This window comes from Arachis hypogaea, chromosome 4, assembly GCF_003086295.3.
Source record: "Arachis hypogaea cultivar Tifrunner chromosome 4, arahy.Tifrunner.gnm2.J5K5, whole genome shotgun sequence".
Taxonomy (NCBI): Eukaryota; Viridiplantae; Streptophyta; class Magnoliopsida; order Fabales; family Fabaceae; genus Arachis; species Arachis hypogaea.
Window position 1 is genome coordinate 55,245,778 of NC_092039.1, and position 72,089 is coordinate 55,317,866.

The 72,089-nt window shown below is 38.8% G+C and overlaps 2 non-coding genes across 2 annotated transcripts; one reads left to right on the top strand and one right to left on the bottom strand.

Annotated features, from left to right (window-relative positions):
- The first annotated feature begins 20,602 nt into the window (after positions 1-20,602).
- On the top strand, positions 20,603-20,706 carry LOC112799090 (small nucleolar RNA R71). The gene has a single exon (XR_003200675.1). It is a non-coding gene; the product is annotated as a small nucleolar RNA R71 (small nucleolar RNA).
- A 12,112-nt stretch (positions 20,707-32,818) lies between these two features.
- LOC112799276 (small nucleolar RNA R71) lies at positions 32,819-32,926 on the bottom strand. The gene has a single exon (XR_003200852.1). It is a non-coding gene; the product is annotated as a small nucleolar RNA R71 (small nucleolar RNA).
- Between the last annotated feature and the right edge of the window lie 39,163 nt (positions 32,927-72,089).

The window sequence follows — 72,089 nt, forward strand, 5'->3', positions numbered from 1 at the left end:
CAAACATAGCATCCATACCCTTAGCCACATGACCTTCTAGCTCGTAAAAATCATCCTGAGCAGATTGCAATCTCTCCTTTGTCTCCACAAGCTCAGCATATGTCCGAGTATAATTCTCTGTAGCCGCCTTCGCCATCTCCTCAGATGCATTCGCTGCCGCCACAGCCGCGGTAGCCTTAGCTTTCTCTTTCTCCAAAGATGCCTCCAGCTCAGCAATCCTAGCAGCCTTCAGTTCACTAATCCTCTCGAACTCAGACTGAGCCTTCTCAAGTCGGGAGCTGGTCGCACCAATGGGGGATTTCTTGAACTCCCGGGCAATAGCGGCATGAAGACTAGCCATCCGGACACAACTCCGCGCCATATACTGAAAATGGTGCTCCATAGACACATCATCAGTAGAAATAAAGGTCTGAGGGAGAATATGCTGTTCAATCCAACCAAGAGCATCAAAATCCTTGTCATTAAAGCCCGCAAGCTCTTGGGAGGTCTTCTGTTTCTTGGGAGGAGGACCCGAGGACGAAGGCGGGGAAGAGTGACCGGGTCCAGAGGTCGGAGGATCTTGATTTATAGCTCGGAACTGGGGAGTCGGAATAGTCTTCGACCGAGTAGTAACACCCACAGTAGTCTTCTTCGGAGAAGATCGGGCAGAAGCCTCCCCAGCCTCGATATTTCGAGCAGCCACAGACTTCTTCGTCCGACGAAGGTACTTCATGGAATCCGCCTGAGAAGACATCTCTGCAGAAATAAAAGAAAAAGGATTACCACAAACAGAAATTCCACCAAAACAAGCAAAACCAAAATACTAAAAAAGATGAATCTCGGAGAGGTCGGGAACTACCTAACTCGGAACGGAGAAGGCTTGGATCTCCCAACATTTTCTTCGTGTCCAAGTGAGGTGCCCGACCCCATAAACTGCTTACCACACCCACAAAAGCCTGCTCCACCTCATCTAGACTCTCAAGGGTATACTTAGTAGACACTACATTCTCCTGCCAACAAAGAGGAAAAGAAGGCTCCCCACTCTCATCTAGAAAGAAAGGTCGGACGTCTCCAGTAGCCCGAACCTTGAAATAAAAGTTCTTAAAATCATGAAAAGACTCATCATACAGGGTACAAAACTTCCTTCCCTGGTTAGCCCTAAAAGAGACCCAAGATACCTTCCCTCCACCCGACCCCGGCTTCGTCAACACAAACAAATAGGAAAAAAGAGAAATAGAGGGAGAGACGCCCAAAAACTGACACAAAAGTTGAAACAGCTTTAAAAACGCCCAAGAATTTGGATGGAGCTGCGTAGGGGCAAGGTTACAAGACCATAACACCTCGGACTCCAGATCGGTAAAGGGAAGTCGGACACTCAGCTTAGAGAAAAAACAATCATAAGCATAAAAGAAGAGCTTCTCCGAACTATCTAAGGGCGGGAAGCACACTCTCTCCTCGGAATCCGGGGCTACTAGTTCATAATCCCTCTCAGACTCTCTATTTTCACATATGCTACAGTGCCTACGGAACCTAGCTAAATACTCAGAATCTACCACAGAAGGGACTCTTAGAGGAAGAGGGTCTACCCAACCAAGACCACATGGAATCTTAGTCGACATCGCTTGAAGAACCTTTCGAGACATAAAATTCTTACCTACAAAGAAGAATACAACAGCAAGCAAAAATCACATAAAGAAGACAACGAAAACCCATTCAGCAAAGCAAGAAACAAAAACCCCACGAAGAAAATGCGGCAACCCGGAACAAAAAATACCAGAGAACAAAAAGAGCCCCCCCCATATATACAAACAACAAGCAATGGCGGCGCCTCTTTTCGGGGCAACCCAGGCATAAAGAAAAAGAAACAAACAAGAGCCACACAAAGAACAGAAGCATATGTGCACAAGAAAAGAGAAACATGGGAACAAACCTGGAAGAAAGAAACGAAGACGACGAGCTCCGAAGCAAGGAGAACGAAACGACGGCACAGAGGAAACCCCAGAAAGACACACAGAGAGATTCGGGGAAGCAGAGCAAAGAGAAAGAAGAAGCAGTGCTCGAAAAAGGATAAAGAAAAACAAAACGCAGAAAAGGAGGAAAGGGGCAAATAAATAAAGCCTTCACAGGGCCCGAACGGAAATCGAGGAAAAACGGTAAAATGCAATAAATGCAGGAACGGCCATTTTTGAATTTTGAAAAACTACTATGCCCGAGCTCGACCTCCCAAAAAGGACGAACTCGGGCAGGGGCACTGTTCATACCCTGACCGGGCTCCTCCAACTCGGCAAATTCATAAAAGGTCTGACCTCGTCCTAAGGCTCACGCCTAAAGGTCGGACCTCGGACAATAAAGCAAGGAAGGCCCATCAAAAGGAACGCAGCCCAAAACCTAAAGGCCGAAAAGGCCTAGAAAAGGCGGTTCCACAAAGATAGAGATAAAACTCCCAAAGATAAGATAAGATAAGAATATCTTATCCAGGGAAGATCACGGCCAACTACTATAAATACACTGGAGCACCCAGGTATGGCATTCATTCCACATTCTACACATATCTGCTTGGACCCATGCTAACTTAAGCATCGGAGTGTCATTGCAGGTACAACCACCAACCACTCTGCATATCAAGCTCGGGTCCCTGAACCCCCACCTCGGGCCTCTCCAGACGACCGAGCTACACGTTTCAGGTAACCCTCGGAACAGAACTCATCATTGAAAAACTCAAAAAAAGAAGAGAAGAAGATAGACTTGCTAGGATAGAACTCCTCCTTGAAGAAATAATAAAGACAAATGAAGAAGAGAAAATAGCAAAAAGGGACCATGAAGAAAAATTGAGACAGAATGCACAACTCTATTCTGAAGAACAATTCATTCAAGAGCTGAGATCACAAAGAGAGACCACTTCACTCTCTCCAAAAACAGAGGAGTTCATTCAAAGGTCAAGAACAAGGGAGGAATCAGAAGAACAAGAAAAAGAGGCAGCTATACCAAGTGAGATTCATATGAAAAATGAGGAGGTTGTGAGAATATATGAGCCTAAGGCTCCATACCTACAGAGGTTACATGTGGTGATAAAGGAACATGCAAACTCACTCCCAAAAGACTCAATGCAAAATCATGTAGAAGAAAGGGCGGAAGTCAATCAAGGGAGTCCACACTACTCCAATAAAATAGAGAATTGCATAAAGGGTGAGTTCATTGAACCACCAATTCAAGAAGCACTTGATGAAGAGGATGCTCCAACCATCATACAACACCCAAGTTCTGAAATCAAGGTGGTGAAGGCAATCAACACGAGCACTAAAAAGAGGATGGTGACCAAGAAAAGAAGGACAATATCCATGAAAAAGAAAAGGTCAACCAAAAGCCATCCCACCCCTACCACAATAAGCAAGTTTACTCAAGCTAACAATAAAAGAAAGCTTGCTGGGGAGAGGCACTCAAAACAAGGGGCATTAACTGGCTCCTCTTTCCTCTTGAGGTCATTCCTCTTAACAAACTAGAAGAAGAGGAAGAAAGTCATGAACAACATGTCAAGCTAATGACATTAAAAGAGCGCTTGTTGGGAGGCAACCCAACCGTAGGTAACATTTCCTTGATTTGCTGAGTTTACTTTCAATAATTTGGCATATGATTGCATTCAAAGTTTGGTGTTGCCATGCAATAATTTCATTTTCAATCTTCACTGGGTACTTGCAACATTCTAAATTGAGAATGTCACACTAAGTTTGGTGTTGCCACTTATCTTTCATGCAAGGTACCAAGCACACCACTTATTAATGCAATCAAAATGTCTTTGTTTGTATCTCTTGTGCCTTTATTGTATCCTTAATCTTGCTTGCTGAAACACATGCATACTCACACTTCATTCTAAGACATTTATGATCCATCAGAGACCCCATCACCACTATTTTAATTTTTGCTTGAGTATAAGCAATCATTCTAAGTTTGGTGTGGGAAGGGGAAGAATAGGAGGAAAAGGGCAACAACAATGAAGATGAACTACAAGGTGGTAAAGTTCCTTTTTCCTCTTACTTATTTCTAGCACTTTAAATTGCATGATTGTCTTCTATTTTCTTTGTGTGCATGTGTGATTACTCTTTGTGAATAAGCATAATTTGAGATTTGATTTGGAACATGTTGCTATGATATCATGATTATCATCTTAAATTTTACTTGCACCCAATATCTCTACGACTGCAACAAAGAAATCATTCTATTCAAAGAAAAGTATTGAAGAATTTTATAAATCTTGGGAAAAGCAAAAGATTAAGAGGAGTGGAGGTTCTGATTGTATGATTGTGTATTGAGGTTGTCTATTTGTGAAAACTTGCATGGGAGCTCATAGACAGGAAATGAAGTTTGGAGAAGTATTATGGAATTTCTCAAACATCTATTGATCCAAGAAGCAGTAACAAAAGAAAACAAAAGAAGAAAAAAAAAACAAAGAATAAGCCCAAGGCTCTGAGCATCAATTACTAGGAAGAAAAAGAAAGAAACAAGAACTCAAAGAGTTATTGTCCTAGTTAAATGCTTGTGTTGGATTTGTATCAAAGAGAGAGGCTTGAGCAAGTAAATCCTAAAGGGTGCTTCAACACCTAATACCTTAGGCCAACTGGTTTGGGAGTATTGATTGAAAGCTTATCTTAAAATGCCGCTTTGATACATGACACCTAGAGTCGAGGCCAAATTCCACAAAGAAAGAAAAATGCTAGAAAATAAGTGCTGCTTCAAGGTGACAATCTATAAAGAGGATTCCATAATATCATTTGAATGGAAGTCCTAAGATCTAAGACTTCCAAAATGTGAGGACTATTGAGCACTGGAATCCTTGCATAAGCATACAAATTAGAGTTCACCCCACTGTCACTTATTCACTTCACCCACTAAGGCATCATAAGCAATTCTTCAATACATTCCAATTAAGAGTATTCTTTGTGCAGAGTTCTTTTCTTGCTTGGGGACAAGCAAGATTTAAGTTTGGTGTTGTGATGGCAGGGCATCTTGGCTAGTTTTACTAGCCATTTTTTGTATGCTTTAGGTTGGTTTCATGCATTTTCTTATAAAATAAGCAAGTATTTGGTTGAAAATGCAATCATACCATGATTCAAGCAAACATTATGAATTTTGAATGATTTCATAAGAATTATGCATGAATTGAATGATAAAATGGGTGATGCATGATCCCATGATTAAGAGCAAGACTTTGAAGCATTTTGTTTGATTGATTTCAGGTAACAAGAAGCAGAGAAGAGCCCCGTTAGTGGCTACGTTAGTGCCATTAACGTGAAGGGTAGCATGGAGCAAGGGATGATGTGCCAACGTTAGTGACACTAACCTTTGTCACTAACGTTGGAGATAGCAAAGGAAGACCCACATTAATGGCCACGTTAACACCACTAATGTGGACCATTAACGTGGAAGAGGAGGGGTTGTTGTAGCGTTAGTGACAAAGGTGAGTGTCACTAACGCCCTCAAGCCTTGGCATGCCTACGTTAAGGGCCATGTTAGTTACACTAACGTGGACCATTAACGTGGGAAAGAAGGATAAGGGGCAACGTTATTAGCAAAAGAGTGTGCCAATAACGCTAGCAAAGCAAAGGAAGACCCACGTTAATGGCCACGTTAGTTACACTAACGTGGACCATTAACGTAGGAAAGAGGGACAAGAAGCAGTGTTATTGGCAAAAGTGAGTGCCAATAACACTAGCGAAGCAAAGGAAGACCCACGTTAATGGCCACGTTAGTTACACTAACATGGACACTAACGTGGGCAAAAATCTCACCTGGCAGCCTGACCATGTCTTATTCAAACATAAATAACTTGAGCCACAAAGATTCAAATAAGGTGATTCCAGTGGCATTGGAAAGTAGGATTCCATAGCTTTCCATGCATATATGTCACTACATGGTGTACACTAAATTTAAGGGAGAAAACCTACCCCGAAAGTACAAAGATGAACATGGTATCAACCTGTAGTAAGGCCAGCTGAACTCTTCACCTTCCAAGAAGTGTAACTCAAGTTTTAGAGCTCCAAACGATGCGATTCCAAAGGCTTTGGAAAGTAGACATCCCATGAACGCTGACGTTATTGGCACTCACTTTTTCCAATAACGCCAGCGACTATGCCAACGACCTTGTCCACTTCAAAGGAGCATAACTTGAGTTACAGAGGTCCAATTAAGGTGATTCTAGTTACGATAGAAAGCTGATATTCAGAGCTTTCCAAATATATATAATACTCTATAGTGGACATGAAATTGGAGCACAAACAAGAGGCATCTTTTAAGCCCCAAAAATACTAACTGGGTAACAAGTGTGACGTTAACCACACTAACTTCAGCATTAACGCCACACTTGTAGCGTTAGTGTGGCTAACGGTAGCACTAACATTAGCACCTGGACCTCAACTTGATTCACTTCTCTTTCAAGGACCACCCAACCTCAAGCAAACAAGCCCACACGTGTCAACCAATCAAGGCCACAAGAAGCATCTAGAGTAGGAATTTTCATTTAAATGTAATTTGCTTTTAATTTCATTTCATTTTGTAATTTAGGAGAGCTTATATAAAGGCCTTAGTTTTTACTTTGAAATCATTCTGGAATTGGGGGATTGAAGAGGGGTCTTCGGACTCCCTCCCCTCACACACTTTTCCTTCTCTTTCTTTTCTTTGTACTTTTCATTTATGAATTTTGAAGTTTCAATTTTAGTTTTAATCTTCATCTTTACTTTTCTGCACTTTCTTTCTTTTCTATTTTGGTAGAGCAATGATCAACTAACTCTTTTCATTGGGTTAGAGAGCTCTATTGTGATTCAATGGATCAGTTGTAGTTTTCATTCTGCTTCTTCTTTCTTTTCTCTTGATTTTACTAGAGAGCTTTCGATCTTCATCTAATTGGGTAATTGTCTCGGAAGAGAAATTGCTCATACTTAGATTTCCTCTGAACCTTGGAAGAGGAATGAGGAAATCATGCTAGAAATGCTCTCTCACATTGGATTAGGTTGGGGTTGGATGGATATTGTGATATTTAATCCTACCAATACTTTGATCTATGAATGTGTGTGGTATAATCAGTGACCAAACTTCATCTCTTTCCATGAGCAATTAAATCAATGATTTGGGAAATTGTTCAAGCTTAGAGAGATTGGATTGCCAAGGAATTGGGATCCAATCACTTAAGATTGCCAAGGAGATCAATGAATGCATCGATTGAGGAAGAGATGAGAATGAATTTGATTCGGAGGATTGCAATATCTCTTGATCCTAATGTTCATTTTATTTTTAGTTCTTACATTTACTTTTCTTGCCATTTTACTTTTTTGCACTTTATTGCTTTCTTTACTTTTATGCCATTTACAGTTCCTTGTTACTCATCACTTCAATATGATTCGTCAAACTAGGATAATCAGTTAACCATTGATTGCTTAATCTGTTAATCCCTGTGGATTCGACCTCACTCTATTGTGAGCTTTTACTTGACGACCATTCGGTATACTTGCCGAAGAGAAATTTGTTGAGAGACAAGTTTCCATGCATCAAACCTTTTAAATGTAATTTGAATAAACTTTATCAATTTATGGTTTGTTAGAATTCAAATACTACAGTGTTTTTTTTTTAAAGAATTCAATCCAAAAATGTAATTTTGTATTTATCAAATTTTTGTACTTTTTTTTGTAGCAATAAGAATTGTAATAAATTCAATAAATGATACTACATGTGTTAAGTGCACATTAACTCATAACAAGCTCATATCATTTGTCATTTATAATTCAAGCGAGCATTTGTTTTTAAATTATTTTTAAGTTATTATCAATAATAATAATAATAATAATAATAATAATAATAATAGTTCAACTCTAATTGATAATAAGTATATGAAATAAAAAAATTTAAACTATGGACATATTGAAATGGAAAGATTCTAATTTTAATAAGCTATAAAATTAATTAAAACCTTTTAAATGTAATTTGAATAAACTTCTTATCAATTTATGGTTTGTTATAATTCAAATACTATAATTTTTTTTTTTGCTAAAATTCAATCCAAAAGTGTAATTTTGTATTTATCAAATTTTTGTACTTTTTTTTAGCAATAAGAATTGTAATAGGATTATAGGATTATATGATAAGTCCATATACTCATTTTTAATATGAGCCTGCCACGCACATCAACCCAATAACAAGATGACCCATGACAAATGATTAAAAAATATGCCACATTAATACAAAAAAAAATGCCACGTTTATAGATTTCTTGGTAAATATAAGGAAATTAGTAACATAGATATGTCGAGATATGTCTACATATCGACATATAAATATAAATATAAAGAAAAGCATATATGAATCACTACATAATATATATATATATATATATATATATTTTCTATTTCTTCTTTCTATTCTAAAATAGAATATTTATTCAGTTCTATTTCGAAATATTTAATAATTTTAAATAAAGAATTAAAAAAAGATATTAATAAAATAATTTTTCTACATCTAGGATTCGACTTGTATGATTGATTGATACTAATAGAAAATTAACCATTATGGCAAGGAAAAGTTTGATTGAGAGGGAGAAGAAGAGAAAAAAATTGGAACAAAAATATTATTTGATTCGCCGATCCTCAAAAAAAGAAATAAGCAAAGTTCTATCGTTAAGTCAAAAATGGGAAATTCATGGAAAGTTAGAATCACTACCGCGTAATAGTGCACCTACACGTCTTCATCGACGTTGTTTTTTGACCGGAAGACCAAGAGCAAATTATCGGGATTTTGGGTTATCTGGACACATACTTCGTGAAATGGTTAATGCATCTTTGTTGATCGAGTTGGTAAGGGTAGGTTGAAAAATTCTCTTCAATGTTTTATTCATTTTTATGATCAACGATCATAAGAGGGCCCCTTTACCATTCTGTACAAATGGTTTATTCTATTTGTACAGAATGATAAAGGGGCACATTCAATCTTTGTTTGTGCATTAGTTGTCAATTCTTCTCTTTACCGCGGGGTAGAGCAGCTTGGTAGCTCGCAAGGCTCATAACCTTGAGGTGACCGGCAAATTCGTTCCCGAGCCTTGTACACACCGCCCGTCACACTATGGGAGCTGGCCATGCCCGAAGTCGTTACCTTAACCGTAAGGAGGGGGATGCCGAAGGCAGGGCTAGTGACTGGAGTGAAGTCGTAACAAGGTAGCCGTACTGGAAGGTGCGGCTGGATCACCTCCTTTTCAGGGAGAGCTAATGCAATATCGTCACTATCATCAAAAAGAAAACTCTTAGGCTTGTTATTCAGGAACTTGTTCAGAAATACTGTAATGAAAGGAACATAGGAGTTTGTCGCTAGGTATTTGACCAAATAGGATCGTCCAGTTCCTATAGAACCTATCACTAAAATACCCCTGGGGGGGAGGGGTAGGGCTAAGCGGAGCGAAAAGGGTTTCCCATGAGATGGGAAATGTTATATATCTTCAACATGTACCATTGTATGTGGATTTTTAGAATAGAATAAAAATATAATATAATAAAATTATCAACCCATGCAGATCGACCCTCTGTTAAGTAACAACATCAACTTGACATGTACTGAAAATTCCTGCCTAGATTTCATAATCATTTATCTCCTTCTTCATTTGTGTCATTCCTTATTTATCTCTAAACATGTTGCTTCACATAGTCCTTCTTATTCTTCCACAAATTTAATTTAGCTTTGTTTGAAACTATATGTACTAAACATTGTCGCTGTTCAAACCTTGAGTCTTTTAATCAAAGATTCACATATATTTGATCGTGTAGTGTATGATGGATTATAATTAATATATGCTGAGTCCCAAATTAGCCAGGTTAAGGAGGAGATTAATATTGCATGACCAAAGAAAACAAAGACAACAACCATCACTTGAACAAGATACAACAACGGGTTTACATCTTGCTTATCTATAGTTAGGCTAAATTGATTCCTTAACTATGTTTATTAAGGTTCTCATTTTTCATTGTTTCAAACGTGTGATTTAAATGTATTAGGTTCAAGCAAGACAGCAATACTTCCTCTTAAGAGAAACTCAGAGATGCTTATGCATGAATCGTCTTCATCACTGCAATCGGCCACATCAATCGATCTATCCTCAGTAACAAATTTGGTTGATCATCCTCAACTGCATGGGACTAGAAATGATGTTACTACATCCTGGTGATTGGATTTTTGACGGTTTAGAATTTCACAAATGAATTCTCGTTGCAAGTATAGTTTCTAAAACCAACAATAATCCTTTCATACAAAAGATTGTTTGTCACAAGTAACAAACCCCTAAAATTAATAACCGAAGTATTCAAACCTCGGGTCGTTCTCCCTAGGAATTACAATAAAGTGTCTTGTTATTGTTTGTGAGTTATTTTGGGGTTTTGATAAGAAGCATGAAAGATAAATGACAAGAAAGTAAACTAAGGCCTAAAAAGATCTTGGCAAGGGTTGGTGGTCAAGGATCTCTATCCTAATCACTAACGACAATATGAGAATTGGCAAGGATTAATCTCATTAAATCATCCTCTAACTAGTAGTAAAAGAAAGTCAAATGAGCTATATCAATTCTAGTCCATAAGTCCTAACTCTCCACTAATTCAATTAGTGAGAACTAGAGTCAATGGATCCCAGTCATCAATTACTTGGACATTAGTAACTCAAGAGTTCCTAAGTTACCTTTCCAAGCCAATAACATAAAACTCTACCCTAAAATCCAACCAAGCATTTCATCAAACACTTGGAAGGCACAAAAGGAAAACATAGTAAATCAACAACAAGAATTAATTCTAACTACAATCAAATGTAAAGAATTAACAACAACAATTAAAGAAACAAGATCTACATGAATTACCTCTTATTGAATTGAAAAAAAATGGAATGAACAATAGTAGATCTACAACAAAACATAAGAACAACATAAAGGGAATTACAACAAAAGAATGGAAGAATGGTGAATGCAACAACAAAGAATTGAAAGGTAGAAGTAGAAGAAAGCAAAGATTAAAACCTAGATCTATGAACTAAACCTAATCCTAATCCTAATCCTAGAGAGAAGTGAGAGCTTCTCTCTCTAGAAACTACTTCTAAACTAATCCTAATGAGTGAAAATGAACTAATATCCCCCTTTTGCTCTTCAATCTTTGGCTTTAAATAGCAGTTTAGGCGCCAAAGTTGGTTGGGATTGGACCCCATAACCCTTGAGAATTCGTTGGTCACGTTTTCACTAAAAATCATAAACCAGCACCGACGCGTACGCACACAGCACGCGTACACGTCCATGGGGTGATTCGCAGGTGCGCGCAAGTGCCAGGTGCGCGCGCGCGTCCATGGGCGAGTTCAACTTCTTTGACTTTCCATGATTTCTCCACTTTGCATACTTTCCTCTTCACTCCTTTGATCCATTCCAAGCCTTTTCAATCTGAAATCACTAACAAATATATCAAGGCATCTTATGGAATCAAAGGTGAGTGAAAACCATCAAATTAAGGGTCTAAAAGCATGTTTTCACATCTAGGTACAAATAAGGAGACAATCACAAAACCATGCTATTTCATTGAATAAATGTGGGTAAAAGGTGATAAAATCTCTTAAAATCAATACAAGATAAACCGTCAAAACGGGGTTTATCAACCTCCCCACACTTAAACCAAGCATGTCCTCAAGCTTAAACCAGGAGTGAAGTAAGGGTATGGCATTTATTCAATGGAACTAACTAAATGCAATCTACCTATATGCAACTATCTAAATGAATGCAATTGCTTAGTCAAAATAAACCAATTCCCAAGAAGCATATATGCACAAGGGCTAAGGAATAGCAAGTCTAATCCACAATTGAATTGAGTTATTAAATATTTTTACAAACTTGCATGTAAAGTGATGATTGTAGGTGGAAACATGTAATTGAGCATCAAACCCTCACCGGATGTATTTGCACTCTATTCGCTCAAGTGTTTAGGGTTGATTCTCTCAATTCTCCCCTAATCATGTTTTCCAAGATTTGTTCTTCTTCTAACAATCAACATATATTTCATGCATGCATACAAGTATCATGAGGTATTTTCTTTGGTTGTAATGGGGATAGGGTCAAGGTATGATGCATATATGGTTAAGTGAGCTCGAAATTTGAATCTTTGATAAGTTTAAACTTTCCACCTAACCTATGACATCCTATACAATTAAGTTCTAACCTAACTACCCATTTTTCACTTTTTCACATACTCATGCATCCCTTTTCATTTCACAACACTTATGCATTGATTTTATTGGACCTTGCTTTGGGGCATTTTGTCCCCTTTTTATTACTTTTTCTTTTTTTTCTATCTTTCTTTTTTCTTTTTTTCTTTTCCATATTGTTTTTCTTTTCTTTTTCTTTTGTTTTTCTAATTTTTTTCTTTCTATATATAAGAACCTCAATGCATAAGGTTTTACATTTGATAAATACATGAGTATATACCCAATTCCCAATAATTTCAATAAAAATACAAAACTACCTTTTTATTCACCCAATGTCCCAAGATTCCCATACTTGAATGATACTCACACACTAGCCTAAGCTAATCGAAGATCCAAATTAAGGACTTGTATTGTTTTTCACTTTAGGCTTGTAATGTGCTAAAATAAGAACGAAGTGGGTTAATCGTAGGCTCAAATTGGCTAACAAAGGAATATAAAAGGTAAGGCTATTTGGGTAAGTGAGTTAAATAAAATGATGGCCTCAATCATATAAATGCATGAATACATAAAATAATGGACATAAAGAATCAAACAAATCAAAGATAACATTCATAGAAAGAGAATAATGCACACAAGAAGGAAAATAAGTGGTTATAAGATGTAACCACACCATTAGGCTCAAAACTCACTTGCTTGTGTTCTTAGCTCAAAAACCATGTTTCACAATATATATAATTCAAGCAAGTTCTATGAAAAGTTTTCACTCAAATCAATTGGTGCCCTATAGATAGAAATCTTGAAAAATTTCATTATTTTGACTAAGCTTATTGTGTATATACATGCAAAAATAAGAAAATGCAAGTAAAAACCATAAAATCTTAGAATGAAATGCAAAAGTGTTGGGATTAGAAATTTGTCACCCAAAATCGCCTACAGAAAAAACTACCCCACCTTTTCCCACCGAGGCGTACTCCTCTTGCAGACATGTCTAATGGTATTATGCACTCCCTTGACCTGTTTAACTGGTTCAACAAAGAAATTTGGTCCATCAAGCGTTATGTGAGAATAAAATTCTGACCATTTACTTTGCAGTTTACCAGAGTAGCCACCAAGCTTATGATTCTAGCATTGGAAGGATTCAGAAAATATATCGCCATCGCTCAAATGGTTGTATGGAAAACCTTCCCAAGATCTATAATACGAACAATGGACCATCCATTGAAGTTGACACCGAGACTAATAACCAGATCCATTGATGGGCACAATGACTCAATTTTCTTTGGTATCCGAGGTATATGCATTCCTTATAGATTATTTGAAATTCGTTATGGCACTAATAAAACCTTTCTATTGTATTCCCGTTCTTATATTTGCATCATTGCAATTCAAAATGCAACCAACCAAGTAAGGAGCCATGTATGTGAAAATTCTAATGCAAAGCATACCTACAAGTGCTCCACGGTTTCGATAATAGAAAATTTCCATGTTGTCAATTCTAATGTAAACAGCCATAGCCCTTATTACGATGCTACCGAACTCCATCATCATACTCACGGTTACCCTTTTCGCAACATGTTCCTTCTTTTAAACTTCCTTAATGTAAGGATCATATACCAGACAGCTAATGGATCATAACAATTAAGTACTAAACTTGCAAGGAATGTGCAAAATGAATCACTATCACAGGAGACATACCTTCCTTAAGGAGCACCCGAGGCCTTAGCTACAATAGATTGTACCCAAAATACCAATTATTTAATGACGGAGGATCAAGGTAAGACCTCCAACTAAGTCCTTTAAATTGTATTTTACCCTTAAATTTCATCAACAAAAGGTTAGCATGGTGGCTGGTGCACAAAATTGTGATCATCAACAATGTCGCCAATGGACTTGGAGCTCTCAAATGTGAATCACACTTTGTCACAACTTCACACAACTAACCAGCAAGTGCACTGGGTCGTCCAAGCAATACCTTACGTGAGTAAGGGTCGATCCCACGGAGATTGTTGGTTTAAAGCAAGCTATGGTCATCTTGTAAATCTCAGTTAGGCGGATTCAAATGGTTATAATGGTTTTCGAATATAAGAATAAATAAAGCATAAAATAAAGATAGAGATACTTATGTAATTCATTGGTGGAAATTTCAGATAAGTGCATGAAGATGCTATGTTCCTTCTAAATCTCTGCTTTCCTACTGTTTTATCCAGTCATTCTTACTCCTTTCTATGGCAAGCTGTATGTAGGGTGTCACCGTTGTCAATGGCTACTTCCCATCCTCTCAGTAAAAATGGTCCAAATGCTTTGTCACAGCACGGCTAATCATCTGTCGGTTCTCGATCATGTCGGAATAAGATCCATTATTGATCCTTTTGCATCTGTCACTACGCCCAACACTCGCGAGTTTGAAGCTTGTCACAGTCATTCAATCCCTGAATCCTTCTCGGAATACCACAGACAAGGTTTAGACTTTCCGGATTCTCAAGAATACTGCCAATGAATTCTAGCTTATACCACGAAGACTCTGATTAAGGAATCCAAGAGATACTCATTCAATCGAAAGTAGAACGGAGGTGGTTGTCAGGCATGCGCTCATAGGTTGAGAATGGTGATGAGTGTCATGGATCATCATATTCATCAGGTTGAAGTGCGAATGAATACCTTAGAATAAGAATAAGCGTGAATTGAATAGAAGAACAGTAGTAATTGCATTAATACTCGAGTACAGCAGAGCTCTACACCTTAATCTATGGTGTGTAGAAACTTCACCGTTGAAAATACATAAGTAATAAAGGTCCAGGCATGGCCAAATGGCCAGCCCCCAAACGTGATCAATAGTCTCCAAAAATGATCTAAGGAAAGCTAAAGATGTCTAATACAATAGTAAAAAGTTATATTTATACTAGACTAGTCACTAGGGTTTATAGAAATAAGTCTAAGTGCAGAAATCCACTTCAGGGGCCCACTTTGATGTGTGCCTGGGCTGAGCTTGAGCTTTACACATGCAGAAGCTTCTCTTGGGGTTAAACACCAAGTTGTAACGTGTTTTTGGTGTTTAACTCTGGTTTGTGACGTGTTTCTGGCGTTTTACTCCAGAATGCAGCATTGGTGTTGAATGCCAGTTTGCATCATCTAAACTCGAATAAAGTATAAATAATTATATATTGCTAGAAAGCCCTGGATGTCATCTTTCCAACGCAGTTGAGAATGCGCCATTTGGAGTTCTGTAGCTCCAAAAAAACCATTTCGAGTGCAGGGAGGTCAGAATCCAACAACATCAGCAATCCTTTTTCAGCCTTAATCAGATTTTTGCTCATGTCCCTCAATTTCAACCAGAAATTACCTAAAATCACAAAAAAACACACAAATCATAGTAAAGTCCAGAAATTTGAATTTTGCATAAAACTAATAAAAACATCCCTAAAAGTAGCTAGATCCAACTAAAAACTACCTAAAAACAATGCCAAAAAGTGTATAAATTATCCGCTCATCACAACATCAAACTTAAATTGTAGCTTAAATTGTAGGATAAAAATAAGAGAATATACTATAAATTCCAAAATATCAATGAATATTAGTTCTAATTATATATGCAGGACTTGTAGCTTTTTGCTTCTGAACAGTTTTGGCATCTCACTTTATCCTTTGAAGTTTAGAATGATTGGCATCCATAGGAACTCAGAGTTCAGATAGTGTTATTGATTCTCCTAGTTAAGTATGTTGATTCTTGAACACAGCTACTTTTATGAGTCTTGTCCGTGGCCCTAAGCACTTTGTTTTCCAATATTACCACCGGATACATAAATGCCACAGACACATGACTAGGTGAACCTTTTCAGAGTGTGACTCAGCTTTGCTAAAGTCCCCAGTTAGAGGTGTCCAGAGCTCTTAAGCACACTCTTTTTGCTTTGGATCACGACTTTAACCACTCAGTCTCAAACTTTTCACTTGGACCTGCATGCCACAAGCACATGGTTAGGTACAACTTGATTTAGTCGCTTAGGCCTGGATTTTATTTCCTTGGGCCCTCCTATCCATTGATGCTCAAAGCCTTGGATCCTTTTTACTCTTGCCTTTTGGTTTTAAGGGCTATTGGCTTTTTCTACTTGCTTTTTCTTTTTCTTTTATATTTTTTTGCCACTTTTTTTTTTTGCAATCTTTGTTCTTCACTGCTTTTTCTTGCTTCAAGAATCATTTTTTTTTATTTTTCAGATTATCAATAACATTTCTCTTGTTTATCATTCTTTCAAGAGCCAACAATTTTAACATTCATAAACAACAAGATCCAAAAATATGCATTGTTTAAGCATTCAATCAAAAAACAAAAAGTATTGTCACCACATCAATATAATTAAACTAATTTCAAGGATGGATTCAAAGCTCATGTCCTTCTTGTTCTTTTGTATTAAAAAAATTTTTCATTTAAGAAAGGTGAAGGATTCATGGAATTATTCATAGCCTTAAGACATAGACATTAGACACTAATGATCATGTAATAAAGACACAAACATAGACAAACATGAAGCTCAAAAACCGAAAAATAGAGAGATAAGAACAAGGAAGTTAAGGAATGAGTCCACCTTAGTGATGGTGGCGCCTTCTCCTTGAAGGACCAATGCTGTTCTTGAGCTCCTCTATGTCTCTTCCTTGCCTTTGTTGCTCCTCCCTCATAGCTCTTTGATCTTCTCTAATCTCATTGAGAAAGATGGAGTGCTCTTGGTGTTCCACCCTTAATTGGTTCATGTCATGACTCAATCCTTCTAGACAAGTGTTGAGTTGTTCCAAATAGTTGTTTGGAGGAAAATGCATCGCTTGAGGCACCTCAGGGATTTCTTGATGATGAGCTTCCTCAGGCATCTCTTGAGATCCATGAATAGGCTCTCTTGTTTGCTCTATCCTTTTCTTAGTGATAGGCTTGTCCTCTTCAATGAGGATGTCTCCTTCTTTGACAACTCCAACTAAGTAGCATAGATGGCAAATGAGATGAGGAAAAGCTAGCCTTGCCAAGGTGGAGGGCTTTTCGGCTACTTTGTAGAGTTCTAGAGAGATGACTTCATGAACTTCTACTTCCTCTCCAATCATAATGCTATAGATCATGATGGCCCTATCCACAGTTACTTCGGATCGGTTGCTAGTAGGGATGATGGAATGTTGAATTAACTCCAACCATCCTCTAGCCACAAGCTTAAGGTCCAGTCTTCTCAATTAAACTGGCTTGCCTTTTGAGTCTCTTTTCTATTGAGCTCCTTCCACACATATGTCCATGAGGACTTGGTCCAACCTTTGATCAAAGTTGACCCTTCTAGTGTAGGGGCGTGCGTCTTCTTGCATCATAGGCAAGTTGAATGCCAACCTTACATTTTTCGGACTGAAATCTAAGCATTTCTCCCGAACCATTGTTAGATAATTCTTTGGATTCGGGTTCATACTTTGATCATGGTTCCTAGTGATCCATGCATTGGCATAGAACTCTTGAACCATTAAGTTTCTGACTTGTTGAATGGGGTTGGTAAGAACTTCCCAACCTCTTCTTTGGATCTCATGTCAAATCTCTGGATACTCATTTTTCTTGAGCATGAAAGGGACCTCAGGGATTACCTTTTTCTTGGCCACAACTTCATAAAAGTGGTCTTGATGGGCTTTTGAGATGAATCTATCCATCTCCCATGACTCGGAGGTAGAAGCTTTTGTCTTTCCTTTCCACTTTCTAGAGGTTTCTCTGGCCTTAGGTGCCTTCAATGGTTATGGAAAAACAAAAAAAGCTATGCTTTTACCACACCAAACTTAGAATGTTGCTCATCCTCGAGCGAAAGAAGAAAGAATAGATGAAGAGGAAGAAGATATGGAGGAGAGGGAGAGAGATGTGTATTCAGCCAAAGGAGATAAGAGAGGGTAGTGATTTGTGAAAATGAAGAAGGATGGAGGGGTTTATATAGTGGAGGGAAAGGGGTTAGGGTTCGGTCATTTAGGGTGGGTTTGGGTGGGAAAGAGATTTTGAATTTGAATGTAGGTGGGGTTTTTGGGGAAGAGTGGATGGATGTGAGTGGTGAAGAGATGATGGGGAAGAGTGATTGAGGTGATTGGTGAATGATGCTCGGGGAAGAGTGTTATGAAAAGGTGTGAGAGAGAGGGAGAAGGTAGGTGGGGATTCTGTGGGGTCCAAAGATCCTGTGGTGATCCTGTGGGGTCCACAGATCCTGAGGTGTCAAGGATTTCTCATCCCTACACCCTTTAGGCGTGTAAAATGCCCTCTGTATGCAATCCTGGAGTTTAACACCATACTACAGCATGTTTCTGGCGTTAAATGCCACTTCCATGCTTGTTTTGGGCGTTTAACGCCAATCTGCAGCATGTTTCTGGCGTTGAACGCCACCTCCATGCTTGTTTTGTGCGTTTAATGCCAGCTCTCCTCAGGGTGTAATCCTGGCATTTAAACGCCAGACTGCTGCTTGTTTCTTGTGTTCAACGCCAGCTTCATGCTCTGTTCTGGCATTGAACGCCAGCCAGATGCTCCTTACTGGCGTTTAAACGCGTGTAAGCTCTTCCTCCAGGGTGTGATGTTTCTTCTGCTATTTTTTATTCTGTTTTTAATTTTTGCAATTGTTTTGTGTCTCCACATGATCATAAACCTAATAAAACATAAAAGAACAATAGAAATATATATAAATAAAAATTGGGTTGCCTCCCAATAAGCGCTTCTTTAATGTCAATAGCTTGATAGTGAGCTCTCATGGAGCTTCACAGATGTTCAGATCATTGTTGGGACCTCCCAACACCAAACTTAGAGTTTGAATGTGGGGGTTCAACACCAAACTTAGAGTTTGGTTGTGGCCTCCCAACACCAAACTTAGAGTTTGATTGTGGGGGCTTTGTTTGACTCTGTATTAAGAGGAGCTTTTCATGCTTCCTCTCCATGGTTGCAGAGGAAGAACCTTGAGCTTTAAACACAAGGTAGTCCCTATTCAATTGAAGGACTAGCTCTTCTCTATCAACATCAATCATAGCTTTTGCTGTGGCTAGGAAGGGTCTTCCAAGAATGATGGATTCATTCTCATCCTTCCCAGTGTCTAAGATTATGAAATCAGCAAGGATGTAAAGGCCTTTAACCTTCACTAACATGTCCTCTACCAATCCATAAGCTTGTTTTATTGACTTGTCTGCGTTCTCTAATGAGATTCTTGCAGCTTGTACCTCAAAGATCCCCAGCTTCTCCATTACAGAGAGTGGCATAAGATTTATACCTGACCTCAGGTCACATAGAGTCTTCTCAAAGGTCATGGTGCCTATGGTACATGATATTAAGAATTTACCAGGATCTTGTTTCTTTTGAGGTAGAGTTTGCTGAACCCATGTATCTAGTTCACTAATGAGCAAGGGAGGTTCACCTTTCCAAGTCTCATTACCAAACAACTTGGCATTCAACTTCATGATGGCTCCTAGATATTGAGCAACTTGCTCTTCAGTTACATCCTCATCCTCTTCAGAGGAAGAATAGTTCTTGGAGCTCATGAATGGTAAAAGGAGGTTCAATGAAATCTCTTTGGTCTCTAGGTGAGCCTCAGATTCCCTTAGGTCCTCAATAGGGAACTCCTTTCTGTCTGGGGGACATCCCGTGAGGTCTTCCTCATTGAGATTCACGTCCTCTCCTTCCTCTTTGGATTCGGCCATATTGATAATATCAATGGCCTTGCACTCTCTTTTTGGATTCTCTTCTGTATTGCTTGGGAGAGTGCTAGGAGGAGTTTCAGTGATTTTCTTACTCAGCTGACCTACTTGTGCCTCCAAATTTCTAATAGAGGACCTTGTTTCACTCATGTAACTTAAAGTGGCCTTAGATAGATCACAGACTATGTTTGCTAAGCTAGAGGGGCTCTGCTCAGAATGCTCTGTCTATTGCTGAAAAGATGATGGAAAAGGCTTGCTATTGCTAAACCTATTTCTTCCACCATTATTAAAGCCTTGTTGGGACTTTTGTTGATCCTTCCATGAGAAATTTGGTTGATTTCTCGATGAGGAATTATAGGTGTTTCCATAAGGTTCACCCATGTGATTCACCTCTACCATTGTAGGGTTCTCAGGATCATAAGCTTCTTCTTTAGAAGATGCCTCTTTAGTACTGTTGGATGCATTTTGCCATCCATTCAGACTCTAAGAAATCATATTGACTTGCTGAGTCAACATTTTGTTCTAAGCCAATATGGCATTCAGAGGATCAATTTCAAGAACTCCCATTTTCTGAGGCGTCACATTACTCACAGGATTCCTCGCAGAGGTGTACATGAATTGGTTATTTGCAACCATGTCAATGAGTTCTTGAGCTTCTGCATGCTTTTTCTTTAGGTGAATAGATCTACCTGTAGAATAGTCCAGTGACATCTTAGAAAGCTCAGCTAAACCATCATAGAATATATCTAAAATGGTCCACTCTGAAAGCATGCCAGAAGGACACTTTTTGGTCACCTGCTTGTATCTTTCCCAAGCTTCATAGAGGGATTCGCCATCTTTTTGCTTGAAGGTCTGAACATCCACTCTAAGTTTGCTCAGCTTTTGAGGAGGAAAGAACTTAGCCAGGAAGGCCGTGACCAGCTTATCATAAGAGTCCAGGCTATCTTTAGGTTGTGAGTCCAACCATGTTCTAGCTTTGTCTCTTACAGCAAACGGGAAAAGCATGAGCCTGTAGACTTCAGGATCTACTCCATTAGTCTTAACAGTATCACAGATCTACAAGAATTCAGTTAAAAACTGATAAGGATCTTCTGATGGAAGTCCATGGAACTTACAATTCTGTTGCATTAGAGCAACTAGTTGAGGCTTCATCTCAAAATTCTTTGCTCCAATGGCAGGGATTGAGAAGATTCTTCCATAAAAATTGGAAGTAGGTGTAGTATAATCACCATTGTTGTTGGGTTCGGCCATGTCTCTTTCTTTTTCGAGATTCTCTGTAAGGTTTTCTCTGGATTGTTGTGCTTTAGCTTCTCTTAGCTTCTTCTTCTGAGTCCTTTCAGGTTAGGATCTACTTCAACAAGAATGTCCTTGTCCTTGCTCCTGCTCATATGAAAAAGAAGAGAACAGAAAGGGAAGAGGAATCTTCTATGTCACAGTATAGAGATTCCTTTATGTGAGTAGAAGAAGAAAAGAATAGAAGAAGGAGGAGAAAAATTCGAACACAGAAGAGAAGATAGGGTTCAAATTTTAAGATGAAGAGAAGTGTTAGTAAGTGAATAAATAAATAGAAGAAGATGACAGGGAGAGAATTTCAAAAATTAAGAGAAGAAATAAAATTAAAATTAAAATTTGAAACAATTAGTTAATTAAAAAGAATTTGGAAAAGAGTGAGGGATTTTCAAAAATTAGAGAGAGAAAAGTAGTTAGTTGGTTTTGAAAAAGATAAGAAATAGTAAAACAAACAAAAAGTCAATTAGTTAGTTGAAAAAGATTTGAAAATCAATTTTGAAAAGATAAGAAGTTAGAAAAGATATTTGAAATTGATTTTGAAAAATATATGATTTGAAAAAGATATTTTGAAAAGATATGAATGAAAAAGATATTTTGAAAAGATATGATTGAAAAAGATATTTTGAAAAATATTCGAAAAGGAGATAAAAAATATTTGATTTTTAAAATTAAAATTGATTACTTGACTAACAAGAAACTAAAAGATATGATTCTAGAATTTAAAGATTGAACCTTTCTTAACAAGAAAGTAACAAACTTCAAATTTTTTAATCAATCACATTAATTGTTAGTAAAGCTTTCGAAAATTATGAAATAAAATTAAGAAAAAGATTTTGAAAATCAATTTTTAAAAATTTCGAAAATAATAAAAAAATGAAAAAGATTCGATTTTTGAAAAAGATTTTAAAAAGGTAGGATTTTTAAAATTGAAATCTTGACTTGACTAACAAGAAACAACTTATTTTAAAAATTTTTGACTAAGTCAACCCAAAGATTTCGAAATTTATGAGAAAAATAAGGAAAAGATATTTTTTTGATTTTTTTTTGAATTTTTAATGATGAGAGAGAAAAACACAAAAATGACTCACAAAATGAAAATTTTGGATTAAAACAAATGATGCATGCAAGAACACTATGAATGTCAAGATGAATACCAAGAACACTTTGAAGATCAAGATGAACATCAAGACTTATTTTTGAAAATTTTTTTAAGAAAAGAAAAGCATGCAAGACACCAAACTTAGAAATTTTCAATGCTTAGACACTATGAATGCAAAAATGCATATGAAAAACAACAAAAGACACAAAACAAGAAAATATGAAGATCAAACAAGAAGACATTCCAAGAACAACTTGAAGATCATGAAGAACACATGCATGAATCTTTTAGAAATTTTTTTTTGAAAAATAGAAATATGCAATTGACACCAAACTTAAAAATTGACACTAGACTCAAATAAGAAACACAAAATATTTTTCATTTTTATGATTTTATAATTTTTATGGATTTTTTTTCAAAAAAATTCTTTTTGGAAAAATGAAAATAAATAAAAAAATTTTGAAAGATTTTTGAAAACTTTTTGAAAAGAAAATTACCTAATCTGAGCAACAAGATGAACTGTCAGTTGTCCAAACTCGAACAATCCCGGGCAACGGCGCCAAAAACTTGGTGCACGAAATTGTGATCATTAACAACGGCGCCAATGGACTTGGAGCTCTCAAACGTGAATCATACTCTGTCACAAATTCGCACAACTAACCAGCAAGTGCACTGGGTCATCCAAGTAATACCTTACGTGAGTAAGGGTCGATCCCACGGAGATTGTTGGTTTGAAGCAAGCTATGGTCATCTTGTAAATCTCAGTTAGGCGGATTCAAATGGTTATAATGGTTTTCGAATATAAGAATAAATAAAGCATAAAATAAAGATAGAGATACTTATGTAATTCATTGGTGGGAATTTCAGATAAGTGCATGAAGATGATGTGTTCCTTTTGAATCTACGCTTTCCTACTGCTTCATCCAGTCATTCTTACTCCTTTCTATGGCAAGCTGTATGTAGGGCATCACCGTTGTCAATGGCTACTTCTCATCCTCTCAGTGAAAATGGTCCAAATGCTCTGTCACAGCACGGCTAATCATCTGTCGATTCTCGATCATGTCGGAATAAGATCGATTGATTCTTTTGCGTCTGTCACTACGCCCAACACTCGCGAGTTTGAAGCTCGTCACAATCATTCAATCCCTAAATCCTACTCGGAATACCACAGACAAGGTTTAGACTTTCCAGATTCTCAAGAATGCTGCCAATGAATTCTAGCTTATACCACAAAGACTCTGATTAAGGAATCCAAGAGATACTCATTCAATCAAAAGTAGAACGGAGGTGGTTGTCAGGCATGCGCTCATAGGTTGAGAATGGTGATGAGTGTCACGGATCATCACATTCATCAAGTTGAAGTGCAAATGAATATCTTAGAATAAGAATAAGCGTGCATTGAATAGAAGAACTGTAGAAGTTGCATTAATACTCGAGGTACAGCAGAGCTCCACACCTTAATCTATGGTGTGTAGAAACTCCACCGTTGAAAATACATAAGTAATAAAGGTCCAAGCATGGCCAAATGGCCAGCCCCCAAACGTGATCAATAGTCTCCAAAAATGATCTAAGGAAAGCTAAAGATGTCTAATACAATAGTAAAAAGTTCTATTTATACTAGACTAGTCACTAGGATTTACAGAGATAAGTCTAAGTGTAGAAATCCACTTTCGGGGCCCACTTTGGTGTGTACTTGGGCTGAGCTTGAGCTTTACACATGCAGAGGCTTCTCTTGGGGTTAAACGCCAAGTTGTAACGTATTTTTGGCGTTTAACTCTGGTTTGTGACGTGTTTCTGGCGTTTTACTCCATAATGCAGCACAGAACTGGCGTTGAATGCCAGTTTGTGTCATCTAAACTCGAATAAAGTATGGACTATTATATATTTCTGAAAAGCTCTAGATGTCTACTTTCCAACGCAGTTGAGAGTGAGCCATTTGGAGTTTTGTAGCTCCCGAAAATTCATTTTGAGTGCAGCGAGGTCAGAATCCAACAACATCAGCAGTTCTTTTTCAGCCTCAATCAGATTTTTGCTCATGTCCCTCAATTTTAACCAGAAAATACCTGAAATCACAGAAAAATACACAAACTCATAGTAAAGTGCAGAAATGTGAATTTTGCATAAAAACTAATAAAAAGATCCCTAAAAGTAGCTAGATCCTACTAAAAACTACTTAAAAACAATGCCAAAAAGCGTATAAATTATCCGCTCATCAGTGGCCATAAGATACCGTTAATAAGCTAAATGAACAAATAATTATATTCATTATATTCATGTCTACATAAAACATTGAAAATAATGCAGCGACCAATGTATTTGTCGATATTAGGCTGGACTTTGACTTCGTGGAGCATTATTATGCTCATTTGGAAGAAGGTACCTTTCTATTTATTAGTGCATTATTTCATTATTTAAATAGAAAAGACTATCCATCTAAAAAAGAGACACTTATAACAAGACTTAGGTTAGCGAGAGGGGGCACTTGCCCCCACTAGGCTATGAAAAACCAAATGTTAATAATTATACATAAATGAATATATTTGACCTCATTCTTATATTGTCTTTGTCTCCACATTAAATTATAAATTACTATTTTGATAATTATGTTATTTTGTTAAATTTAATATGCAGTTATGTATATCGTATTAAATTTAATTTAGTATCACAATTAGAAATAAACAAAATAATAAGTAGTGATAATGTTCTTTTTAAAATTAGTCAATTAGCTAATGACTATAGTTAATCACTAAATTGATACTTAATTTTTAAAATATAAGTGAAATCTTTAACCTTTTTTCCCAAAATTCGTTGAGAGAAGAAAAAATTATGCATATATTAGATAATAAAAAAAATTATAAGAACCTAACTTTAAGTTAAACGATATTAATATTAATTAACTTTTTTTAAATTGTAAAATTTCTCATTTTTTAGAGAATTGGGAGTTTAAATTTAAGATAAATAAAATAATTTAAAAAATTGATATTAGTTGAAAAAAGTTAACCTCTTAAGTGAATTTTAATTAATATTCTTTTTTTAACTCTTTTTTTCCTGATGCACATACATGATTTTAGTTTCAAATTATAGATATTTTTTGTGTATCTCAAAATATAAATATATCAATGTTCAACAAAATATATTTTAATATATTTTTGCCCCCGTTCAAAAAATTTGTCAACAGATCAGGACCATCAACACTTGGTACACAATGTGGCAGCTTTTCACGAAGAAGGTTTGACAATAGATTTACTATTCATGCAGATGTGATTAGCGTATAATTCACTTATATGGAAACATGAAACTTAGATGTGAAATTCATCATCATGTGACATGCCATTTCAACTTTCAGATGCTTAGGATATAGGTGATCCAGTGCACCGTTCTTTGTACTATAATGCATCAATATGGGAAGGCGAGAGACTATCAAAAATTAGGAAAAATATTGTACCGAAATTTGAACTTTGTTGCATGGATGGTAAAGTAGAACTACCAATACTAAAAATGGTATTACAAACCCTACGGGACTTACATAGTATGAATAACGATAAAGCAAGGTACTTCCAAAGAAATATAAGAAAATTTAACTCCACACTTTCATTTACATCAATGGCTGGAAAAGTCAATGATACTATCAATAATGGGTCAGCACCGCCAACTTTTTCGTTGAGTGGTCAAAACTACCATTCCATTGGAAGTTTAATTCCTTCTGACAATAATAGGCCAAGGTTTGCTCAACTGTATATATATGACACTGAGAATGAAGTGCAAAACAGGGTAACTGCCGTGAGGTAATTCCTGTTTATTGTTATAAATTTGCATCTAAAATAATTTATTATCCACACAACTTAAAATGCACTATAATTGTTCATCTTTACATGTAATACATTGTACAACATGTTTGTTCTAATTTCAACTCTATAGAAGCATCAAATATTATTGACTATCAGATTGTGACTGCTCTTAGAAAGAAGTTAGATGTGCACAATCCTCTTTCAAAGTCCTTTCGGTTTGCTAGAGATAGATTTGTAGAGGATTCAAACCCAGAAATTAAATTGAAGCTATTTAGAAAGCGGGATAAGGATGGAAAGTATATAACTTACACTACAAGATTTATACTTATTTATGGGATTTTTTGGTGGAGGCTTTAAAAAACCTCCACAATTTATTTTACTTATGGCAAAATATAAAACTCCCATTAATTAATACTAGTTTAAATTCTTAATCCTAATTACTCAAACAAATAGCCAGACTCTAACGTACTCTAATTAAACGGAAACAAATTTCACTCTAAACAAAAATTTGTCCAAAAAAATAAAGTTAAAAGAGAAAAAAGAGAGATCAGAGGGAGAGTCAACTCGCTGCTGCTGCCATTCATGTCCTCCTCGTCGTTGCCGCCATCAAGCTTCTAGGTCAATGTCCTCATCTTTGAAGAGCTTCGAGATATTGTTTTTGTTTACCGGTTGTTTAGATGTGAGAATCCTTTCGATATTGTGGGAAGCATTGATGGTACACCATGACGGAATCAATCGGCGAAGAGTGTGGTTTAGAGTTAGATCAGAGAAATCAGAAGAAGAGAGTTGTTGCTTTGTTACGGAGCAGGTTTTGTTCTTGCTGAAGAAGAGCCATGTCTCGATGCTCTCTCTGTCGTAGGCGATGCCGATGGAGACGATTACGGGATCATTCATGATTTCAAGTAAGATTAGGTAGAGAAAAAACGGAGGAACATTGATCTCATTATCCATACTCTAATTCTCTATGGTTACAGGCTTACATTATTATTATTATTATTATTATTATTATTATTATTATTATTATTATTATTATTATTTACCTGGTTCAAGGATCTTTTGCCACAGTGAGCAAATTATCATTCTTGTGAAATGATAGTACTAAAATAAATTTGCTTATGATGTCAATTAATTTAGCCTGAAATATACTTTGGTTTACATGTCAATATCATTGTGTTTGTAATCTTAATAGTGTTTTATTGATGCATTAGGTTGCTTATATCCTTTATTTAGTTCATCCACCACTTGTTCTGTTCTAATAACCTTTGACTAACAGAGATCCTGACCTTGCCCAAAAGATTGGAGCTGCAACCACTCTCGAAGTCAGAGCGACGGGGATTCCTTATGTCTTTGCTCCATGTATTGAGGTAAATAAAAATCAAAAGTCTAATGATAAACTTGTGTAGGAAAAAATTATTGTTAGGCATACTATGTTCACATTTCTTCCTTTAATAACTTAACTAATTACTTCTAGAACACTATTTGTAGGTTTGTAGAGATCTAAGATAGGGTCAGTGTTATGAAAGCTACAGTGAGGATCCTAAAATTGTGGAACAAATGACAGAGATAATACCTGGACTACAAGGAAGTCTCCCTGTCAATGCCAAGAAAGGATTTCCATATGTTGGTGGCAAGTAAGAAATTAATCGTAGTAAATCCATCTAAAAGAAAGAATGTGTTTCCTTATTTGTTTTCCTTAAGTGTTTATAAACATATTTGATATTTCCTAAAATTTTGTCCTTGCCTAGTGGTGAATTATGGTACATAGTACATAATTTTTAGGTTTAGTGCTTATGCATCACTAATGTTATAATGTAATAATTAACTAACGAGTTTCAACTTTAAGAAATTAATGTGGTGGATGGCAGTGGCGATGACAAGTTATCTTAGGCTAGTTTTACTAGCATTTTTACTTGTTTTTATTAGGTTTTATGCACTTTCTTGTACAATAAGTAAGTGATTGGAGTGGAATTTCATGATTATCTTGAATCAACCAAACATTTTTAACTTTATACAAAATCATTAGATTTATGCATATTTAGTTGATTATTATGAATGATGCAAAACTTTGTAATTTTGGCTAGACTTTGATGGTTTGTTTGGTTGATGGCAGGTAAAAAGATAAAGAAAGAAAAGTATAGAAATACAAGATACAGACAAACGCTGCATTCAAATGATGAACGCTACGTTCAAAGGCGACGCGCACGCGTACAAGACGCTACCGCGTGTGGAAGCATGTTTGGAGATCCACGCGTACGCGTCCAAGGTGCGCACATGTAGGTGAGGGATAAGCGTTCACACGCCAAGAACGCAACATTCACTCTGAATGAATGCCTGCGATACTTTCAGAATTGGATCTAGAATTTGGTCATCGACATGCATGCGTACATGACGCGAACGCGTCGATGTGACAAAAGTGATGGTTGGCACGAACGCGTACATGACGCTGGAACGCAGAAGTGACATTTTACCATCCACGCGCATGCGCACGCATGAGGAGCATTCATGGCGCGAACGTAGCATTCAATCAATGAATGCTACAAAGGACACGTATACACGCATGGTATGCGCAAGCATGGTTGAAGCTGAAGATCGTATCGACGCGCACGCATGCAGTACGCGTACGCGTCGATGGTGCAACAATGCAAGGGACGTGACAGAAAGATTTACAACGGTTCAAAATTCCATAAAATAATTCCAATTTTAGTATAGTCCAAACCAATAGTCAATCCTCAAATCAAATTAAATTTGGTTGTCACAAGTAACAAACCCCAAATAAGAATTAACCGAAGTATTTAAACTCCGGGTCGTCTCACGAGGAATTGCGATGAAGTGAATGATTATTGGCTATGAAGATGCAAGGGGGTTTGATTGATAAAGGGCAAGAAAGTTAAATGAATAATTAACTAATAACATAAAGGAAAGATACTCTTGACTAGACAAAGATAATTGAGATCGCCATCATTATCTACAAACCATATATTGACCATTGTGAGGAACAAACCTATTAAGTCTACCTCCAAAAGCTTTAAGTACGTATAATTTACTCCTAAGCTTGAGGTACGTCGAATAGGCTTGATCAACATCAATCCATAAGTCCCAATGATGAGCGGATAATTTATACGCTTTTTGGCATTATTTTTAGTATGTTTTTAGTATGTTTTGGTTAGTTTTTATTATATTTTTATTAGTTTTTAGTTAAAATTCACTTTTCTGGACTTTACTATGAGTTTGTGTGTTTTTCTGTGATTTTAGATATTTTCTGACTGAAATTGAGGGACTTGAGCAAAAATCTGATTCAGAGACTGAAAAGGACTGCAGAAGCTATTGGATTCTGACCTTTCTGCATTCGAAGTGAATTTTCTGGAGCTACAAAAACTTAATTGATGCGATCTCCACTGCGTTGGAAATTAGACATTCTGGGCTTTCCAGCAATGTATAATAGTCCATACTTTGCCCGAGATCTGATGGCCCAAATAGGCGTTCCAAGTCAGCTCAAGAATTCTGGCGTAAAACGCCAGAACTGGCACAAGAATGGGAGTTAAACGCCCAAACTGGCACAAAAGCTGGCGTTTAACTCCAAGAAGAGTCTCTACATGAAAATGCTTCAATGCTCATCCCAAGCACACACCAAGTGGGCCCAGAAGTGGATTTTTATGTCATTTACTCATCTTTGTAAACCCTAGGCTACTAGTTCTCTAAAAATAGGACCTTTTGCTATTGTATTAGACATCTTGGTAGCTATCTTTGAGTAGTCTTATGCCATCATAGATCATGGGGGCTAGCCTCTCGGCCATGCCTAAACCTTGTTCTTATGTATTTTCAATGGTGGAGTTTCTACACACCATAGATTAAGGTGTGGAGCTCTGCTGTAGCTCGAGTATTAATGTAATTACTATTATTCTTCTATTCAATTCAGCTTATTCTTGTTCTAAGATATCACTTGTTCCTCAGCTTGATGAATGTGATGATCCATGACACTCATCATCATTCTCACCTACGAACGTGTGCCTAACAACCACCTCCGTTCTACCTTAGATTGAGTGGATATCTCTTGGATTCCTTAATTAGAATCTTCGTGTATAAGCTAGAATTGATGGCGGCATTCAAGAGAATCCAGAAGGTCTAAACCTTCTCTGTGGTATTCTAAGTAGGATTCAAGGATTGAATGACTGTGACGAGCTTCAAACTCGCGATTGTGGGGCGTTAGTGACAGACGCAAAAGAATCACTGGATTCTATTCTGACATGATCGAGAACCGACAGCTGAATAGTCGTGCTGTGACAGAGTGCGTTGAACATTTTCACTGAGAGGACCAGACTGTAGCCATTGACAACGGTGATGCCCAACATACAGCTTGTCATGGAAAGGAGTAAGAAGGATTGGATGAAGACAGTAGGAAAGCAGAGAGACGGAAGGGACAAAGCATCTCCATACGCTTATTTGAAATTCTCACCAATGAATTACATAAGTATCTCTATCTTTATTTTATGCTTTATTCATAAATCATTCATAACCATTTGAATCTACCTGACTGAGATTTACAATATGACCATAGCTTGCTTCATACCAACAATCTCTGTGGAATCGACCCTTACTCGCGTAAAGTTTATTACTTGGACGACCCATTGCACTTGCTGGTTAGTTGTGCGAAGTTGTGATAAAGAGTTGAGATTGCAATTGAGCGTACCATGTTGATGGCGCCATTGATGATCACAATTTCGTGCACCAAGTTTTTGGCGCCGTTGCCGGGGATTGTTTGAGTTTGGACAACTGACGGTTCATCTTGTTGCTTAGATTGGGTATTTTTCAGAATTTTTAAGAATGAATTCTAGTGTTTCAAGGTGATGTTCTTATCATCACCAATGTTGATTGATCTTCATTAATTTAGCTCTTGAATGTAATGTCCTGCTGAAGCTTGGCTAGCAAAGTCTAATTCCTTTAGACTAAAGCTTTAGACTAACATTGCATGATTCCTGGAATTCTTATTAAAAATTTTGAATCTCTTTATTTTCTTCTCCATATAATTTTCGAAAAAAATCCAAAAAAATTTACAAAATCATAAAAACCAAAAATATTTCTTGTTTGAGTCTAGTGTCTCATTTTAAGTTTGGTGTCAATTGCATGTTTATGTTCTTCTTGCAATTATCATGTGTCTTCATTGATCTTCAAGTTGCTCTTGATGATTTACTTGCTCTGATCTTTAAATTCTCTTGTTTTGTGTGTTTTGTTGTTTCTCATATGCATTCTCAATTTGTTAGTGTCAGTAGTATACAAACTTGTAAGTTTGGTGTCTTGCATGCATTGTTTATATGATTTTAGTTGCATTTTGATTTTTCCTCATCATTAAAAACCCAAAAATTTTTTAATTTGTGTCTTTTCCAGTCAATAATTCAGAGAATTGAAAATTCAGAATATACAGCAGAGGAATTACACAGAAAAAGCTGGGCGTTTAAAACGCCTAGTGAAGAAGGAAAACTGGTGTTTAAACGCCAGCCAGGGCACTTGGCTGGGCGTTTAACGCCCAAAAGGGTAACATTTTGGGCGTTAAACGCCAGAATGTATACCATTCTGGGCGTTTAACGCCAGGATGGCACAAGAGGGAAGATTTTATTTTCAATTCAATTTTTTTTCAAGTTTTCATAATTTTTCAAAATCAAATCTTTTTCAAATCATATCTTTTCAATCATATATTTTCAAAATTAATTTCTTTCCATTTTCAAAAATACTTGCTAACAATTAATGATTTGATTCAACATTTCAAGTATGTTGCCTTTTCTGTTGAGAAATGTTTAATGTTCGAATCATATCTTTTCTTGTTAGCCAAGTCAGTGATTTTAAAAACAAATCTTTTTAAATTGTTTTTCCAAATCATATCTTCTCAATCATATCTTTTTAAAACTATATCTTTTCAATCATATCTTTTTGATTACATCTTTTTCAAAATAAGTTTTCAATCATATCTTTTTGATTTCTAATTTCAAAATCTTTTTCAAAAATCACTTTACTTCTTTCCCAATCATATTTTTCGAAAATCATTCTTCAATTTTTCAAAATATTTTTAAAATCTTTTTAAATTTATTTTCGAAAATTTCTTCCCCTCTTCTCACATCCTTCTATTTATGGACTGACTTATACAATTCGAACTCTATCTTTCTATGTTCGAATTCTTCTACCTCTTCCTTTTATTTTTCTTTTCCTCTGACACCTCAAGGAATCTCTATACTGTGACATAGAGGATTCCATATTTTCTTGTTCTCTTATCTTTTATATGAGCAGGAGCAAAGACAAAGGCATTCTTGTTGAGACTGACCCTGAACCTGAAAGGACCTTGAAGCGAAAGCTAAGAGAAGATAAAGCACAACACTCTGTAGAGGACCTAATAGAATTCTTCAAAGAAGAAGACATGGCAGCTGAAAACAACAACAATGCCAACAATGCAAGGAAGGTGCCGGGTGACTTTACTATACCTACTCCCGACTTCTATGGGAGAAGCATCTCTATCCCTGCCATTGGAGCAAACAACTTTGAGCTTAAGCCTCAATTAGTTTCTCTAATGCAACAGAATTGCAAGTTCCATGGACTTCCATTGAAAGATCCTCATCAGTTTTTAGTTGAATTCTTGCAAATCTGTGACACTATCAAGACCAATGGGGTTGACCCTGAGGTCTACAGACTTATGCTATTCCCTTTTGCTGTAAGAGACAGAGCTAGGATATGGTTGGACTCACAACCTAAAGAAAGCCTGAACTCTTGGGAAAAGCTAGTCAATGCCTTCTTGGCAAAGTTCTTTCCACCTCAAAAATTGAGTAAGCTTAGAGTGGAAGTCCAAACCTTCAGACAGAAGGAAGGTGAATCCCTCTATGAAGCTTGGGAAAGATACAAACAATTGATCAAAAAGTGTCCTTCTGACATGCTTTCTGAGTGGAGCATCATAGGTATCTTTTATGATGGTCTGTCTAAACTGTCCAAGATGTCATTGGATAGCTCTGCTGGAGGATCTCTTCATCTGAAGAAGATGACTGCAGAAGCTCAAGAACTCATTGAAATGTTGCAAATAACCAATTCATGTACACTTCTGAAAGGAATCCTGTGAACAATGGGACGAATCAGAAGAAAGGAGTTCTTGAGATTGATACTCTGAATGCCATATTGGCTCAGAATAAAATATTGACTCAGCAAGTCAATATGATTTCTCAAAGTCAGTCTGGAATGCAAGCTGCACCAGGCAGTGCTAAGGACGCTTCATCTGAAGAAGAAGCTTATGATCCTGAGAACCCTTTAATGGAAGAGGTGAATTACATGGGAGGACCCTATGGAAACACCTATAATCTTTCATGGAGAAATCACCCAAATCTCTCATGGAAGGATCAACAGAGACCTCAACAAGGTTTCAACAACAATAATGGTGGAAGAAACAGGTTTAGCAATGGCAAGCCTTTTCCATCATCTTCTGAGCAACAGACAGAGAATTCTAAGCAGAGCCACTCTGACTTAGCAACCATGGTCTCTGATCTAATCAAAACCACTCAAAGTTTCATGACTGAAACAAGGTCCTCAATTAGAAACTTGGAGGCACAAGTGGGTCAGCTGAGTAAGAAAGTTACTGAACTCCCTCCTAGTGCTCTTCCAAGCAATACAGAAGAGAATCCAAAAGAAGAGTGTAAGGCCATCAACATGGCCAAACTTGGAGAGGAGAAAGAGGCAGTGAGCGCCACTGAGGAAGACCTCAATGGACGTCCACTGGCCTCCAATGAGTTTCCTAATAAAGAACCATAGGAATCTGAGGCTCACACTGAGACCATAGAGATTCCATTGGATTTACTTGTGCCATTCATGAGCTCTGATGAGTATTCTTCCTCTGAAAAGGATGAAGATGTCACTGAAGAGCAAGTTGCTAAGTACCTTGGAGCAATCATGAAGCTAAATGACAAGTTATTTGGTAATGAGACTTGGAAGGACGAACCCCCTTCGCTCACCAAAGAACTGGCTGACTTGTCTAGGCAGAAATTACCTCAAAAGAGACAGGACCCTGGGAAGTTCTCAATACCTTGTACAATAGGCACCATGACCTTCAAGAAGGCTGTGTGTGACCTAGGGTCAAGCATAAACCTCATGCATCTCTCTGTAATGGAGAAGCTAGGGATTTTTGAGGTACAAGCTATTAGAATCTCACTAGAGATGGCAGACAATTCAAGAAAACAAGCTTATGGACATGTAGAGGATATTCTGGTAAAACTTGAAGACTATTACATCCCTGCTGATTTCATAGTCCTAGAGACTGGGAAGTGCATGGATGAATCCATCATCCTTGGCAGACCCTTCCTAGCCACAGCAAAGGCTGTGATTGATGTTGACAGAAGAGAATTGATCATTCAAGTGAATGAAGAATCCCTTGTGTTTAAGGCTCAAGGATATCCCTCTGCAACCATGGGGAGGAAGCATGAAGAGCTTCTCTCAAAACAGAGTCAAACAGAGCCCCCACAATCAAACTCTAAGTTTGGTGTTGGGAGGCCTCAACCAACTTCTATGTTTGGTGTTGAACACCCACATTCAAACTCTAAGTTTGGTGTTGGGAGGTTCCAACATTGCTCTGAGTATTTGTTAGGCTCCATGAGAGCCCACTGTCAAGCTACTGACATTAAAGAAGTGCTTGTTGGGAGGCAACCCAATGTTATATTTATCTATTTTTCCTATGTTATTTTATGTTTTCTGTAGGTTGATAATCATGGGAAGTCACAAAATCAATTGAAAAAGCAAAAACAGAATGAAAAACAGAAAGAAAAACAACACACCCTGGAGGAAAACTTGCTGGCGTTTAAACGCCAGTAAGGGCAGCCAATGGGCATTTAACGCCCAATCTGGCAAACTTCTGGGCGTTTAACGCCAGAAAGGGGCACCAGACTGGCGTTAAATGCCAGGAAAGGGCAAGAAGCTGGCGTTAAATGCCAGAAATGGGCACCAGCCTGGCGTTTAACGCCAGAATTGGTAGAAGGAGCATTTTTGCTCGCCACTTGGTGCAGGGATGAATTTTCCTTGACACCTCAGGATCTGTGGACCCCACAGGATCCCCACCTACCCCACCACTCTCTTTCCTCTTCACCCATTAACCAATCACCTCAACGCCTCTTCCCCAAAAACCCCTCACTTATCAAATCCCACTATTCTCTTCACCACTCACATCCATCCTTCATAAAACCCCACCTACCTCACCATTCAAATTCAAACCACTTTCCCTCCCAAACCCACCCATAATGGCTGAACCATACACCCCCCTCCACTCCTACATAAACCCATCTTCACCCCTTCATTTTCACACAATCAAAACACTACTTCTCCCCCTTGGCCGAACCACAAAGCCACCTCTATATCCTCTATTTCTTCTTCTTCTACTCTCTTCTTTTTTCTTTTGCTCGAGGATGAGCAAACCTTCTAAGTTTGGTGTGGTAAAAGCATTGCTTTTTGTTTTTCCATAACCATTTATGGCATCTAAGGCCGGAGAAACCTCTAGAAAGAGAAAAGGGAAGGCAAAAGCTTCCACCTCCGAGTCATTGGAGATGGAGAGATTCATCTCAAGGGTGCATCAAGACCACTTCTATGACGTTGTGGCCATGAAGAAGGTGATCCCCGAGGTCCCTTTCAAACTCAAAAAGAGTGAATATCCGGAGATCCGACATGAGATCCGAAAAAGAAGTTAGGAAGTTCTTACCAACCCTATTCAACAAGTCGGAATCTTAATGGTTCAAAAGTTCTATGCCAATGCATGGATCACCAAGAACCATGATCAAAGTGTGAACCCGGACCCAAAGAATTGGCTTACAATGGTTCGGGGAAAAAGCTTGGATTTTAGTCCGGAAAATGTAAGGTTGGCATTCAACTTGCCCATGATGCAAGGAGATGAACACCCTTACACTAGAAGGGTCAACTTTGATCAAAGGTTGGACCAAGTCCTCAAAGACATTTGTGAAGAGGACGCTCAATGGAAGAGATATTCAAGAGGGAAGCCAGTTCAACTGAGAAGGCATGACCTCAAGCCCGTGGCTAGAGGATGGTTGGAGTTTATCCAACGCTCAATCATTCCCACTAGCAACCGGTCCGAAGTTACTATAGACCGGGCTATCATGATTCATAGCATCATGATTGGAGATGAAGTAGAAGTTCATGAGGTTATATCCCAAGAACTTTATAAGGTGGTAGACAAGTCCTCTACCTTGGCAAGGTTAGCTTTCCCTCATCTCATTTGTCACCTCTGTTATTCAGTTAGAATTGACATAGAGGGAGACATCCTCATTGATGAAGACAAGCCTATCACTAAGAAGAGGATGGAGCAAACAAGAGCTCCCACTCACCATGAAATCCCTGAGACACCTCAAGGGATGCACTTTCCTCCACAAAACTATTGGCAGTAAATCAACACCTCCCTAGGAGAATTGAGTTCCAACATGAGACAACTAAGGGTGGAGCACCAAGAACATTCCATTCTCCTCCATGAAATTAGAGAAAATCAAAGAATCATGAGAGAGGAGCAACAAAGGCAAGGAAGAGACATTGAGGAGCTCAAGCACTCCATATGATCTTCAAGAGGAAGAACAAGCCGCCATCACTAAGGTGGACCCGTTCTTTAATCTCCTTGTTCTTTATTCTCCTGTTTTTCGAATTTTTATGCCTATGTTTATCTATGTTTGTGTCTTATGATCATTAGTGTCTTACTGTCTATGCCTTAAAGTTATGAATGTCCTATGAATTCATCACCTTTCTTAAATGAAAAATGTTCTTAATTGGAAAAGAGAAGAATTGTATGAATTTTGAATATTATCACAGATTAATTATTTTGATGTGGTGGCAATACTTTAACTTCTGAATGTATGCTTGAACAGTGCATATGTCTTTTGAATTTGTTGTTCATGAATGTGGGCTCTTGAAAGAATGATGAAAAATGAGACATGTTACTGAGGATCTGAAAAACCATAAAAATGATTCTTGAAGCAAGAAAAAGCATTAAATTCAAAAAAAAAATGAAAAAAAGAAGAAAAAGAAAAAAATAAAGTTGTGATCCAAGGCAAAAAGAGTGTGCTTAAGAACCCTGGACACCTCTAATTGGGGACTCTAGCAAAGCTAAGTCACAATCTGAAAAGGTTCACCCAGTTATGTGTCTGTGGCATGTATGTATCCGGTGGTAATACTGGAAGACAGAGTGCTTTGGGCCACGGCCAGGACTCATAAAGTAGCTATGTTCAAGAATCATCATACTTAACTAGGAGAATCAATAATACTATCTGGATTCTGAGTTCCTATAGAAGCCCATCATTCTGAATTTCAAAGGATAAAATGAGATGCCAAAACTATTCAGAGGCAAAAAGCTAAAAGCCCCACTCATCTAATTAATACTGATCTTCATAGATATTTTTGGAATTCATTGCATATTCTCTTCTTTTTTCTTATTTGATCATCAATTGCTTGGGGACAAGCAACAATTTAAGTTTGGTGTTGTGATGAGCGGATAATTTATACGCTTTTTGACATTATTTTTAGTATGTTTTTAGTATGTTTTAGTTAGTTTTTCTTATATTTTTATTAGTTTTTAGTTAAAATTCACTTTTCTGGATTTTACTATGAGTTTGTGTGTTTTTCTATGATTTCAGGTATTTTCTGGCTGAAATTGAGGGACTTGAGCAAAAATCTGATTCAGAGACTGAAAAGGACTGTAGATGCTGTTGGATTCTGACCTCCCTGCACTCGAAGTGGACTTTCTGGAGCTACAGAAGCCCAATTCGTGCGCTCTCAACTGCGTTAGAAAGTAGACATCCCGGGCTTTCCAGCAATATATAATAGTCTATACTTTTCCCGAGATTTGATGGCCCAAACAGGCGTTCCAAGTCAGCTCAAGAATTCTGGCGTAAAACGCCGGAACTGGCACAAGAATGGGAGTTAAACGCCCAAACTGGCACAAAAGCTGGCGTTTAACTCCAAGAAGAGTCTCTACACGAAAATACTTCAATGCTCAGCCCAAGCACACACCATGTGGGCCCGGAAGTGGATTTTTATGTCATTTACTCATCTTTGTAAACCTTAGGCTACTAGTTCTCTACAAATAGGACCTTTTGCTATTGTATTAGACATCTTGGTAGCTATCTTTGAGTAGTCTTATGCTATCATAGATCATGGGGACTGGCCTCTCAGCCATGCCTAGACCTTGTTCTTATGTATTTTCAACGGTGGAGTTTCTACACACCATAGATTAAGGTGTGGAGCTCTGCTGTACCTCGAGTATTAATGCAATTACTATTGTTCTTCTATTCAATTCAGCTTATTCTTGTTCTAAGATATCACTTGTTCCTCAAATTGATGAATGTGATGATCTGTGACACTCATCATCATTCTCACCTATGAACGTGTGCCTGACAACCACCTCCGTTCTACCTTAGATTGAGTGGATATCTCTTGGATTCCTTAATCAGAATCTTCGTGTATAAGCTAGAATTGATGGTAGCATTCAAAAGAATCCGGAAGGTCTAAACCTTGTCTGTGGTATTCTGAGTAGGATTCAAGGATTGAATGAATGTGATGAGCTTCAAACTCGCGATTGTGGGGCGTTAGTGACAGACACAAAAGAATCATTGGATTCTATTCCGACATGATCGAGAACCGACAGCTAAATAGCTGTGCTGTGACAGAAAAATGCTCAATCTAGTAATCTTCAAACTTAATCATTGTTGATTCAAAATCAATCCCCGGCAACGGCGCCATAAACTTGTTGCATGAAAACTTGCCTCTCAGCAAATTTCCCTTCGGCAAGTATACCGAATTGTCGTCAAGTAAAATTCACAATAGAGTGAGGTCGAATCCTACAAGGATTGATTGGTCAAGCAATTTAATTAGAAGAATATGCTAGTTGAGCTAAATAGAATTTAGATTGAGATGCAAAAATTTAAATGACTGGAAAGTAAATAACAGAAATTAAAGTGCAGAATCTTAAATGGGGATTTGGGGTAATGAGCATGAGATTAAATGGTAGAAAGTAAAGAGAATGGATAAGATCAGAAATGGGGAAATCATTGGGTTCAGGAGATGTTGCATTCTCCGGATCAAGTTCATTCTCATCTCTTTCTCAATCAATGCATTCATTGATCTCCTTGGTGATCTTAAGTGATTGGATCCCAATTCCTTGGCAATCCAATCTCTCTAAGCTTGAACAATTGTCCAATTCCTTGATTTAATTGCTCATGGGAATAGATGAAGTGTGGTCACTGATTATACCACATGTATTTCCAAATCAAAGTATTGCGAGGATTACATGTCACTATATCCGCCCAAACCCCAATTTGGTCCAACTTGAGAAAGCATTTCTAGCATGATCTCCTCATCCCTTTTCCAAGGCTCAAAGGGGATCTAATTATGGAGAGTTTCTTTTCCAAGACAACTAACCAATTAAATTAAGGTCAAAAGCTTTCTAGTAAGATCAAGAGAAAAGAAAGAAGAAGAAGAATGAAAACTATAATTGATCCATCAAATTACAACAGAGCTCCTTAACCCAATGAAAGGGATTTAGTTGTTCATAGTTCTAGAAAAGAAAAATGGCAGAAAAGAAGAATCCATGCTAAAAGTGCATAAAAGTAAATCTATAGAGAGTAGTTCCCAAAAGTGCCAAGCTTCTCTATAGTTCAAAACTACTCCTATATATACTACTCCTCTTGATCTTCTAGTGAGTTCTTCAAGTCTTGGATGTGGGCTTTGGATCTTGAGTTGAAGCAGTTCTCATCTTGACTGGGCCCAACTTGCAGAGAAATATGAATTAGGCTTGTGTATTTAGTAAGATTTAACGTTGAGTGCCATTGTGGGTTCCAGAACGTTAGTGGCATTCACTTTTTCCACTAACGTTCCACCCTCATAAATCCACGTTAAATCCAACGTTAGTGTCTTAATGTGACCACTAATGTTGCTTTCTCAAATTTTGGCCAACGTTATTGGGACTCACTTTTCCCAATAACGTTGGCTTGTACCCTTTTGTGAACGTTAATGGGAATCACTTTTCCCATTAACGTTGCTTAGTGCCCCTTTGTTCCTACGTTAGTGTCCATGTTAGTATAACGTGACTCTTAACGTAGGTGTGATCCACCTTTGAGAGCGTCAGTGACACTTGATGTGCAGAAAACGATCCAACACAAAACTCACTGGCAAGTGTACCGGGTCGCATCAAGTAATAATAACTCACACGAGTGAGGTCGATCCCACAGGGATTGAAGGATTGAGCAATTTTAGTTTAGTGGTTGATTTAGTCAAGCGAATTAAGTTTTGGTTGAGTGGGTTGTATTTAACAGAAGCTAAATTGCTTGGAATGTAAAGGGAGAGGGGGAAATTGCAGTAAATTAAAGAGCAGGAAAGTAAACTTGCTGAATCTTAAAGAACAAGAAAGTAAATGACTGAAACTTAAAGTGCAAGAAATGTAAATTGCAGTAACTTAAAATGCAAGTAATATAGATTGCTTGAATGTAAAAGGGATTTGAGGACTGGGATTTCATAATCTAAGCAAAAAGAAATTGAATTGCCACAATTAATAGAGCATAAATTGAATTAGAAGCAATTAGAACTCAAACAGTAAAGAAATTAAGTACAGCAAATGTTCACAGAAGAACCAAAAGGAAATTGGGATCTTAGGACTCCAGAGACTAGGTAGCAAAGCCTAGATCTCAATTGCCCTCCCAGATCCAAGTTCTCAAAGAAATTGACAAGAAATTGAAGAAGAAGCAGTAAAGGGGATGTAAATGAATTCAATTATGCAGAAGAGAAATTAAAGAGCTCTTGAGTGGAGATTGAGACAGAATTTCCTCAATTCTTAACACCCAATACTCAAACAAGAAAAGTAGAATTGCTTGAGCAAGAACGAGGAAGAAGAGAGATCAATTCCCCTCCCTAATCCTCTGAAATCTCGGTCAAGTCTCTCAAAGAAAAGTTGCAAAATTCAAAGCTCCAAAGAAAGTGCAAAATTCAAAAGTCAAGTAAAAAGTCCCAATTACATCAAACTAGCTCCTATTTATACACTTTCTATTCTTGGATCTTGGGATTTGGATGAGCTTTTGATTTGGTGAAGAAATGAATTAAATTGGATTTTTAATTTAATTTTTGGCCCATGAAAGATTGCTTCCAGGAGGCTGCCCTGCCCTTGTGGAGCGCAGGGCAGGATTTGGTGCGTGCGGCCATGGTGCGGGCGTGGTGTGCGAGCTTGGTGCGCAGGATGCTGCCCTGCCCTCGCGGAGGGCAGGGCAGAAAAGTTTGGTGCGCTAGATTGGTGCCTTGGTGCGCTGCTGGTGCTGCCGAATGATTCTTTGGTGCGCCAGATTGGTGCGCTGGCCGTGCCACAACAAAATGCTGCCCTGCCCTCGCGGAGGGCAGGGCAGTGTTTCCACCTTAAAGCCCCGTGTTCGAAACTTGGATGATACACACGCTACCCATTTCCCTTGGCTTTCTTGGCACCATAATGAAGCCTAGTTCCTTGCTTCCTCATTGTTCCGTGTTCGAGACTTGTAGTAAGCATAGGTGAACTTTTTCTTTGAATTTCTTCCCTTGGTGAGCCCGATACTGCCCTTGAGGAGGGCAGGGCAATATTTTGATCTTCTTGATTCCATGGCACAGATTTGTGCTCTGCCCTTGTCGTGGGCAGGGCAGAGTTGCCTTTCAAGCTTTGTTCCCTTATGTTGCCCTCCTAGAGGGCAGTGTGCCCTTGTGGAGGGCAATGCTTGCTTCCTCCATTATGCGCCATGCCTTTTTCTCCTTGGGCCACGCTTTCTTAGGCCACGCTTTCCTCTTTTCTTCTTTTCTTCACCTATAATAAACCAAAACAGCCACTCCAAGTATTACTAAATTCACAAGGCTTATAAATCAATTAAAAATCAATTAAATTTAGCTTAAACCTCATGAGTTAACATCAAATTAATGGTAGTTGCTTGATCTAAAGAAGTTATGCATTTTCATTCCAAATCACTTACTTAGGATGCAAGAAAGTGCATAAAGACTAATAAAACAAGTGAAATTAGCTTGAAAAATGGGTATATGATGACTTGTCATCACAACACCAAACTTAAATCTTGCTTGTCCCCAAGCAAGCATCAAAATTAAGAGCAATTGAAATGAATTAAGAACACATATCCTTATTAGGCATATAGCAGAACTTGATTTATGGGATCTTTATGCAGACAATGATAACTCAATTATTGTTGCTGTTACATAATATACATCTTTCCTCAAAGGCTTGCTAAACTTGCTGTTATGAGACTTACTTTTTAATTACTCCCTTGCTAACTTTTCTTTCTTATAATGCTTAACAAGCTTATTATTCTTTTGGAGGTTTGGTGTCAAATATTGCAGTAGTAGCCTTTGGCTTTATTTTTCTCTTTTACTCAACATCTTTCCACCACAGACACATGGCTCACTATTTCTTCCTAGGATCATTGATGCCCAGCATCTCTTTGGATAACTAAATGTTCTGTATCTAAGTTGCTCTTTATTGTGGACTTTCAATTGGCCATCCCAAATCAGTTGATCTAAGTGGCCAGGTTTTAAAATACCCCTTAGAATCTACTCATCCAAGCATATCTTAGTACAAGAACACCACAGGCATATGTCCTAGGGTCCAAGCTATTGATGTCCAACCTTTATTCTTTGTTTTTCTTGCCACTTTGGCTTTTTCTTCTTCCTTTTTTTTCTGTTTTTGTTACCAAGGGCTTTTTCTTTATTGATAAGAATCTTTATAACAGCAAGCTAACTCACACTTGAATGAAAATGATATTATGCAGCAGTTATTTCATGAGTTATGCATTTAATCAAACACATATACCACCATTAACTTCCATTCTTACTTATGCAACATTGGATATTTCACTTTTCAATTCTAACAATTCTCTTTTATTCAAGCATGTGGGAAACAAAACAGAATTTAACTAAGTGATGGATAACAAGCATTGTGCAGATTTAGCATTCTTAACAAACAATTCCACTTGCAACTATACAAACACTTTAGCAAGACATACAATGGTTTCCAGATTCAAAACACTTCACAGCAGCAAGGATTAAGTTTAGATACAACCTTTGAAGTTGCAGCCCTTTGATTCTTCCTTCTGTTGTGTTCTCTTTGAGTTAAGATGCCTAATATCTTCAATTGTTGACTCATGTCCTGCATAATTTTCAAAGTTGCTTGCTTCTCAAGCCCTTAATTACTTGGTTAGTCTGCATAGTGTGGCTCTTGGTTTCATTTAGGTGTGAGAACACCAAACTTAATTGTTTGCCACTAATTCTGATGCATCAGTTAACCATATGTGAAACCTTGTGTCCTTGCTAAAGGTTATGAACTTAAAGCTAGAAAGAAGTTAAACAGTTGAATAATGTGTTTGGTTGCTTGGAGCTAGCATCATGCAAGAGGTGAGAATGTGTTTTTAAATAATATTTTTGGTGGAACACCAAACTTAGAATCTTTCATTCTCCCTTAAATTATTTTGGTGTGCAACACCAAACTTAGCTCCTTGCAATCCATACCAATTATTCAACATTTTTATTGAAGAAGTTATGAAAGAAAACTACCTCAGGTTGGGTTGCCTCCCAACAAGCGCTCTTTTATTGTCACTAGCTTGACATCTTCTATTTTCGCTTCAAGGAGGATTTAGGTTCTGAACCTCTTTTTCCTTGTTCCATTGTCCTCCTAGGTATAATTTTGCTCTATGACCATTTGCTGTAAACCGTCTCTTTGTTGCTTCATCTAGCAATTCAATACTCCCATAAGGAAAGACCTTAGTTACCAAATATGGACCAGTCCACTTAGACTTAAGCTTTCCAGGGAATATATTGAGTCGTGAGTTGTACAAAAGTACTTGTTGTCCAGGTTTGAATTCTTTCTTCAAAATCTTCTTGTCATGCCATCTCTTGGCTTTTTCCTTGTATATCTTGGTATTTTCATAGGCTTCTAGCCTAAACTCATCCAGCTCATTTAGCTGCAACAACCTTTTCTCCCCTGCTGCTTCAGAATCAAGATTTAGAAGTTTAGTTGCCCAAAAGGCTTTGTGTTCAAGCTCTACAGGGAGATGACAAGATTTGCCATATAACAGCTGAAAGGGGGACTTCCCAATGGGAGTTTTGAAAGCTGTTCTGTACGCCCAAAGTGCATCTTCCAATTTCCTAGCCCAATCCTTTCTTGTGCTGCCTACTATTTTCTCTAGGATTTTCTTCAGTTCCCTGTTTGCTAATTCAGCCTGCCCATTAGTCTGAGAGTGATATGGTGTGGCCACTTTATGAATAACTCCATATTTATGAAGAAGTTTCTCCATTTGTTTGTTACAAAAATGACCACCACCATCACTGATGAGACCCTTGGGTACTCCATATCTAGTAAAGATGTGCTTATTTAGGAATTGAAGGATAATTTGTGCATCACAGGTAGTTGTGGCTATGGCTTCCACCCACTTTGAAACATACTCCACTGCTACCAAGACATATCTGAAAGAATAAGAAGGAGGAAAGGGTCCCATGAAATCAATGCCCCATAGATCAAACAATTCTACTTCCAAAATGAAGTTCTGCGGCATCTCATTCCTTCTTGTTAATCCTCCTGCTCTCTGGCATTCATTACATTGGTGGACAAACTCTCTGGCATCTTTGAAGATAGTTGGCCAATAGAAACCACTTTGCAATATCTTTGCAGCTGTTCTGTCTGGACCAAAATGTCCACCATAAGCTGAGCCATGGCAATGACATAATATATCTCTTATTTCACTCTCAGGGACCCATCTCCTAATTATTCCATCAGAACATCTTTTGAACAGATAAGGTTCATCCCACAAGAACTTCCTTGCTTCATTGATTAGTTTCTTCACTTGTTGCTTAGTGAATTCTTGAGGTATCTTCCTCCCCACTTTGTAGTTTGCTATATCAGCAAACCATGGTGTTTGTTGGATCAGCATAAGATGTTCATCTGGGAAGCTTTCATTCACAGGTTGTGAAGCCTTTTGAATTGTTTCTTGTGGCAGCCTTGACAAATGATCAGCAACTTGGTTTTGAGTGCCTTTCCTGTCCTTTACCTCAATGTCAAATTCTTGTAGGAGTAAAATCCACCTGATAAGTCTTGGTTTAGCATCCTACTTTGACATTAAATACTTGAGGGTGGCATGATCAGTATAAACCATAATTTTAGATCCTATCAAGTACGATCTAAACTTATCAAATGCATAGACTACAGCTAACAATTCCTTCTCTGTGGTAGTGTAATTTTTTTGAGCCTCATTCAATACTTTACTTGCATAATATATGACATGATGCAAGTTTCCCTTCTTTTGTCCAAGTACAGCACCAATTGCAATATCACTTGCATCACACATGAGTTCAAATGGTAAGTTCCAATCCGGGGGTGTGATAATTGGTGCTGTTGTGTGTTTATGTTTTAAAGTTTCAAAGGCATGCTGGCAATTTTCATCAAAAACAAAAGGTTTATCAATCATTAACAGGTTACTCAAAGGTTTGGCTATTTTAGAAAAATCTTTGATAAATCTTCTATAAAATCCTGCATGCCCCAAGAAACTTCTAACAGATTTCACATTAGTTGGTGGAGGGAGCTTTTCTATTATTTCCACTTTTGCCTTGTCAACCTCTATCCCTTTTCTTGAAACTTTATGACCAAGAACAATCCCCTCAGGCACCATGAAATGGCACTTCTCCCAGTTCAAAACCAAATTAGTTTCTTGGCACCGTTTCAAAACAAGGGTTAGATGGTTTAGGCAAGTATTGAAATTATCACCAAAAACAGAGAAGTCATCCATGAAAACCTCTAAAAATTTTTCAACCATATCTGAGAAAATGGAGAGCATACACCTTTGAAAAGTGGCTGGGGCATTGCATAATCCGAATGGCATTTTTCTATAAGCAAAAACTCCAACTGGGCATGTGAATGAAGTCTTTTCTTGGTCCTTTGGATCTACCACTATCTGATTATACCCAGAATAGCCATCCAGGAAGCAATAATAAGCATGGCCAGCCAACCTTTCAAGCATCTGATCAATGAAAGGAAGTGGGAAGTGATCTTTGCGTGTGGCATCATTCAGCCTTCTATAGTCAATACACATCCTCCATCCCGTCACAGTTCTTGTGGGAATGAGTTCACTCCTCTCATTAATAATGACTGTCATCCCACCTTTCTTTGGTACCACTTGGACTGGGCTTATCCATGAGCTATCGGAAATAGGATATATGATTCCTGCATTCCATAATTTCATTACTTCCTTCTGGATAACTTCCTTCATTGCAGGATTTAGTCTTCTCTGAGGTTGAATTACTGCTTTGGAATTGTCTTCCAAAAGAATTTTATGCATACATATTGTAGGGCTAATGCCTTTCAGATCATCAATGGTCCATCCTAAAGCATTCTTGTGAGCTCTGAGAACATCAAGAAGCTCTCCTTCTTCTTTCTTTGTCAGGGATGAATTAATAATCACTGGGAAGCTCTCCGAAGTGCCAAGAAATGCATATTTGAGATGAGAAGGTAATGGCTTCAGTTCTTGCTTTTGCACTTCTCCCTTCTTGTTTGGTTCCACCTCTTTGTCTATGAAAATTTTAGCTGCGTGTTCTTCTATTGTTTCCTGATTGTCTTTTTCTTGCTCATGCTGATTAGTATCTAACATTTCTTCCACCAGGCTCTCTATCATATCCACTCTCAAATGATCCTCCTGCTCAGGGGGGTGTTGCATTGACTTAAAAACATTTATGATCATTTGCTCATTGTGTACTCTGAAAATCATTTATCCTTTTTCCACATCTATGATGGCTCTTGCAGTTGCCAGAAATGGTCTTCCCAATATGATTGAATTGTTTCCTTCCTCATCAGTATCTAGGATTACAAAGTCCGCAGGGAAGATAAATTCTCCAACCTTTACTAGCAAATTTTCTACAATTCCATTTGGTGTCTTGATTGATCTGTCGGCCATGACTAGTGACATCCTGGTGGGTTTGAGTTCTTTTATGGCCAACTTCCTTATTATGGATAAGGGCATTAAGTTGATACTAGCTCCAAGATCACAGAGAGCTTTGTCCAAGGCTAGTTTGCCTATGGTGCATGACACTACAAAACTCCCTGGATCTTTAAGCTTTGGTGGAATTCCTTTTTGGAGCACGGCGCTACATTCCTCACTGAGCATTACCGTTTCCTTCTCATTCTAATCTCTCTTTTTATTGATGAGCTCCTTCAAAAACTTGGCATACAGAGGCATTTGCTCCAATGCCTCAGCTAAAGGTATGTTGATTTCTAGTTTCTTGAAAGTCTCAAGAAATTTGTGGAAATGTTGATCCTTTGTCTCTTTGTGGAATCTTTGGGGATATGGTAGTGGTGGTGTTGAGCTCTTCTCCACTTGATGCTGTCTTGGATTTGGTTCTTCCATGATCTGCTTTCCTTTTTTTAGATTCTGTGGCCTATCTTCTTTTTCTTGAGGCTGATTCTGAGGTTGATTGCTTGCTGTTGCATCTTCATCATTGGCTACCTCTTTTTCAACCTGTTTCTCGTCACTCTCTTTAGGCTTCTCGGTGGCTTCTTCATCTTTCAGCAGTATTTTTCCACTCCTCAACTGTATTGTCTTGCATTCCTCTTTTGGATTAGGAATGGTGTCACTTGGTAGTGAGCTTGATGGTTTTTCAATAGAAATTTGTTTGGAAATTTGCCCAATCTGCCTCTCCAGGTTCTTCATGGAAGCTTCTTGGTTCTTTGTTGTCATTTCTTGGTTTTTCATCATCTTTTCCATGAGCATTTCTAGATTAGTGATCCTCTGAGAGTCTTGTGAGATTGGTTGGTTTTGGGTTGTTGATGGATGATGATAGGTGTTTTGGTTTGTTGAGTGGTTATTGGGTGGATAATGGTTAGAGTTGGGGTAATTATTTTGTGGTTTTCTGTATGTGTTTTGATTAGTGTTTGGCTGATTGTTGTTTGTGTTTTTCTAATTGTTTTGAGTTGAGTTTCTTTGCCATGGCTGCTGAATTTGATTGTGGTTATCTCCCCATCTGAGATTGGGATGGTTCTTCCAAGAAGGATTGTAAGTATCTCCATAGACCTCATTAGTTCCAGGATTTTGGTTGTGCATGTATTGAACTTGCTCTTGCTGTTGCTCCTCTTGAATCTCTTCATTTTGCCCCCAGGTAGTTGATGGTTGGCTTGTGGCACTTACTGATGCAACTTGCAAGCCATCAATCCTTTTGGCCATTTGCTCAAATTGTTGTTGGATTTGCTGCTGCATTATCTTGTTCTGAGCTAGAATTGAATCCACTCCTTCCAACTCCATTACTCCTCTTCTTTGTGATGGTTGGCGTTGTCTTTGATGAGCAAAGAAATATTGGTTATTGGCCACCATATCAATGAGGTTTTGAGCTTCCTCTGTAGTTTTCATGAGTTGTAAAGAGCCTCCAACTGAATGATCAAGTGCTTCTTGAGCCTTAAGAGTGAGCCCCTCATAGAAGTTTTGCAGCTTATCCCACTCCGTGAACATCTCTGGTGGACATTTTCTCAATAGTGCCTTATATCTTTCCCATGCTTCATACAAATTTTCAGCCTCCATTTGAGTGAACGTCTGCACCTCAGTCTTCAATCTTAGGATCCTTTGAGGGGGATAAAATTTGGCAAGGAACTTGCTTACCAAGTCATCCCAAGTGTTGATGCTCTCTTTTGGAAAGGTCTCTAGCCATTGAGTAGCTTTGTCTCTGAGAGAAAATGGGAAGAGCAACAACTTGTAGCTGTCAGGAGGCACACCATTGGTTTTCACAGTGTCACAGATTCTCAAGAAGGTAGATAAGTGTTGATTTGGGTCCTCCAATTGTTCTCCTCCAAAAGAACAGTTATTTTGAACCAAAGTGATGAGTTGTGACTTTAGTTCAAAATTGTTTGCATTGACATTAGGAGTAAGAATGCTACTTCCACAGTGTCTAGCATTTGCAAATGTGTATGAAGCCAGGACTCTTCTTTGTTGTTGGTTATTGTTGGCCCCTCCTCCTGGTTGATTGAGATTTGATGGATCTCCTTCCATTTCTTGGAATTCCTCCTCAGATTCTTCCTCTCCAATAACGTTATTCCCTCTTTCAGCTCTTCTTATTCTTCGAAGAGTTCTTTGGTCAATTTCAAAGAGGATGGGGGAAGATCTTCCTGTACCTGACATACAAACACACAACAATAAACACACAGACCCAGAAAACCAATGAAACTTCAATCTGTAGCTAGAATAAAGTTTTAGTTAGTTTAAGCAAAAATTCAAACAGTTAGTGTGTTAGCCAAAATTTAAAACAACAGAAAAGAAAAAGTGCTTGATCTAGATCTCCACTTCACTTAATCATTGTCAATCTATTTCAATCCCCGGCAACGGCGCCAAAAACTTGATGTGTGGAAAACGATCCAACATAAAACTCACCGGCAAGTATACCGGGTCGCATCAAGTAATAATAACTCACATGAGTGAGGTCGATCCCACAGGGATTGAAAGATTGAGCAATTTTAGTTTAGTGGTTGATTTAGTCAAGCGAATTAAGTTTTGGTTGAGTGGGTTGTATTTAACAGAAGCTAAATTGCTTGGAATGTAAAGGGAGAGGGGAAAATTGCAGTAAATTAAAGAGCAGGAAAGTAAACTTGCTGAATCTTACAGAACAAGAAAGTAAATGACTGAAACTTAAAGTGTAAGAAATGTAAATTGCAGTAACTTAAAATGCAAGTAATATAGATTGCTTGAATGTAAAAGGGATTTGAGGACTGGGATTTCAGAATCTAAGCAAAGGAAATTGAATTGCCACAATTAATAGAGCAGAAATTGAATTAGAAGCAATTAGAGCTCAAACAGTAAAGAAATTAAGTACAGCAAAGGTTCACAGAAGAACCAAAAGGAAATTGGGATCTCAGGACTCTAGAGACTAGGTAGCAAAGCCTAGATCTCAATTGCCTTCCCAGATCCAAGTTCTCAAAGCAATTGACAAGAAATTGAAGAAGAAGCAGTAAAGGGGATGTAAATGAATTCAATTATGCAAAAGAGAAATTAAAGAGCTCTTGAGTGGAGATTGAGACAGAATTTCCTCAATTCTTAACACCCAAGACTCAAACAAGAAAAGTAGAATTGCTTGAGCAAGAACGAGGAAGAAGAGAGATCAATTCCCCTCCCTAATCCTCTGAAATCTCGGTCAAGTCTCTCAAAGAAAAGTTGCAAAATTCAAAGCTCCAAAGAAAGTGCAAAATTCAAAAGTCAAGTAAAAAGTCCCAATTACATCAAACTAGCTCCTATTTATACACTTTCTATTCTTGGATCTTTGGATTTGGATGGGCTTTTGATTTGGTGAAGAAATGAATTAAATTGGATTTTTAATTCAATTTTTGGCCCATGAAAGATTGCTTCCAGGAGGCTGCCCTGCCCTTGTGGAGGGCAGGGCAGGATTTGGTGCGTGCGGCCATGGTGCAGGCGTGGCGTGCGAGCTTGGTGCGCAGGATGCTGCCCTGCCCTCGTGAGGGCAGGGCAGTGTTTCCACCTTGAAGCCCCGTGTTCGAAACTTGGATGATACACACGCTATACATTTTCCTTGGCTTTCTTGGCACCATAATGAAGCCTAGTTCCTTGCTTCCTCATTGTTCCGTGTTCGAGACTTGTAGTAACCATAGGTGAACTTTTTCTTTGAATTTCTTCCCTTGGTGAGCCCGATACTGCCCTTGAGGAGGGCAGGGCAATATTTTGATCTTCTTGATTCCAAGGCACAGATTTGTGCTCTGCCCTTGTCGTGGGCAGGGCAGAGTTGCCTTTCAAGCTTTGTTCCCTTATGTTGCCCTCCTAGAGGGCAGTGTGCCCTTGTGGAGGGCAATGCTTGCTTCCTCCATTATGCGCCACGCCTTTTTCTCCTTGGGCCACGCTTCCTTAAGCCACGCTTTCCTCTTTTCTTCTTTTCTCACCTACAATAAACCAAAACAACCACTCCAAGTATCACTAAATTCACAAGGCTTATAAATCAATTAAAAATCAATTAAATTTAGCTTAAACCTCATGAGTTAACATCAAATTAATGGTAGTTGCTTGATCTAAAGAAGTTATGCATTTTCATTCCAAATCACTTACTTAGGATGCAAGAAAGTGCATAAAGACTAATAAAACAAGTGAAATTAGCTTGAAAAATGGGTATATGATGACTTGTCATCAACACTCACCTTTGTCACTAATGCTCCAAATGCCACATTCTCTATGTTGGAACTCACGTTAACTAAGTTAACGTGGCTCTTAATGTAGTAGTGATGCCATCTTCCAATGTTAGTGACAAAAGTGAGTGTCACTAACGTTGGCTATTTGATCTCAACTCCACGTTAACTTTCACGTTAATAGTCTTAACGTGAAAGTTAACGTAGGCAATGCTAGTGGGTCCAACGTTAGTGACAAAAGTGAGTGTCACTAACGTTGGCTTTTGTTTTCCTCTTCCACGTTAGAGTTCACTGCTTCAACATTACTGGCCTTCTCCCCCTCCAGCTCCTTCTTCAGTTTAGCCACCTCTGCTTCAAACTCCTCCTTTAGACCCTTCATCCGATCAAACTCTTGCTTAGCTTCCTCCATAAAGGCTTTGGTAGCATGCAGAGGCAGATTTTGGATAGTTAGATATAAAGCAGCTCCCATATGAGCCATCTTAACACTACTCTGAGTTATAAAATCTAAGTGATGAAGGAGAGATACGTCATCCATGGAAAGAGCACCATAAAATGCGATCTGCTGGTCCACAAAACCAATAGGGTCAAAATCTGGGGCATCTAGATTGAAAGGTTCAACAGTTTGAGGTCTTTTTGGAAGAGGGGCGGCCGAAGAAGAAACCACAGCAGCAGTAGAAGATTGAGGGGGATCCACTAAACAGACCCGAGGTATAGGGATCATTCTCCTCGGGCCAGGAGAGCTCGGCACGAGTGGCTTCAAAGGAGCTTGGGAAGTTCCTTCCCCATCAGCCCGGGCCGAGATATTTTGAGCTGCAGTAGCTTTCCTCGCCTTCTTGAAAGCCTTCATTGCATCATTATTCTTAGCCATCTCTGAAAAATGAAAAACAACAATTTATCAAACCGGGAGAAGAATAGGAAGAAAACAAGAAACAAAATATATCAAGGCACTACCCAAAGCAGTTCGAATAAGGGACGGGTCTCCCAAAGATTTTTTAGTATCCAAATGAGGAGGTTCCCCCCAAATATGCTCCAAAACATTCACAAAGGCCTGCTCGACCTCGCCCAACATCTCCCAAGTATATCGGGATACCACTACGTTCCTCTGCCACTCTAAGGGAAAGCAGGGCTCGTTATTCTCATCCAGAAAGAAAGGTCGGGCTCCTTCAATAGCCCGGACCTTAAAGAATTAATTCTTAAAATCCCGGAAAGATTCGTCATACATGGAAAAAACCTTGTGCCCCTGGGCAGACCTAAAAGAAATCCAAGAAGCTTTCTTCTTGGTAGTCCCAGACTTGGTCAACACAAAAAGATACAGAAAAAGAGTTTGAGAATGTGTAACACCAAATTCTTGACAAACAAGCTAAGAGATCTCGATGAAACCCCACGAATTCGGATAGAGCTGCGAAGGGGCTACGTTACAAGACCATAGTAGGTCTGTTTCAAAAGTGGTAAAAGGAAAGTTGATGTACATTTGGCCAAAAAAGAAATCATAAGCATAGAAGAAGGGACGCTCCCCCTAGGTCAGGACCGGGAAGAAAACTCTATCACCAGAATCAGGTGCTACTAACTCGTAATTGCTCTCCTGATCCTCACTGCTACAGACACGATGATTCCTTCTAAGCGTCACACAAAATTCAGAATCGGCTAAAGAAACACACAACAAGACAAGAGAGTCCAGCCAATCGGACATCCCTTCAGGAACCACAGGAGATGCCTTGACAATATTTTTTCGGGAAGACATGGCCAACTAGTCCTACAAATAAGAAAAATATTGGATTACTGAAAAAGGTAAAAACATCCCAGATCAAATCAAAACCACTCGGACAAGCACAATCCAGTGCCAGTATAACAGATATAAAGGAAAACCCCTGGACATAACCCAAGGTCCAGGGGCATCCCTTGGAGGCAATCGGGGAATGAAATTTCCAGGAAAATCTAAAAGACTAATATCTCAACAGAAACCCTTTACCCTTTCCAAGAAAAACAAAACACAAAGAAGATCATACGAGCTGCCAAAAGAAAAAAATAGGCTATAACAACTCAAGAAATCAGCAAAGTAGCAGACATAGCCCTATAAGAGCCAAACTAGGAAAATACACTCAGAAGCATACAAGGAAAAAAGCATGCATCACAGTAACTATTCTGAGGGTTACCTGAAACTAGGGGTCGATCTCGGACGAGATCTTTTATATTGATCGGAGCTGCTGAGTCCGATCTTACGGGGGTGTTTGGAGTCGCGGTGTCCGACGTGTGAGACCTGATGATGATGCTGATCCGTTGTCCCCGGAGGGTGGGGGTACCTGCAAGGGACTCTGATACTTAAGTTAGCAAGGGTATTAAGCAGGTATTGAGTAGAATCAGAGTATGAGTTATACCTGGGTGCTCTAGTGCATTTATAATGATGTAGAGTGACCTCTTTGGATGAGATAAGTTAGTTTATCCTATCTTATCTTATCTTTATCTTATCTTTGACTGGGGTCCTCTTATCTTCGAGGGAACCGCTCTTATCTCTATGGGCTTGGGCTGCCCTTGGATTTGGGACGTGTTCCTCTATTTGGGCCCTTTGTTTAGGCTTTCTTGTGACTTGGCCGAGCTCTTTAAGAAGAGGTTAGGTTGTTCTGACCTGAAGAGGTCAGTCGCTTTGTCAATAGAACATCCCGGGTCGGACAGCTCGACCCAGGGTATGAACAGTGCCCCTGCTCGAGCTTGGTTTTTTATCTGGAGGTCGAGTCTTAGCTTTTAGGACTTTGAGCCTTCTTGAGTAAAGCCAAACTCGAGCATTTTGTCACTTTATCTTTCGTAGAGCTTCTTTTTGAATGCGGAACGTTTCCGTTCCATTTCCTCTGAAAGCGCGCGCTTTTGCATTTGGAGCCCTGGTCCTGGGAATGCGTGAGGGTCTTTAATGCCCTCATTTAATTGGTTTTCAATGCCCCGTTTCTTTTGTTTCTTTCTTTCGAACTTCACACATAGAGACGGTTTTCCTCCTTTCTATAACTTCCCTTCTTTTTCGCCGTTTTCCTGTCCTGCCTTTCTCATCCTCTTTTTGCGACATTTGTAGCATTCACTGGTGCTTCTGCTTCGTGGTGGATCCTTGCCACTCTGCTCTTTTCAGCTTTCAAAGCTTTTCTCCTGCTTCCAGGTTGGTTTTTCCTTCTCTTCACCCTTTTCTGCTACTTTTTATTTTTTTGTCCTTTTGATGATGCTTTGATTTTGTACGTTGGGGAGCTTGAACCCCTTCCTCGTTTCTATTCTTGCTTTGGAATGTGATTCTTCAATAAAGTTTTGATTTTTCCTGAGTTATTATTTGAAAGCTTGAATCTTTTCATCTTGACATGCTTGACCGTCGCTGTGATGTATGTATTCTGGTTTGCTTTTTGTCTTTCTGTATGCTTTCGGAGGGATTTCCTATTCGTTTAGTGCCTTTAGGGTTTCGCATGTTGCTGTTGCTTGAAAGAAGGTTGCTTCTTTGAGGGCTTTATTTCTGTCGGTAGTTTTTCTTTTGATGGAGACGATGATTTCTTGATCATTTCCTGTTCTGAGTGTTGTTTCTGGTTTACAAAGAAAAGGGTTGTTACTGGGGTGTGAACTTGTAGATCCCCTTGAGATCTTGTTCTGTGGCTGCCTCCAAAGGATGCCCCTAGATCTTTAGTGTGGGTCCTGGGGTTTCCTTTTGTTCCTCATACTGTGCTGGGTTATGTAGCCGAGTTGTTTTGTTGTTTCCCCGAGATATTTTTTAGTAATCCAATATTCTTTTCTTGTTGTAGGACTAGTTGGCCTCATGGCTTCTCGCAAAAATATTTTTGAGACGTCTTCCCAAGTCCCTGAGGGCATGGCTGATTGGGTGGATTCTATGGTTCTTCTCTGTATTTCTGTGGTGGACTCTGAGTTTTGTATAGAGCTGTGAAAACATCATAGGGTTTGTGGTAGCAATGCCCAGGAGAGAGATTATGAGCCTGGTTCTGACGAGAGAATTTGTTTTCCCACCTCAGTCGAGGGGGAGCGTCCCTTCTTCTATGCTTATGAATATTTTTTTAGTCAGTTGAACATTACTTTTCCTTTATCTGCCTTTGAAACCGATTTGTTGTGGTCGTGTAACATTGCTCCATCCCAGCTTCATCCCAATTCGTGGGGTTTTATAAAAATTTTTCAGCTGCTGTATCAAGAGTTAGGCGTCAAGCCTTCTCTAACTCTTTTCCTCTATTTGTTTGTTTTAGCCAAGCCTGGGGCCTCTTCAAAAACGAAAGCTTCTTGGGTTTCCGTTAGATCTGCTCAAGGGCACAAAGTCTTTGCCATGTATGACGAGTCCTTTAAGGACTTCAAAAACTATTTCTTTAAAGTTCAAGCTGTTGAGGGGGTTCGCCCCTTTTTTCTTGATGAAAATGATGAACCTGCTTTTCCTCTTGAGTGACAAAAGAATGTCATGGTGCCTCGATATACTTGGGAGATGTTAGATGATGTCGAGCAGGTCTTTGTGAGTGTATTGGAGGATATTTGGGGGGAGCCTCCGCATCTGGATACTAAGAAATTTCTGGGGGACCCATTTTTGGTCCAAAAAGTGTTGGGTACTGACTGACGTGTTTTCATTTTATTCTATTTTTACCCGTGTGATCCTTGACTTATGTTTGTTGATTCTGTCTTTTTCTGGATTTCAGAAATGTCGAAGAACAACGACTCCATGAAGGCTTTCAAAAAGGCCAAGAAGGCAGCCGCTGCACAAAACATCTCGGTCAAGGCGGCTGGGGAGGGGTCCTCCCAAACCATCATGAAGCTGCCCGTGCCGAGTTCTCCTGGCCCGAGGAGGGTGATCCCTGCTCCTCGGGTTCGTCTGGCAGATCCCCCACACACTTCTACTGCTGCTTCTAGTGCTCCTCCTTCGAAAAAGCAGAAAACATCTGAGCCCTTTAACCTGGATGCCCTGGATTTTGATGCTATTGAGTTTGTTGACCAGCAAATTGCCCCTTATGGTGGGCTTTCTATGGATGATGTGTCCCTTCTGCAGCACCTATATTTCATTACCAAAAATAGTGTGAAAATGGCTCATATGGGTGCGACCATTTTTTGGACTGTTCAGGGTATCCCGATTCATGTTACTAAATCTTTCATGGAGGAGGCTAAATCGGAGTTTGATCGGATCAAGGGTCTGAATGAGGAATTGGAGGTGAAGTTGGCGAAGGTAGAAAAGAAACTGGAAGGTGAGAAGGCTAGCTCTATCGCCTTGGCGACTTCTTTGAAGTTGGCTGAGGACATGGCATTGAAGCACAAGGATAGCTATGTCTCAGCTTATAGGGAGTTGGTGCATCTCCGAGATGACTTGGAAACTGCTCAGGTTGATTATGCCGAGCTTCAGGGTCATCTTATGGGTAGCGTGACTGCCGCTTATGAGAACCTTACAGAGCAGTTCCGGATTGTTGCCCCTGGTGCCGATTTGACTCTTGTTAGTCTTGATAACGTAGTAAAGGATGGCAAGATTGTCCCGGATGATCCTGATGATGATATTGAACCTCCTCCTGTGCCTCCTGTTAAAGCCTCTGCCCTGCCAGTTCCTTCAGCCCCCTCGACCGTAGTTGAGATATCCTGACTGTCAGATCTTGAATCGAGGTGATGGGATAGTGGATGCGGTGCCTCTCCAGACTCGTCCTCCTTCACCTAATGTTGATGCTGCTACTGGGAAGTCTTCGGACTCTCTTTGATTATCCTTGATAGATTTGTGTATAGCCTGGCCTGTGGGTTTTGAACTCTTTTTTTATAAATGGTATTTTGTTGACTGTTGATAGTTGCTACCTTTAGCAACTTTATTTTGAAAAACGAAATAATTTCTCTTACTCTTGGGGTTGGCTTCAAGCGGCCTCTTGAGTATTTGTTTTATGGTAACTGCCTTTGTTTTTCACGGTATGCTTGCTTGCAGCTTTCTTTAGCATTTGTCTGGAATCTTTCAGAGTTGTTTTTTATTCATCCTCTATTGATTGCTTTTGGCGAGGTCGAGGTCTATCGGGTCAAGCAATCTCCCCTCTGTTGGCTGATTTTCTCAGTTGATTTTTTCTTGAGTTATTTCTAGCAACCCCTTGGGATTACCTTTTATAACCTTTTGTAGCTTTAGTCCGACTTTTTCACGTAGGTCCCTGTTCCGTTACTAGGTAATCATTTTTTCTTGGATCTTGTTCAGATCTTTTTTGTAACTTTATCTTTTTCAGGCCGACTTCATCATGTCGGGCTTTGTCGAGTTACTTGATAATCCTCTTTCTTGGACCTTGTTTAGGTCTCTTTCAGGGATTTATCTTTGGTAACTTTAATCTACCCGGGCCGACTTCGTCATGTCGGGCCCTGTCAAGTTACTTGATAATCCTCTTTCTTGGACCTTGTTTAGGTCTCTTTCAGGGATTATCTTTTAACTTTATCTTTCTGGGCCGACTTGGTCATGTCGGGCGCTGTCGAGTTACTTGATAATCCTCTTTTTTGGACCTTGTTCAGGTCTCTTTCAGGGATTATCTTTGTAACCTTTTGTAGGAGTCCGACTTCGTCACGTCGGGCTCTTCGAAGTTATAGTAATCCTCTTTTATAGCATTGGCCAGACTTCTTTGCAGGGCTTTACTTATAACTTGGTTTGTTGGGGCTGGCCGACTTTAGATGTCGACCAGCCTTTAAGCTATTTCATAGCAATCCATTTTATTAGGACCTCGTCAGGTCCTTTCTATGGATCACTTTCTATAGCTTCTTGTATTATTCTATTTTTATCTTTGCCGATTTTGTAGAACTTTGGGTTTTAACCCCCGTTTTTATCATGATCGTACAGTGAATTTGGTTTTCACTTTCTGTCGATCTGTAGCTTTATAATCGGGCGATGATTGTTTTTAGAATAATACCACTTGAACGTTTGTAGAAAATCTAAAAAAATTTATTAAGAAAAATGCAAATATATACATGTGGGGGTTAGTTTGTAGGTCTTGGGCCTGGCACCTCGTTAAAAAACCTTTTCAGGAAAAAGAGTGTGCCTTGTCCCAAAGTCCCTTATCCTCCCTAACTATAGTACCTTCTTAAGTTGCAGGTGTGCCATGACCTTGGCAGCTCTCGCCCGTCAAGTTCAGAAAGCCTGTAGTAGCCCTTCCCTAGCACTTCTATGACTCGGTAGGGTCCTTTCCAATTTGCAGCCAGCTTTCTTTCTCCAGGTCGAGTTGTTCCAATGTCATTTCGGATTAGAATGAGGTCATTCTTCATGAAGGTCCACTGTATTACTTTTTGATTGTATCTGGAAGCCATTCGTCGTTTCAATGCTTCTTCCTTATCCGAGCTCTTTGACTTTTGGGAGTAATTCGAGCTCTTCCCTTTGAAGTTGGGGATTGGCTTCTTCACTATAGTAGATCACTTTAGGGGATCTTTCTTCAACCTCTACTGGGATCATAGCCTCCATTCCGTAAGCTAATCGGAAAGGTGATTCCCTTGCTGTGGAATGTGGGTTGTTCGATATGCCCATAGGACTTGTGGGAGCTCCTCAGCCGAAGGTTACCTGAAACTAGGGGTCGATCTCGGACGAGATCTTTTATATTGATCGGAGCTGCTGAGTCCGATCTTACGGGGGTGTTTGGAGTTGCGGTGTCCGACGTGTGAGACCTACTGATGATGTTGATCCTTCGTCCCCGGAGGGTGGGGGTACCTGCAAGGGACTCCGATGCTTAAGTTAGCAAGGGTATTAAATAGCTATTAAGTAGAATCAGAGTATGAGTTATACCTGGGTGCTCCAGTGTATTTATAATGGTGTAAAGTGACCTCTTTGGATGAGATAAGTTAGTTTATCCTATCTTATCTTATCTTTGACTCGGGTCCTCTTATCTTCGAGGGAACCACCCTTATCTCTACGGGCTTGGGCTGCCCTTGGATTTGGGACGTGTCCCACTATTTGGGCCCTTTGTTTGGGCTTTCTTGTGACTTGGCCGAGCTCTTTAAGAAGAGGTCGGGTTGTTCTGACCTGAAGAGGTCGGTCACTTTGTTAGTAGAACATCCCGGGTCGGACAGCTCAACCCAGGGTATGAACAGTAACAAACCAGGCGCGATAAAATTCAAGCTTTCCAACATGCACTCAGTCAAAGCCAGAGCTTCAAAATCAAACACAACGCAGCAGAAATAAATGGTGAAGGGAAAGCAAAACCATCCTGAGCAAAGGAGAAAAAACACGGACGAAGGTTGAAAACGAGGAGGCTAGAAATCGTCGTCAAAAGCACCTGCGATCGTCAAACAAGCGTCACAAGAAGAAACACCAAGAAACGTAAGTTTTCAAAAGAAAACAGAAGGAGAGGAGAAAAAGGGAAGTCACAGCAAAAAGCAAGAGATAAGAAAAACGTTTTCTGGGAGTAAATTTCAAAATAAAAGCCAAGAAAAATGGAGCATCAAAAACCAATTAATGGGGCATTAAAAACCCTCACACTTCCCAAGGCCAGGACACTTGATGCATGAAAACTTGTCTCTCAACACATTTTCCTTCGGCAATTATACCGAATTATCGTCAAGTAAAACTCACTATAGAGTGAGGTCGAATCCCACAAGGATTGATTGGTCAAGCAACTTTAGTTAGAAGAATATGCTAGTTGAGCTAAACAGAATTTAGATTGAGATGCAGAAATTTAAATAACTAGAAAGTAAATAGCAGAAATTAAAGTGCAGAATCTTAAATGGGGACTTGGGTAATGCTCATAAAAGTAAATGGCAGAAATTAAAGAGAATGGGTAAGATCAGAAATGGGGGGATCATTGGGTTTAGGAGATGTTGCAATTCTCCGGATCAAGTTCATTCTCATCTCTTCCTCAATCAATGCATTCATTAATCTCCTTGGCAATCTTAAGTGATTGAATCCCAATTCCTTGGTAATCCAATTTCTCAAATCTTGATCAATAGCCAATTCCTTGGTCAATTGCTCATGAGAAGGGATGAAGTATGGTCACTGATTATACGACATACATTTCCCAATTCAAGTATTGAGGGGATTATAGTCACATATCCATCTCAACCCAAATTGGTCCAGCATGAGAAAGCAATTCTAGCATGATCTCTTCATTCCTCTTCCAAGGTTCCGAAGAGATCCCATTATGGAGAGTTTCTTTTCCAAGATAACTAACCAATTGAATTAAGATTGAAAGCTTTCTAGTAAAATCAAGAGAAAAGATAGAAGAAGAAGAATGAAAACTAATATTGATCCATCAAATTACAGCAGAGCTCCCTAACCCAATGAAAGGGGTTTAGTTGTTCATAGCTCTAGGAATCAAAAATGGCAGAAAAGAATAATCCATGCTAGAAGTACAGAAAAGTAAATATGCAGAGAGTAGTTCTCCAAGGTGCAAAAGTCCCTCTCTAGTTCAAAACTACTCCTATATATACTACTCTTCATGATCTTCTAGTGAGTTCTTCAAGTCTTGGATGTGGGCTTTGGACCTTGAGTTGAAGCAATCCTCATCTTTAGTGGGCCCAGCTTGTAGAGAAATATGAATTAGGCTTGGGCATTTAGCGAGATTAATCGTGGAATACATTTCTGGGTGCGAGAACGTTAGTGGCATTCACCTTTTCCGCTAACGTTCCACCCTCATATGCCCACGTTATTCTCAACGTCAGAAGTCTTAACGTGACTTCTAACGTTCCTTCTCAATTCTTGGCCAACATTAATGGGACTCACTTTTCCCATTAACGTTGGCTTGTGCCCCTTTTCGCAAACGTTAATGGGAATCACTTTTCCCATTAACGTTGCTTGCCTTTTGCCTCCTACGTTAGGTCTTACGTTAGCTTAGCTAACGTAGCTCTTACGTGGGCACCTATCACCTTCGAGAGCGTTAGTGACACTCACCTTTGTCACTAATGCTCTAATTGCCTTAATCCCCTACGTTAGAACCCACGTTAAATAAGTTAACATGGCTTTTAACGTAGTAATGAAGCCATCTTCCAACATTAGTGACAAAAGTGAGTGTCACTAACGTTGGTTCTTTGAACCCCACTCCACGTTAACATTCACGTTAACAATATTAACGTAGGCAATGAAAATGATCCAACGTTAGTGACAAAAGTGAGTGTCACCAACATTGGCAGTGTTGATCCTTGTCCATGTTAGAGTTCATGTTAACTTAGTTAACGTGACTCTTAACGTGGGGCATTGCCTAGTTTTCCAACGTTAGTGGTGTTCACTTTTACCACTAGCGTTGAGGAGAAACGTTATTGGAGTTCACGTTTCTCATTAACGTGGAGTCCTCCTTTCCTTCTACGTTAAGTACCATGTTAACTTAGTTAACGTGGCTCTTAACGTAGGCTATGAAGTGGCTTCGCAGGCGTTATTGGTGATCACTTTTCTCATTAACGTTGCAAGCCAATTGCCATCCCACGTTAGTAGTCACGTTAACTAAGTTAACGTGAATGCTAACGTGATTCTTCCATGCTTCATTTGTCCTGAAATCAAGCAATTAAAGTGCATCAAAGCTCTAGCCAAAATCATGAGATTATGCATCATTAAAATATCATGTAATCCTGGCAAAAAAATCTCATGAAATCATGCAAAATTCACAATAGTTGCTTGAATGAAGGTGTAAGTGTATTTTTACCCAAAACTTGCCTTGTTTACTAGGAAAATGCACGAAACTACCATAAAACAGTAAAGAAAAGGTCAGTGAAACTGGCCTAGATGCCCTGGCATCACAACACCAAATTAAAGCTTGCTTGTCCCTAAGCAAGTACTGAAGCATAAGCAAAATGAAATAAAAGAACAAGAAGAAAAGATGGGAATCGCATTCATGGTTCATGGAGTTTCATGCATAGCAACTTAGGTTCTTTCCTTTTAGGTTTCAAGCCTTTATCAAATCCCTAGTCACTCTCTTGATTGCATCCCTTGAGGCTTCTTTCTTATTGATCCTTCTCTTTAAGCTTATTACATTTTTCTTTTGGCTAAGTGCTCTGTAAGAGGGCGACTTTTTATGATAAGCTTTCAGCCAACACTCCCAAACCAGTTGGTTTTAAGGTGTTAGGTGTTAAGACACCCCTAAGGACTTACTCCCTCAAGTCTCTTTCCCTCGTACAAACACACCACAGGCACATGGTTTGTTATTCTTTCTTTCTTGAGACCTTGGTGTCCAGCACCTCTTTGGGTTACTAAGTGCTCTGTAACAAGGGTTACTCTTGACAGTGGATTTTCAGCTGATAATCCTGGATTAGTTAATCCAAGTTACCAAGTGATAAGGCACCCCTAAGAGCTTATTCATCCAAGTATATCCCTTGTACATAAACACCACAGACACATGCCTCAGCTTCACAACCCTTGGTGCCTAGCATTGTTCCTTTTTGTGTTCCCTTGCTTAATTCCACTTGTATTACTCTTTTTCTTTTCTTGTTGGGATCTTATTATTTAGCTAGCCTCAAGGAATGTGTCTCAAATTTATGACTTAGGATGGATTGTTGCTTTCTTTCCTTTCTTGGTGAACCAACTTAGCTTACTAATCATCCTACCACAAACACTTAGAATGCACTTCACAAAATGACTCTATTCTTGTTCTTTCCATAACATTTTCTTTTTGATTAACTTAAAGAGACAAGCATACAAGTAAGCAAGATGACAGTGAGCATTCAAGACATTAGGCTCAATAACATAGACCTGAGCAATGAAACTTAAATCCATAATTGAAAATCCTAAGCTATCATGGAAGCATATTCTATTTCATACATGATTTTCCTTATTTAAAGCTTTGAAAAGGAAGGTAAACTAAGAAGGAACTTCACCACCTTTCACTTATTAGTCTGCTCGTTCTCTTCTGCTCCCTTGGGATTCTCCTTGATTACTTGAGTCTCCATTCCCCTTATGCTTCCCCATCAACTTTTTCCAGAATCTGGCATCCTCCATCTTCTTCTTTAATGCTTCCTTTTGCTGTTTCACCTTCCCTTCTTCTTGTTCAGTTAAGTTCTTGCGAACTGCCTCATAATTTAGGATGTCCAGGTGTAGGTGATGCATATGCTCAACCACATAGTTTAGCTTTGCATGAGTGTTGATGCTGAATTCTTCTCGGTGCAGTTGCCTTCCTTCATTTAGCACGCTGAATTCGTTGAATGCTTTCATTTGATTCATTTAGCGTTGGTTGAGTTCCTAGAGGCATTTATCTTGACTTTCTTGCCTTTCAGACACTCGATTGAAGGCTTGAGTAAGCTGGGAATAGTTGATGTGTGGAAAACGATCCAACACAAAACTCACCGGCAAGTGTACCAGGTCGCATCAAGTAATAATAACTCACATGAGTGAGGTCGATCCCACAGGGATTGAAGGATTGAGCAATTTTAGTTTAGTGGTTGATTTAGTCAAGCGAATCAAGTTTTGGTTGAGTGGGTTGTATTTAACAGAAGATAAATTGCTTGAAATGTAAATGGAGAAGGGAAATTGCAGTAAATTAAAGAGCAGGAAAGTAAAATAGACTGAATCTTAAAGAACAAGAAATTAAATGACTGAAACTTAAAGTGCAAGAAATGTAAATTGCAGAAACTTAAATGACAGGAAATGTAAATTTCTTGAATGTAAAAGGGATTTGAGGACTGGGATTGCAGAATCTAAACAAAGAGAAAGTAAATTGCAACAATTAATAAAGGAGAAGATGAATTGGAATAAACTGAAATTCAACAGAAAATGAAATTAAAGTGCAGCAGGTTCACAGAAGAACCAAAAGTAAATTGTGGTCTCAGGTCTCAAGAGACTAGGTAGCAGAGCCTAGATCTCTATTTGCCTTCCCAGATCCACGTTCACAAAGCAATTGACAAGAAATTGAAGAGGAAGCAGTAAAGAGAATGTAAATTGATTCAATTATGCAGAAAGAAAACTAAAGAGTTCTTGAGTGGAGATTGAGACAGAATTTCCTCAATTCTTAACACCCAAGAATCAAAACAAAGAAATTAAAAAGACCCAAGCAAGAACAATGAAGAAGAGAGATCAATTCTCCTCCCCAATTCTCTGAAATCTCGGTTCAGTCTCTCAAGGAAAGTCACAAAAATTCAAAGCTCAAAGAAAGTGCAAAATTCAAAAGCTAAGCAAAAGGTAAGTCCCAAAAAGGTTTTTAATTACATAAAACTAGCTCCTATTTATACACTTTCTATTCTTGGATTTTGGGATTTGGATGGGCTTTTGATTTGGTGAAGAAATGAATTAAAATGGGGTTTTAATTTGAACTTGGTGCATAGGATGCTGCCCTGCCCTCGCGGAGGGCAGGGCAGAATAATATGGTGCTGCCAGGATTGAGTTGTGATTCGCGCTGGTGCTGCCAGGAGAGTGATTTGGTGCGCCAGAAATGTCTCTTGGTGCGCCAGATCCATGCACCAACAAAATGCTGCCCTGCCCTCGCGGAGGGCAGGGCAGTGTTTCCACTTTGATGTCCCGTGTTCGAAACACGGCTGGAACACACGCTCAATTAATTTCCTTGGTTTCTTGGCACGGCACTCAACCTTAGTTCCTTGCTTCTTCCTTGTTCCGTGTTCGATTCTTGTGGCATGCATGGGTGACATTTTTCCTTTGATTTTCTTCCTTGGTGAGCCCGATACTGCCCTTGTGGAGGGCAGGGCAAGGTTCTCTTCTTCTTGGTTCCAAGGCACAATTTTGTGCTCTTCCCTTGTAGTGGGCAGGGCAGAGTTGCCTTCCTTGCTTGGTTCCCTTTTGTTGCCCTCCTAGAGGGCAGTGTGCCCTTGTGGAGGGCAATGCTTGCCTCACCTCATGTTGTGCACCACACTTCTTCTCTCTTTGACCACACTTTCTTTTCCTTGGGCCACACTTCCTTAGGCTACGCTTTTTTCCTTTTTTCCTTTTCTTCACCTACAATAAACCAAAACAACCACTCAAAGTATCACTAAATTCAAGAGGCTTATAAATCAATTAAAATTCAATTAAAATTAGCTTAAACCTCATGGATTAACATTAATTTCATGGTGGTTGCTTGATTTAAAGAAGTTGTGCATTTTCACTCCAAATCACTTACTTAAGAAGCAAGAAAGTGCATAAAGACTAACAAAACAAGTGAAATTAGCTTGAAAAATGGGTATATGATGACTTGTCATCACAACACCAAACTTAAATCTTGCTTGTCCCCAAGCAAGCATCAAAAATAAGAGTAAATGATATGAATAAGAAAAGAACACATATCCTTATTAGGCATATTGCAGAACTTGATTTATGGAGTCTTTATGCAGACAATGACAACTCACTTATTGTTGCTGCTACATAATACACATCTTTCCTCAAAGGCTTGCTAAACTTGCTGTTAAAAGACTCACTTTTTAATTACTCCCTTGCTAACTTTTCTTGGCTTATAATGCTTAATAAGCTTATTATTCTTTTGGAGGTTTGGTGTTAAATGTTGCAGTATTAGCCTTTGGCTTTATTTTCTTTTTCTTTTACTCAACATCTTTCCACCACAGACACATGGCTCACTAATTCTTCCTAGGATCATTGATGCCCAGCATCTCTTTGGATAACTAAATGTTCTGTATCTAAGTTGCTCTTTATTGTGGATTTTCAATTGGCCATCCCAAATCAGTTGATCTAAGTGACCGGGTTTTAAAATACCCCTTAGAATTTACTCATCCAAGCATATCTTAGTACAAGAACACCACAGGCATATGTCCTAAGGTTCAAGCTATTGGTGTCCAACCTTTATTCTTTGTTTTTCTTGCCATTTTGGCTTTTTCTTTCCTTTTTCTTTCTGTTTTTGTTACCAAGGGCTTTTTCATTATTGAGAAGAGTCTTTGTAACAGCAAGCTAACTCACAATTGAATGAGAATGATATTATGCAACAATTATTTCATGAGTTATGCATTTAATCAAACACATATACCACCACCAACTTCCATTCATACTTATGCAACATTGGATATTTCACTTTTCAATTCAAACCAAACTCTTTTATTTAAGCATATGGGAAACAAAACAAAATTTCGAGCTAAGTGATGGATAACAAGCATTATGCAGATTTAGCATTTTTAACAAACCATTTCACTTGTAACTAGATAAGCACTTTAGCAAGACATACAATGGTTTCCAGATTTAAACATTTCACAGTAGCAAGGATTAAGTTTAGATACAACCTTTGAAGTTGCAGCCCTTTGATTCTTCCTTCTGTTGTGTTCTCTTTGAGTTAAGATGCATAATGTCTTCAATTGTTGACTCATGTTCTGCATAATTCTCAAAGTTGCTTGCTTCTCAAGCCCTTAATTATATGGTTAGTATGCATAAACTGAGTGTGGTTCCTGGATTGATTTTTGGTGTGGGAACACCAAACTTAATTGTTTACCACTGCCTCTTATGCAACAAATCAACCATATGTGAGACCTTGTATCCTTGCTAAAGGTTAATGAAAATAAAACTAGAAAGCAATTAAACAGTTGAATAATGTGTTTGGTTGCCTTGAGCTAGCATCATGCAAGAGGTGAGAATGTGTTTTTAAATGATATTTTTGGTGGAACACCAAACTTAAAATCTTTCATTCTCCCTTAAATTGTTTTGGTGTGCAACACCAAACTTAGCTCCTTGCAATCCAGACCAATTACTCAACATTTTTATTGGAAAAGCTATGAAAGGAAAACTACCTCAGGTTGGGTTGCCTCCCAACAAGCGCTCTTTTATTGTCACTAGCTTGACATTGAACTCCCTTTAGGGTGGTTGATGTTGGTGATGTCTCAACTTGTCACCTCTCACTGTCAGCTTTCTCTGCGTGCCTTGATGCTCAATTTCCATATGCTCAAGAGAAAGTATTTGGTTGACAGTGTAATAATCTTCTGTTCCCAGCTGTTGATATACTAGTTGCTCCTTATCACCTTTAGAAAATCCTTCAGTTGGGATTTTCTTGTTCTTCCACCCTTTGTGAGCCTTTTTCTTGCTCTTCATCTTTTTCTTTCTTGTTGATCTTTCTTTCTTGACAGTTACTTGAGTTGTGATACCTTCCTTCTTGTTTATCACCCCTGCTTCCTTTTGGATTCCTTTTTCTTCTTGCATCTGCTTATTTTTCTGTTCTACTTCCTTATCAGTTGATTGCTTTGGAAGGAGATCATCACTCATTTTGCTTGTTTCTTCATCCCTTTGTAATTCTGGAAAGACTTTCAGGATGATGCTCTCCTCATGCATCCTGAGGGTTAACTCTCCTTGCTCTATATCCACAATGGCTCTAGCAGTGGCCAAAAATGGTCGACCAAGTATTATGGAGTCATTTCCATGTTCTGAAGAATCCAGGATCACAAAATCTGCTGGATAGATGAACTTGTCAACCTTAACTAAAAGGTTCTCAATAAGCCCTTTAGGATATACTACTGATTGGTCCACCAATTCCAAGGACATCTGTGTTGGTTTCACCTCCTCTATGCCAAGCTTTTTCACTAAAGAATATGGGATTAGATTTATGCTTGCTCCTAAATCGCACATCCCCTTGTTAATGAATAGGTTTCCAATAGTGCATGGTAAGAAGAAACCTCCAAGGTCTTCAAGCTTGGGAGGGAGTCCCTTTTTAATGAGTGCACTGCATTCTTCACTGAGCATTACAGTCTCCTTTTCATTCCACTGTATCTTCTTGTTAATGAGCTCCTTTAAGAACTTGGCATATAAAGGCATTTGCTCCAATGCTTCAGCTAAAGGTATGTTGATTTCCAACTTCTTGAAAGTCTCAAGAAATTTGTGGAAATGCTGATCCTTTATCTCTTTGTGAAATCTCTGTGGATATGGCAGTGGTGGTGTTGAGCTCTTCTCCACTTGATGCTGTTTTGGAATTGCTTCTTCCAAGATTTGCTTTCCCTTCTTCAAATTCTGTGGGTTGTTGTCTTCCTCTGTGAGTTTTTCTGGAGCATTCTTGGTCATCATGTCCTTGTTGATGGCTTCATCATTCTTTGTTGGCTCAGTGTCATTATGCTTGGTTGCCCCTTAGTTACCATCTGTTAACACTTTTCCACTTCTTAGTTGCACGACCTTGCATTCTTCCTTTGGGTTGGGAATGGTGTCACTAGGTAGTGAACTTGATGGCTTCTCAACAGAAATCTGTTTGGAGATTTGCCCAATTTGCCTTTCCAAGTTCTTCATGGAGGCTTCTTGGTTCTTTGTTGTCAATTCTTGGTTCTTCATCAGTTTCTCCATGAGCAGCTCTAGATTAGTGATCCTCTAAGATTCTTGTGAAATTGGTTGGTTTTGGGGTGTTGATGGATGATGATAGGTGTTTTGATTTGTTGGGTGGTTGTTAGGTGGATAATGGTTAGAGTTGGGGTAGTTGTTTTGTGGTTTTCTATATGCATTTTGGTTAGTGTTTGGCTGGGGGTTGTGGTTTGTGTTTTTCCAATTGTTCTGGCCTGTGTTTCTTTGCCATGGTTGTTGGTTTTGATTATGGTTATCTCCCCATCTGAGGTTGGGATGGTTCTTCCAAGATGGATTGTAAGTATCACCATAGACTTCATTTGTTCCAGAATTTTGGTTGTGCATGTACTGGACTTGCTCTTGCTGTTGCTCCTCTTGAGTTTCTTCATTTTGCACCCAAGTGGTTGGTGGTTGGCTTGTGGTGCTCACTGCTGCCACTTGCAAGCCATCAATTCTTTTGGCCATTTGCTCAAACTGTTGTTGAATCTGCTGCTGCATCATCTTGTTCTGAGCCAGAATGGAATCCACTCCTTCCAACTCCATTACTCCTCTTCTTTGTGATGGTTGGCGTTGTCTTTGATGAGCAAAGAAATATTGGTTGTTGGCCACCATATCAATGAGGTTTTGAGCTTCCTCTGTGGTCTTCATGAGTTGCAATGAGCCTCCGGCAGAGTGATCAAGAGCTTCTTGAGCTTTAAGAGTGAGTCCCTCATAGAAGTTCTGTAACTTGTCCCACTCAGTGAACATCTCTGGTGGACATTTCCTCAATAGTGCCTTATATCTTTCCCATGCTTCATATAAGTTTTCAGCCTCCAATTGAGTGAATGTTTGAACCTCAGTCTTCAACCTTAGGATTCTTTGAGGGGGATAAAATTTGGCAAGAAACTTGCTCACCAAGTCATCCCAAGTGTTGATGCTTTCTTTTGGAAAGGTCTCTAGCCATTGAGTGGCCTTATCTCTGAGAGAGAATGGAAAGAGCAGCAACTTGTAGCTATCAGGAGGTACACCATTGGTTTTCACCGTGTCACAGATTCTCAAGAAGGTTGACAAATGTTGATTTGGATCTTCCAGAGGCCCTCCTCCAAAAGAACAATTGTTTTGAACCAGAGTGATGAGTTGTGGCTTTAGTTCAAAATTGTTTGCATTGACATTAGGAGGAAGAATGCTGCTTCCACAGTGTCTAGCATTTGCAAATGTGTATGAAGCCAAGACTCTTCGTTGTTGTTGGTTATTGTTGGCTCCTTCTCCTGATTGATTGGGATCTCCTTCCATTTCTTGGAATTCCTCCTCAGATTCTTCTTCTCTAATAACGTTCTTCCCTCTTTCAGCTCTTCTTATTCTCCGAAGAGTTCTTTGATCAATTTCAGAGAGGATAGGGGAAGATCTTCCTGTACCTGACATACAAACACACAACAATAAACACACAAACCCAGAAAGCCAATGAAACTTCAATCTATAGCTAGAATGAAGGTTTAGTTAGTTTAAGCAAAAATTCAAACAGTTAGTGTGTTAGTAGGAATTAGAATAACAGAAAAGAAAAAGTGCTTAATCTAGACCTCCACTTCACTCAATCATTGTCAATCTATTTCAATCCCCGGCAACGGCGCCAAAAACTTGATGTGTGGAAAACGATCCAACACAAAACTCACCGGCAAGTGTACCGGGTCGCATCAAGTAATAATAACTCACATGAGTGAGGTCGATCCCACAGGGATTGAAGGATTGAGCAATTTTAGTTTAGTGGTTGATTTAGTCAAGCGAATCAAGTTTTGGTTGAGTGGGTTGTATTTAACAGAAGATAAATTGCTTGAAACGTAAATGGAGAAGGGAAATTGCAGTAAATTAAAGAGCAGGAAAGTAAAATAGACTGAATCTTAAAGAACAAGAAATTAAATGACTGAAACTTAAAGTGCAAGAAATGTAAACTGCAGAAACTTAAATGACAGGAAATGTAAATTGCTTGAATGTAAAAGGGATTTGAGGACTGGGATTGCAGAATCTAAACAAAGAGAAAGTAAATTGCAACAATTAATAAAGGAGAAGATGAATTGGAATAAACTGAAATTCAACAGAAAATGAAATTAAAGTGCAGCAGGTTCATAGAAGAACCAAAAGTAAATTGTGGTCTCAGGTCTCAAGAGACTAGGTAGCAGAGCCTAGATCTCTATTTGCCTTCCCAGATCCAAGTTCACAAAGCAATTTACAAGAAATTGAAGAGGAAGCAGTAAAGAGAATGTAAATTGATTCAATTATGCAGAAAGAAAACTAAAGAGTTCTTGAGTGGAGATTGAGACAGAATTTCCTCAATTCTTAACACCCAAGAATCAAAACAAAGAAATTAAAAAGACCCAAGCAAGAACAAGGAAGAAGAGAGATCAATTCTCCTCCCCAATTCTCTGAAATCTCGGTTCAATCTCTCAAGGAAAGTCACAAAAATTCAAAGCTCAAAGAAAGTGCAAAATTCAAAAGCTAAGCAAAAGGTAAGTCCCAAAAAGGTTTTTAATTACATAAAACTAGCTCCTATTTATACACTTTCTATTCTTGGATTTTGGGATTTGGATGGGCTTTTGATTTGGTGAAGAAATGAATTAAAATGGGGTTTTAATTTGAATTTTCGGCCCATGAGAAGTTGCTCCCAGGAGGCTGCCCTGCCCTTGCGGAGGGCAGGGCAGGATTTGGAGTTTGGTGCGTTGTTGGTGCGGCGTGGTGCAGCCTTGGTGCGCAGAATGCTGCCCTGCCCGCGCCAAGGGGAGGGCAGGAAAAGTTGGTGCGCCAGAAATTGCCTTGGTGCTGCCAGAATCAAGAATTGGTGCGCCAGAAATTGCCTTGGTGCATAGGATGCTGCCCTGCCCTCGCGGAGGGCAGGGCAGAATAATATGGTGCTGCCAGGATTGAGTTGTGATGTGCGCTGGTGCTGCCAGGAGAGTGATTTGGTGCGCCAGAAATGTCTTTTGGTGCGCCAGATCCATGCACCAACAAAATGCTGCCCTGCCCTCGCGGAGGGCAGGGCAGTGTTTCCACTTTGATGTCCCGTGTTCGAAACACGGCTGGAACACACGCTCAATTAATTTCCTTGGTTTCTTGGCACGGCAATCAACCTTAGTTCCTTGCTTCTTCCTTGTTCCGTGTTCGATTCTTGTGGCATGCATGGGTGACATTTTTCCTTTGATTTTCTTCCTTGGTGAGCCCGATACTGCCCTTGTGGAGGGCAGGGCAAGGTTCTCTTCTTCTTGGTTCCAAGGCACAATTTTGTGCTCTGCCCTTGTAGTGGGCAGGGCAGAGTTGCCTTCCTTGCTTGGTTCCCTTTTGTTGCCCTCCTAGAGGGCAGTGTGCCCTTGTGGAGGGCAATGCTTGCCTCTCCTCATGTTGTGCACCACACTTCTTCTCTCTTTGACCACACTTTCTTTTCCTTGGGTCACACTTCCTTAGGCTACGCTTTTTTCCTTTTTTCCTTTTCTTCACCTACAATAAACCAAAACAACCACTCAAAGTATCACTAAATTCAAGAGGCTTATAAATCAATTAAAATTCAATTAAAATTAGCTTAAACCTCATGGATTAACATTAATTTCATGGTGGTTGCTTGATTTAAAGAGGTTGTGCATTTTCACTCCAAATCACTTACTTAAGAAGCAAGAAAGTGCATAAAGACTAACAAAACAAGTGAAATTAGCTTGAAAAATGGGTATATGATGACTTGTCATCAATAGTGCTCTTGTTGCTGCTCTATTAGCTGTTTCTGCCATTCCCTCTGTTGATTCATCCAATTTGTTAGCATTTCCTCTTGCCGATCCATTCTCTGAGATTGAAGTTGTATTT